Source organism: Maniola jurtina, chromosome 1 (genome assembly GCF_905333055.1).
Source record: "Maniola jurtina chromosome 1, ilManJurt1.1, whole genome shotgun sequence".
Lineage (NCBI taxonomy): Eukaryota > Metazoa > Arthropoda > Insecta > Lepidoptera > Nymphalidae > Maniola > Maniola jurtina.
In genome coordinates this window covers 16,972,937-17,045,025 of record NC_060029.1, presented here as the reverse complement: position 1 = coordinate 17,045,025, position 72,089 = coordinate 16,972,937, and the positions used below count along the sequence as shown (strand labels likewise).

At 36.8% G+C, this 72,089-nt stretch overlaps 2 protein-coding genes, 1 long non-coding RNA gene and 1 pseudogene across 3 annotated transcripts; 3 read left to right on the top strand and 1 right to left on the bottom strand.

Moving 5' to 3' along the window:
- Window positions 1–14,225: 14,225 nt before the first annotated feature.
- LOC123865142 lies at window positions 14,226–31,392 on the bottom strand. The gene is made up of 3 exons (XR_006795921.1): window positions 31,310–31,392; window positions 20,041–20,043; window positions 14,226–14,237 (listed from the first exon to the last, which is right to left on the bottom strand). It is a non-coding gene; the product is annotated as an uncharacterized LOC123865142 (long non-coding RNA).
- Window positions 31,393–42,854: 11,462 nt separating this feature from the next.
- Window positions 42,855–43,770, top strand: LOC123864861 (carbonyl reductase [NADPH] 1-like). Its single transcript, XM_045905574.1, has one exon. The coding sequence runs from the start codon at window positions 42,901–42,903 to the stop codon at window positions 43,762–43,764; it is 864 nt and encodes a 287-aa protein (XP_045761530.1). The 5' UTR covers window positions 42,855–42,900; the 3' UTR covers window positions 43,765–43,770.
- Window positions 43,771–44,219: 449 nt separating this feature from the next.
- Window positions 44,220–45,236, top strand: LOC123864868 (carbonyl reductase [NADPH] 1-like). Its single transcript, XM_045905587.1, has one exon. The coding sequence runs from the start codon at window positions 44,319–44,321 to the stop codon at window positions 45,180–45,182; it is 864 nt and encodes a 287-aa protein (XP_045761543.1). The 5' UTR covers window positions 44,220–44,318; the 3' UTR covers window positions 45,183–45,236.
- A 286-nt stretch (window positions 45,237–45,522) lies between these two features.
- On the top strand, window positions 45,523–46,641 carry LOC123864874 (annotated as a pseudogene).
- The last annotated feature ends 25,448 nt before the right edge of the window (window positions 46,642–72,089 follow it).

Sequence of the window (72,089 nt, the reverse complement as noted above, 5' to 3'; positions counted from 1 at the left end):
TTCTTACCTTCCCATTTCCCATTATTTTCCCAGCGTTCACAATACATCTGTAACTGGCAGGCGTCCTATCTTGTTGTCTCTCCCACGTTCAATTTAGGCCTTTCGCTGACCCGACATAATGGAGCGCCGTACGATATCTCACTCCGATATCTGCTGCTAGTAAAATATGTTTATTTGTATCGCTCCGTCTTTATTCCCTGTACGAGAATTTCTCTATTGAATCGTTCTCTAAGAAAGAGCATCGTTTGCGATGACGTCACAATGCTCTTTCTTGTTCAGGTTACATGACCTGTTTTTTTTTTATTCTTGCTCAAGTTAGCTCTTGACTGCAATTTCACCAGATGATAAGTGATGATGCAACCTAAGATGGAAGCGGGCTGACCTGAAAGGGAATGACAGTTTTTATTCAACCCATCCCCGTTCGGTTTCTACAAAATCAATTAAACCGTGCCTATCAAATGAAACGGAGGATCTATTCGGGGGTTATATTATTTTCTCGCCCCTCTTCACTCCTACAGTACTATAACCTACTACTATAATATGCGCCCCGCCACTTATTTTCGGTATATTTTCTCACAAACGCTGTCATTCACAGTCGAATGGGCTTCATGCATCTGTTTGGCGTGTCGTGTACTTACTGTCATCATTATCGAAATTTTTTGCTTGGTAGTATTCGCCCGGGGTCCCACAAACTCAGGCTCCGTCCCTGGGTATCGCATTTTTCAATAGGTTACAGAATATCGCAGCCTGCTAAGGCAGTCTCATTGAAGGCGGCAGATTGATGAGCATCCCCCGAGCAGCGTCTTTGCCAGCCCTCCCCCCCACTATTCATACCCGATCATAAATTAGCTCTCTCTGCTATGTCGATTACAATAAAATGCTCTAAGAGCTCGTGGTAGTTTTGGACGGTTCTAATAGTACCAGCGATAGCGTAGTGGTTAAGAATTCGGAAGATCAGGGGTTCGATCCCGGGTACGCACTTTTAACTTTTCTGTATTATGTGCGTTATAAGTATTTAAAAGTGTCACTTGCTTTAACGTCAAAGGAAAACATCGTGAGGAAACTAACCCTGAGAGTTCTCTATAGTGTACTCAGAAGTGTTCTGTGAAGTCTGTCAATCCGCACTTGGCCAGTGTGGTGGACTCTGGCCAAACCTTTTTTGCTCTAAGAGGGGTAGCTCTCAGTAGTGGGCTGGAACCGATGATGATAAATGAGCGGACTGAGGATTTCTTTGCCATAATGTGGAGAAAGTCATCACTACTGCACTGTCAAGACTGCGCTCAAGTACCACCAGCATCCTGAACATGTTTGCGAGCAAGTTGGACTCACCAATCATAGTTGCTTCAAATAAAAAGATTTTATATATTTATTATTTTATTTACTTAAATAAATTTTGATTTTATGAAGTAGGTTCCAGAAACTTCCCGTCATCTCTTCAGCTAGTCACAATAAAATGCTCCGTGGAATCGATGAATGGACTTATTCCGCTTCGTTTCCTACAGGCTGTTGACTGGCCGCCATTGTTTGAGCGTTTAAACTCAAATTCAGTTCCATGTTTCATTCATTAAGTTTACAATAATTGAGTTATTTCATTTGAAGATTCGAAGCCACTTAAACTATTATCAAAATATACGACCAGTATCTACTTAAAAACCGGCCAAGTGCGAATCCGTACTCAAGTATTCTTTCCGAAATTTTGCACGATAAATCAAAAACTGTTATGCATAAAAATAAATGAAACTCTGTTTTAGAATGTACAGGTGATGCCCATTCATATGACATCCCATTTGTTATACATATTTATCTTATTTTGAAAATTGAAAATACTTAGTTATCTGTTCGTGAACATAATATTTTAATTATTTTTTGTGTTGTAACCACATTCATGGTTTTCGGATTTTTCCCTTTACTTGTGCTATAAGATCTAACCTACCTGCCAAATTTCATGATTTTAGGTCAACGGGAAGTACCCTATATGTTTTCTTGACAGACGGACAGACGGACTGTCGGACTGACAGATAGACAACAAAGTGATCCTATAAGGTTTCCGTTTTTCCTTTTGAGGTACGGAACCCTAAAAAAGACACACAGTCGAATAGAGAACCTCCTCCCTTTTTTGAAGTCGGTTAAAAAGATCGAATCGCGATCGATATTGAAAGTGGATAAAAGCGAACAGTTGCAAGTCACGAAAGAGATTAGTTATTAGAGAGTGCGCTCATTAGCTCGCAACTGAGTGGAAACGGTGGAAAAAGTTAATGGCGTTTTTAGCTTAGCTCGAGCTCGCGCGCCCGGCGGCGGCGGCGGAGGTCAAATAGCTGGAGAGAGATAGCCGCTAATTCAACGCTCTTTTCAGTAATAACCAATTTATAAAAAGCTTTTATTGAATGCTGAATATTTTTTACCCCTACTACCTAACGGTAAACTAGAAATAAATGCTTATGGTATGTATGTATGTGTGTATGTTTATATTTATGTATGATCCACCGTATGGCCTAAACTACTGAGCCGATTTTGATGAATGTGGTATCAAAATATATCAATCGTTTCGGTATTACGGTCCGGATGACATAGGCTACAATATAGTATAGAATGGCGTTTGTTACTTACCTCGAGCTGCGCGCGGCGGAGGTCAAATAGCTGTCCAAAGATAGCCGCTATTTCAACGCTCTTTGCAGTAATAACCAATTTATAAAAAGCTCAGATTATAAGCTTTTATTGAACGTTGAATGTTCTCCTGAATGTTTTTGACAAAGAACCTTATTTGCCTTTAGATTCAAACAAAATCTAACTTACCAAGTTCTTTACATTAAAGAAAAACATCGTAAGAAATTCTTAGTAATGAGTACTTATATATCAAAACATTTTTTGTGATCAAAAATATCCATATAAATTATCTAAAATATCTGCTTGAAAATCAGTAATAAATAATGATCTTCTAAGGTGAAACGTGGTCTCCCTTAATTAATTTAATGTTTAAAGGAATCGATGTACCCATAACGAGGCCGAGCTGTAGATAAAAATTATTCAGGATTTATGTGATTTGATTTGCATAATATAATAATTAAATTAATTAAGGTAGGCCTATAGTAAATTGGCGTAGACCACAATTACAATAATTCACGTCGTTGTATATCATCGGGGTAATCGAAATGATAATCCTACATAATTCAATGTTACGTGTAATTAGAGTTCACGTATATCATACTCGTTGATAAGACTGGCCGGAAAATGGTTGCTCTGTAGGTACCTACTATTGGCGTCACTCAGAAAAGCAGGTATTATTTTTTAATTATTTTTATGGAATTATTGGAATGTCCTCCCAAAACCAACACAAAAGACACAAGTTCAATGTGTAGAGGTTATCCGAGAGTTTTAATCTAAAAAAACTAATGCCAAAATAAATTATTTAATTAGAGCGTGATTGCTATCACAACATCTAATTATCCAGTTCACAATCCAAATACCGAAAATATGCGATATCGCCCCGAATCTCAGAAGGAGACTAAACTAAAACCTTCGAAACACCCGTATTTATGCAAGTTCAATCTTGTTGGCCACCTAGCAACAGATTGTATGACATCGAATGAACCAAATATCGATTTTATCAAAGTACCTGCATTAGATAAATTAATAATTTTATATTATTTTTGACAATTCAAATCAATTTTTAAAAGTCACCTTACACTACAGTACAGTACGCGACAGATCGGATTGGCAATCTGGGTATGAGGCGGGGGGCGCCCCGCACACCGGTACGTCACCCGCGTTATCCCCACCTCGATTGCCATCTCGACCTGTCACGCACTATACTAGATTGTATAATTAACGTCATACTAAAATGCTATATACTAAAAAACTAGGTAATAGTGATAATTTTTTTTCTTGCTACTTCTACTATTTACTTAGTATTACTTTACATTACTTTGAAATATTTTGCGGTCAATGCTTGATCGTTCAATCCGGTGCTTGGTTAGCTATTTTCTAAACATATTAAATGGTTTTTCATTTGTTTGCTTGGGAATATGTGTGTCGTTGTTGATATAAAATAAGTTAACAGTGATAATTCACGCAAAGTATGTAGATTTATCACAAGTCATCTCTTCTAGACCAGTTCTGCTGTTCTTAACTCTCAAGAGAAGCAGGCATGAAAAAATACAAGCTTTATTAGCTTCATGTTATATTCCAGAGCTATGAAGCGGAGGGTCTAGACTCTAGGTGGTCTGATGATCAAGTTTGTGTTGTTTGCTGCTTTAGAAATAGTAGCTGAAGCGACTATCGTTCGAGCATAAGTTGCCAATTTGTGGTCAGCCTTACACAGTATTAATAGGAACCCGATAGCACCGACCTCCGTCAAAACCATTAGCCTGAAATATTGAAGGGTCTGATGTCTTCTGAATGATAAATGTGATCCTCGGTATTTGGACGCGTCGGGTCTTATCGCCTTGGCACTAACTTGCTAAGTGCCTAACATGCGTACCTACTTGATAATAATATCACTTACTTTGCTGACTTTACTCATCAAAGAGAACCTTGGTAACCGACTCTTAACAGAAGCTCTGTCACTTATCATCGCTTAGAATAGAATAGAATATAGTTTTATTCAAATAAACCTTAACAAGGGCTTTTGAATCTTCGAAATAATTTACCATTCACTGGTTCGGAATGCATTCCTGCCGAAAAGAACCTCTAACCTGCTAAAAAGTTAGTAACTTTACAGGTAAGAGATAAAACTTGCTGTTTCCAGAGGTTCGGGTTGTTTTAATTGAGACCTTGCACTTGCTTTTTATTCTTGTAAGAGTTTCTATTAGACGTTTTCTTCGATACGTATTAAATAACAGGTAAATGTATAGCAGATAACATCACCTTTTATTCATTTCTACGAACATTGGACGAGCGAAAGAGTGTTGAATTGCACCCGCATGAAATACCAGAACTTTCAGTGTCGGATGACTGCGACTGTCCTTTGACTGCTTGGTGTTAACAATTAAAGTCTCAGATAGTAAAATCAACCCGTATAATGCAATGTAAATCGGTCGGAGCGCAAACAGCAACTCAAGCTTGTCGTTCCACGCCACGTCCTCGCCCTAGCCCCATCTTTTTCGTCTCGATGGAGGGGGCTCTGACGTCACGACCACAGCATAACTACCAACACCAAGCAACACCGAACGTGAGAACGAGGTGTTGCCAACACGGCCATGCTGCATGGTGCCCGCCCCGGGCACCCCACGAGTCGGGATAAAATTACTGCAAAATAAACAACCGTTAACACCTGATTCACATTACCTACTTGTAAGGATCCTTCCTAACTTCCTAAGGAATATTGCCCATTCATTGTCACTTATCACTTCACAATCATACGACAGCTTGCAACTTAACAAGACACCTCCACTATGTACTCGTAAGATCCAGGAATATTGTCCATTCGTTATCACTCATCACAACAACAGCTTTCAATTTAAAGAACAAAACAACCGCATCTAAAGGGACTTTGCCACACTTAGGGGACCAGATTTGTCGTAGTTGAAAACCAACTGCACTTAAAGAGCGTTTCGCTCACTTAAATGCAGCAAGTTGGTCAAGACCACTTGCACTTAAAGAACATTTCGCTCACTTAAGCGTACCAAGTTGGTGAAGACCACTTGAAGATCACTTGCACTTAAAGAACATTTCGCTCACTTAAGTGTACCAAGTTCACCTTCAAGTTCCAAGCATCATAGAAGACCACTTGAAGACCACTTGCACTTAAAGAGCATTTCGCTCACTTAAGCGTACCAAGTTCGCCATCAAGTTCTAAGCATTATAGAAGACCACTTGAAGACTACTTGCACTTAAAGAGCATTTCACTCACTTAAGCGTACCAAGTTCGCCATCAAGGTCAAGCATCGTAGAAGATCACTTGAAGACCACTTGCACCTAAAGAGCATTTCACTCACTTAAGCGTACCAAGTTCGCCTTCAAGTTTTAAGCATCGTATTCCAATGTGATATTTTATATTCATGGTACAATATTCCCAATTATCTTTCGAATATTTTATCAAAGTTCAAGCTTCGTATCCCAGTGTGATATCTTATATCCATGGTGCAATATTCCAACTAATTAATCTTCCAAAATTTTATCACGGCTCGCTGTATCAATTATGTTGCTATACATACTTAATTTTAAATAGATTACTCAACATAATACACAAGGTAGCCTTGCCAACACGGTTTTTAATACTCCATGAATATTTTTTAAAGAAGCAATGCATTAGCACTCACGATTAAAATCAGATCATACCTCTTTACTAAATTTCAAAATCCTTTACTAAATTCTGAACACATACTCAATGCCATAGCATCGTGCACCCACACAGTGCTCCGACACTATTCATCCACGTATGCAATCACCACATTATCTTTATCTACCGCGCATCCACGCAAGGGATCACCGGTGCCTAGTTCACCATAATACAAGGTATTTGATCTCATAAGAATCATATTTGATCTCATCCATTTTATTTTAACTATCAATGCTTTATTATTATAAACGGATCATTTGATTGTAAAGCTGGTGCTATCAAAGTTAACTTTAAATAATTATTATCATACTAAAACTATCACTTTTTAAACTAATCAATATCTTAACTGCAGTTATATTAATGATTTCACTAGTTCACTGCATTATTAATTACGAGGGTTGGTCACCAAATATAATCTTATAACCCACAAACTATTTTAATTCATGAATTACTCTAGTATCAAACAATAATAATAATTGGTATTTCATATTCCATATATGCAAATATTAATTACGCTATCTCAAATAATTATAAGGCTAATTAAAAATGATAAACAGAGAGTCATGGATTATGAGCGACACCGATGCATGCCACTGCCAGAACCAAGACTTTCTTTTTAACTCATTCATCTGTCCATTCACGCAGGGAATTCATCTACTGCCACTGTATGGTATCTAATATTTCTATTCGCACAATATACTCTTACTGTCACTCTTTATTATTTTCGGCCTGTCCTGATTATAGCACAGAATTGCAGCTGAGAGCATAAAAATGTTGCATTTGTCTACCCTCTTATTGTAATCTTTTAAATGAGAATTTCTCAAGTTAATAATACCCACTTAGCTATCCGGACAAGAATATTTCTTTGTTCAACGCAAATGTGAAGCTTTTACCCACATTTGTAATATTAGGTATTAACTACCAACATAAATCATAGTTTTTTTTTTTTTTTTAATATTATTCTAATTTGCATTATTAATGATATACTATGACTTTACAAACTAAATAAAGCTTCATTATCATATTATACACACCACAATCCGTAATTATTATTTGTTTTTGAAGCAGGTACCCAACAAATGCAACAAAACTTTTGAATTGAACAGACTACAGGCAATAGTTCTAACTCTGAAGAGAAATATTACTTTCATCGTTACTAGTCTGTCTGTGTCTATTTTATTAAAATATAATGTACAATCCTTTTACCTTCGTTCTAGTTCAATCTAATCGACTTGTACATGTATACAAAACGGTTCTCTGTTTGGATGGACAAAAAAAAAAATAGCTAAAATGCTTTCAGAGGTCAATGTGTATACGAGTCTACTATTACATTATTACATTACTTTTCTCGGGGATAAACCAAATCGGATCACTCTGTTACATTCCATCCAAGCAAGTTATTACTCCCTAGTACCCAATAGGTACATACCTATAACGTAAAAATAAATTCGCTTAACGCAATTGAATCAAAAGGAATGTTAACACATTTTGTTTTTTTTTTATTACCTTTTTGTAATTCTGCTAAAAACCCTTGTATCAACAAAAAAAAATTCAGCTTTATCTTTAAATAGAAACCTTACGTAAAATTATTCATCTTGTATGCCAAAAGTACGCCCTAATATTATAACGATCTAGTCAAACATCATATTGTAATGCATGGTAAATTATTTTGATGATTCAAAAGCATTTGTAAAAGTTTACTTGAATTATTATATCATATTCTATTCTAGTCTAGTCTATTCTATTCTATTGTATATTGAATAGTATATCGAAAAGGGGATGCCTATGTCGATGAGCACGCAGAATATAAAAAAATAAAACTAAAACTTCACATGTAAATAATCTTTACTGTAATAATTTAAAGTTATTATCTATCTAATTAATTATTTACTTAGGTAGCACTAAGGTAAACCTGTACAGTACTTATTTAAAACTGCAACAAAGCCTCTTTTTTAAATATTTACTGATTTAAATAACCTGTATAGCAATAATAATAGATGAAACAAAAGAAACAATATTTAAACAAAACTAAAAAAAAATGGCTAATCCAAAAATGTTACTACAGTGTGCATGAACTATTGAATGAATATACCTCAATAATATGATAATACGATATAAGAAGATTGTGATAACTTTGTTAACCACTTTTTATTTGTAAGTACTTTTTTTATAAAGTCTGATTAGTTATAATAGGACATAATTTGAAAACTCCCATAATCTTTATTTATATGTGACCTTTTTATTTTATTTTTATTTAATGACCATATAATTAATTCATAATTTTTGCTATTCATATTTCATATTTCATAAGAATTGTAATATTACCTTTGATTATTTACATATGTTTTACTTTGCAACGCCCCAACGGGGCTTCATGTTGTAATATTATGATATTTTTTTTTTATTTATGATGTAAGACATGAATGCAAATAAAGAAAGAATAAAGAATTACCTCTATAAAGATACGAAAATTCTAAATATAAGTCACTCGTACGCGCTTCAAACTTGTATTCCTATCAGAAAAATAATAACAGGATATATACACTCCCAATTATGCTTTAAAAGAAGAACAATTACGAAAACTTCCCTAAAAACTAGTATTATAAACGTATGGATGTTATTACTTACCCACACAATTATTCAATGTAGATAATATGAAGTACTAAAATGGATACTTGATATCATGTACGTAAGTACCTACCATTGTAAATGTAAATAGCTGTAATTCCTGATATCTAAAAGACTGTTATGCTCTTTATTGATAAATAAATGTTTTTAAACTGAAATCCCTTTACTAACGATTTTGATATGCGCGGACAACTACTTCCAGTATCTATAAACGCCTCGTGACATGTATCAAAAATATACCCCATATATTATGTAACATTTACTTACAATTAATATAATAACTTATTATTATAATATTAATATTGACATTTAATTAAGAGACATGTTACCATATAAATTAATTCACTTTTTTGGTCTCATCAGGATTATTTGTACGGATTATTCCTGATGAGTATTAAATATTTGCATGCTTATGAAGTAGAATATGAAGGTCGCTACTTAGTTATAATTTTGAACTCAACAACTGATATTCAGCAAATAAATAAATTTTATTTCATTTCAGTATACGAGTTCGGGATTGGTTATCATGATTTATATCTCTGAGCTAACATTTCACTTGTGAAGTTTGACTAACCTAAGACATTCTTCGATTACTTTTACCACTACCACTATAACATTTTAACTTGTTCGACTACCCACATGTTTAATATTTTTATTATAAAAACTTCTATGTAAATAACTAGCTCAATCGTCACACGTTTTTAAATTATTATCTTCTAAGGACGTATATTACTGATGCTACTATAATAATTGACCCACTATAATTTAAATAATATTTTGTTCGAAAAAAAATTGGGACAAACGTGAATTTAACATTTAGTTCCAAAATAAAATTCGAACAAACTAAAAATTAACCATTTTAAAACATATTCCTTTGAATTTGGAACTAAAAGACAATTTCGTTTACCGATCACTATTCCCACGAGGGCCACTTATAGACTGTACGCAATATTAAATCGTGCCAGACTTTTAGCTGATACCTTCAACTTAATTTAGTAACGAATTATCTCACCTGACTATACAAAAGTTTGAGAATACGATTTAGTAATTTAAACCATATTCACTTAATCTTTAATAATTATTCAAAGTACTCACAGTTTCGGTATCTTTACGAGATACCTTATTACGTTTCCATCGCGGCCGACGGTGTCCTGGCACTTGAAGACCTCTAGGTGGAAAAGTATGTTTGCGTTTCGACCGATTTTTCCTCAAAGCGTAAGTTACTACACACTTCTGATGTTAACAATTAAAGTCTCAGATAGTAAAATCAACCCGTATAATGCAATGTAAATCGGTCGGAGCGCAAACAGCAACTCAAGCTTGTCGTTCCACGCCACGTCCTCGCCCTAGCCCCATCTTTTTCGTCTCGATGGAGGGGGCTCTGACGTCACGACCACAGCATAACTACCAACACCAAGCAACACCGAACGTGAGAACGAGGTGTTGCCAACATTGGGGATAAAAAATCTGAAATTGCATCCATTACTCAATCCAGTTCCGGAGAAAACGCACAAAAGGAATAACCAACCGGTGGAAATTGCATCCCGGGATCTGTTAGATTGCCGCGCTAAAAGACTCGTCCGAGATAAATCACCGACAGATTTTCACAGACGGATTTTCAAATTCCACAATTTCTGTGTAAAGGCCCTCAGTGTATCAATTTTCTACGGGCAGTGCGGATTGGCTGACTTTACACACCTTGAGAACTTTATGGAGAACACTCAGGCGTGCAGATATCCTTTACTTAAAACCGCTGCTTAAAACTAAATATTTGATTGCTGAAAACGCGCATAACTCTGAAAGAGGTGCGTTCCCAGGATCGAACTCCCAACTACGAAGCCGTCGTCTTAGCCACGAGATTATCACGCTTCTGTAATTTTATGTAAGCCAAATCAATTAAACAACGAAAAAATTGCAAAACAAAATATTGCGACTCGAAGTCACGCCGCAACTTTTTTCGCAAAACATTAGCATAATATCTGGGAATCCATTTGTGGTTCATATTTTATTCATATCGGGCAATGTTTAAGTTTTTGATGTGAGTTTCGTGGTGCAGATCGTTTTAGAATTGCTTGTAAATTCAATCTTTACCCCATTTCTATGCGATATTTACCTTAATACAAAAACCCTTTTCTTTGTTTGTTTCTCGAAGGGTATTTTTACAGACAACGTTCGTTTTCCAACAGCCCGAGCATAATCAATGTGACGCATCTCTCTTGTGGCTTCTGTAACACTTTGTAAATAAAAAATGCTGTGACAATTTCTAGACGATATGGTTGAGAGACCAGAGTCACCGTTTTTGAATACATCTGTCTCGAAACAAAAGCGAACGCCTTACAGCGAATGCCCTGGCTTTTTTTTTTCAAAATTCAAAATTTCTAGATTTATTTCTAGAACGCATGTAACCAACCACTTTACTATTTTACCACCGAACCGCAAGACGTCTCGGCCGTGTTTCCATCATAACTTTCCATAAGGCGCGATTTTGGTCAAGCGCTTCTACTATAATGAATAAAAAAAAATATAAACGTTAAGTTTTATGAGATTCAAACTACGTTTGCATGGAGAATAATAGGAAAACTCCCCTTAAGAAGATTTGTTATATGATAATTCATAAAAGCAATCTTTTAAAACAAACCATTCACCTCATTTATCTCTCGTATTTACCCTCCATCGAACCCGACGCGTTCATTCGTCTTATCCTATTTGTATCGAGTTACAATCACTCGCGAGTGAGGTAGTTTTTCTCGGCGGGACGGAGCGGGCTTGAGGGAATAGAGAGGGATTATTTCACAGGTAGCATGTGCAAAATCACGTGAAAAATCATGTAACACTTGCTACCATACTTAGAGTAGCCTGTGAAAAAGCAGGAAAGGTCTTACAAAGCTTGAAAATTCAAATTCATTGCATTTAATTCCGCTTTATTTTAGAACACTTTTAATTTATTTTATTTGTACAATAAAGAGAAAAAGAAAGAAAAATTGGACCGGGACTATATCGCTGAGAGTTGGAAGACATCTAGTTAAATCTTTTGCTACGTTTCACGGAAAGTGAATTTTCACACATAAATCATTTTTTAAGTGCGAAAACTTTCCATGAAATATCAGGGCAATTGACTGAGTGTATTTCTATCATCTGTATTTTTCCTGAAATCACTTTGAAGAAAAAGTATGATTTCATCAAAATATGAAAATGTTTTCAAAGTAGCAATATGCGGCATCTCTGTGAGGGATTATTTGCTGAATGGAATGCAATTTAACACGCTTCCATCAGGGCGGAGTTCTTTGCAAAAACAATACCTAGTACTAGTACTATTGATAGCGCGGGCCTTTCATCTTAAGAGGGCTCTCTCCGTCACTCGCTTCCACTCGTTTCATACAATCGTAGTTCCAATTTCATTTGAATACTAAGCAATCTAAGTCCATGAAATTTTGCAGACATATTCTAGAAACTAATATCTATGTCTGTGGTTTTCTAGATTTCTGTTAAAATATTCGGTTTCAAAGTTACGCGGTCTTAAAATTTTCATACAAATCTTGGAGCCCCTGTAATTTTAAAACTACATATTTTTAGAAAAATCTAAAACACCACAGACACAGATATTAGTTTTTAGAATGTGTCTGCAAAATTTCATGGACTTTGGTTGCTTAATATTCAAATGAAATTGGAACTACGATTGTATGAAACGAGTGGAAACGAGTGACGGAGAGAGCCCTGTTAAGTTCTTTATGGTTCTTTGCAAACCTCACTGGATTATCCGCTTTGCATCGCTATCTATGGTTATACTTACATCTGCAGGGTATACTTTGAATTTAAACTATTGTGCATGATATTCCTGTTTTTTATGAACCCTTTTTTTATCTGATTGGAAATCCTTACTTAAAAGCTCTACGTCATTGGAGAAACCTCCATGCAAAATCTCAATTTACTTAACGAAGTAGTTTTAGCTGTACCTACCTACGTTAATTATTCATCTCAGTAAGTTAGTTTCCCTCTTTATATCATTAAATTACTAGTGACCATCCACTTCTTTGCTCCCGTGGAAATTTAAAAAAAACCCGACCTCATTTTTTGCATTACAAAGTAAAACTTTGTGGACAGCTTTCTAGGTCTAGAAGTTTGGATTGGGTGTTGATGATTTTAATGCGTGTGCATGCTTTCATTCTAATTTTATGAGATCTCCACCTTTAAAATAAATGCAAAACTGTGTTTGTTCGTTGGTTTGTCCTTCAATCACTCACAATCTGAGAATGTCGCCAAGAAACTCATCAGTTAGGTCCTTAGTCCCATAAACATTTCAGATTGCCTCCCTTTATAAAAACAGTAATTAAGTATTACATAATTATTGTGGAATAATTTACATTTTTGCCACAATGACAAAATAAGTCCAAATTTTGGCATTAAAAAACGCTGTATCGCAGAGTCAACCTTCATAATTCACCTTTATTATGCAGGGTGGGTGTTTTCACTAATATTGCTGCGATCGGGGAGGCTTTATTACGGATACCTGAATACTTCCAACAGCAGGTAAACTTTTGATGTCCCCGACACTCGCAAACTTTGCAAATTAACTATTCAACCGAGCCCGCTTCACCGACGACATTATACTAATCTAAACTTCCATATTTTAAGCGAATATTTTTATTTGACATTTTAAGTTTAGAGCTTTTTTAGGGTTCCGTTATTCATCCAAATTATTCTATAATCATTTTATAATTATACGAAAGTCCGTCTGTATGATAACTTTTCATGGCCCATCCGCCGAATTTGGTTGGTGGAAAATGGTTACAAGATAGAGTTGAAACAACATGGAGATGTTTTTCTGAGGATGCTCCGGTGTCGGAGCGAAACGTGCGTCGAGTGTGTTCTGGTGGATTTGTGTGGTGTTGCGTGGTGGTACTTGGGGCTTGCTTGGTAGCTGGCTTGCTTAGCAGTGGGGTGGCGTGCGGTGCATGTCGCATGCTGCATGTTGTACCATACAGATTTGCCTTTTTCAGCGGATTATAGCAAATTAAGCCTTTGATTCTTTGCACATCATTACATTATGAGATATTGTGGATTCTCATTCTGAGAGGGGGCCGTGCCACAAAAATATACGGTCTATAAAACATTTTGTTTTGTTGTCGTACTCAGTACCGACTCACGGCCAGCGTGGATTGAGATGATGAAGATGATATTAAAAAAAAAATGCAAAATTCAAAATATTTTTATTATACCTTGAAACGTCTAGTGTATCTACCACTCTACACATCAATCCTGTTATGGCGATATGCGGCACTGAACGCAAGCTTGCGTCTAAATTAAGCGCCCAGTTCACTTCACGACGTCAAAGCTGGCCGATCTCGTGTTAATTGACGCACTGAGGTGAACGAGGACATTGTGCTAACATGACCAAGATTAATGCATTAAACGCATTCAACAAGATTTAATCAATTACTATTAATTGGTTGAAATCTGTACTATCCAGTGATAAAAAGCCTGGATCCTTTAAGTTAAACTAAATAGCATGACACGGAATCTTGTGTCGGTTCTACGACAGACGACCTGTCCATTGCCACTTCAGCTTGCTAATGCTTTGAGCTATGTCGGTCGGTATAATTTATGTAACACTTGACATAAAACAATAACCTTACAGCGTACATCAACCTCCTGTTCGTTTCCCGCGGGCTCTCGGTCCGTAGGCCATGTCTTATTCATCACAAGGCGCAGTAAACTCGGAATGTGAATTTCGCCGCGGATCACTTTGGGATTGTTTGGCAATTCAATTTGTAACTCATTTATGTTTGATTTGTACTTTGTTTACAGTTCGCGCTGTTTTTATTGTCCTAGCAAGTTTGCGCTCTAATTTGATTCCGCGAAAATAAAGGTAGGTACTTACCTACCTTTTTTCCTGAAAGTCTTTGTCAACAGTTGACAATTCCTATTTCCTTTAGAATACTTGTTGACATTTTGCGGGAAATAACTATTGGACTGATTTTCTAAAGTAGGCTCCCAACCTATACTTAAAATGTACTTGGAGCTAATTTGGAGTCGCATAAATTTCATTAAATATTACTTTAGTAGTTGAAGTTGTTAGCTGTGTGAAACAGGCAAGCGGGCAACTACGGACACGCACTTAAGCAGTTTTTTATGCAAGGATACAATTAGTGGTTATTGTTAAAAGTTAAGACGCTTGCCTCTTATTCGGGAAGTCCAGGATGGGCTTCAATCCCGAACACGCACCTCTAACTTTTCGGAATTATGTAATACTAGCCGATGCCCACGACTTTGCTCGCGTGGATTAAGGTTTTTCGAAATCCCGTGGTAACTCTTTAATTTTCCGGGATAAAAAGTAGCCCATGTGCTAATCCAGGATATTATCTATCTCCATTCCAAATTTCAGTCAAATTCGTCTAGTAGTTTTTGCGTGAAGGTATAACAAACATACACACACACACACACACATACACACATACCTACACACAAATTTTCGCCTTTATCACTTGCTTTAACATTGAAGTCATGTCTGAGAATTCACATAATATTCTCTAGGTATGTGAAGTCTGCCAATAAACTAATGGCCTAAGCTCATTCTGAAAGGATACCCTTGCCCAATAGTGGACCGGTGCGGCGACGGATGGGGATGGGATAAAATAACTAAAGACTATCAAGATTTCAATTCAAATAAATACCAGGAACTCGGTCGGAGAAAACACAATTTAGAAAATGGCTATTCGATTTGGAATTGTTAGCTTGAATTTGATTTAGGGTCAAGTCCCATCGACGCTCACAATAGAGAACGGAGACCGCGGGAGCCTGCGGAAGCTGCCTTTGAATGTGAGCCGGGATGCCGATCGAGATCTTTGTCGAACGAACTTTGCGTCGGAAAACGAGGTAATCTTTCTAGATTTTATCGAAATGAATACCATTCAGAGCGAATTTTCTTTTTCAATAACAAGTTGGCCTTTGAGTGCAATTTCCTCTGTGGCGTTAAGTAAAAATGCACAGTAAAATGAAAGCGGGTTAATTTAGGAAAAAATAATTTTCGGTTTTGACTGAAAACCGGAACGCTAAATCATTTGGCAGACCTTGCTCATAGAGTAGAGTGGTAACAACTTAGCGACCTTCCACTACAAAAAAGAAGTGAAATGTTTTAAGTATGTGAGTTTTTTCTTCCACCATAACTTCTAAATGCCTGAAAAGATTTCCACATTTATGTAAAATCCTTAGATACATCATCCCGAGTGACACTGGCTATGATTTTTTGAAAAAAAAAATCAATATGGTGGGACAGTCTTCTTTTTTAATTTTTTCTTAGGTATTACTTTTATTGTATTTATTGAGAGTATGACTACAAAACCCACGTTATACGCGTGTGTTCTGAATTTTGATACGCACTGACTTTGTTTTGAATTAGGTATAAAGAAATCAACTAAATTCTTCATTATAATATTTGGTTTGTTTACATTTTTCCTTAATACTTAAAGGAAAAAGGAAAATAGCCTTTTAAATTAATATCCGTTTTATTATGATTGAAAAAAAAACCTTTGTAAAGAGGCTTTCACAGAAATAAGTAGGTAATCGGATTTGTATTGAATGGCAGGCTCGGTTTCATGTTTCCTTGGCCATTATCCAACAGAAAAGAGTTTGTTCGAGTCAGACTGCTTGCTCAGTGCTTACCGCGCACAAATATAAATGTCTCACTAGAACATAAACAAGACTGAGTTCCAAAACCCGACCAAGTACGTACCTACTACCTACTCTACTTAAACTATTGTAACAGACTATAACCATATCATATCACACTATCAGTATCACACTAATATTATAAAGGCGAGAGTTTGTGTGTATGTTTTGTTACTCTTTCACGCAAAAACTATATTGGACGGATTTGGAGGTAGAATATGTCGAAGCGTCTACAGCTTCTTCTCGGCAAATGCACTTTGTTGCGAATAGTTTTAATGTTGACAATAACCATAAAAATTGTTTATCTTAATAGTATTTTTGTATTGTATATATTTTAAATATAAATTAACTAACTACATAACATATATTTCATGTATTAAAATCAAATATGTATTACTTATCTAAAATCATACATTTGTTATCTGTTTGAAATGTCAGTTCATACAACATATTTTCTTTATCAACCCTCAATTTTATATATTTCTCGATTGTCAATTTACGTTTTTATAATTTTCCTTTGTTCTCTCTCTTTGTTAAAAACCAAACGGTCTGCACACAAATAAAATCAGTTTACAAGAAATATCTTTAATTTATCATCCACGCATCAACAAATGGCGACCGTAATTACAATACGAACTTGTAACCTTCAAACAAAAGGAGACGACAAACAATAATCAAGAAATACGCAATTTCAATTTGGCGGTTACTCGACGATCCAGCAACGCATTACATTCGTCTGGTCAGAGCAGCTCAAGCCGGGAAGGTGATCGTATTTCTGGAATTTCTTTGTAGTGGACACAGCTACTAAGAACTTACGTGCATTGTCCAGTTTGGGTCAAGCTACTGAACATTGGGACTTAATGATTTCATATTTCATATGATATGCTCAAAATTAGATCCACGTACACTAAGTGGGAAGAGATGCGTAATTCTTTGGATGATATGCCCACACTTACACAATTTAATAAATTTTAACAGATCGCGCAGACATTTTAGGACACTAAATCACAATAATATACATGTATATTATTATGAAAAGATGTTTCACATGATTTTTCACATGCTACCTGTGAAATGGTCCATCTCCAATTCTCACCCAGTACATTCGTGGTAACAGCAATTTGTCCCAGCTCCGTGGACGATTTCCTCCCGCCGCGCGCCGTCTAGAGGCATGGTGTGCGAGGACTCAATAACTTACCAGCGAACTTCTTTATACAAGTTTTCTTTATTCCCACAACTTTAACTCGTTACGGTGGATTCTTTTAATTTATTATAAGTTTTTGTATCAGAGATGTTTTGTCGCTGCTGAAGTTTTTTAATTTATTATAGGAGAAGAAAAACAAAGACGACTTTTTACTAAGAAAAACTGTAGACTATTTTACCATTTTCAATTATTTTTGTACTAATAGATTAGGTGGGTGGGTACTACAATTTTATTGTTTTAAACATAATGTAATCTATTTAATCTAGTTTTGTCTACCCACGACTGGGGAAAGGCCTTCCTTCGACTTTTCCACCACATTATGTGCCTGTTCGAACCACCTAACTGTAACTTTATTATCTAATTCATCACGCCAGAAAGAAGCAGATTTTGTCCACAAGTCATCTGGCATATATTCCAGGTATTCCCTATTTAGGTATGTAAACTGTTTCAAATAAAAACAGGTGAAGAAATAGAGCTGTAAATAAGAAATATACGGAACGGCTAAATGATAAAATCTACTTTCCATATTGAGAGGTATACGTGATCTCTGTGTTGTGTGAACACAAAACATCTCGAAATAAAACATTTCTCTCGCAGCCTTGATAGAACAATGAGTTACGGCCATGGAGCGGCAGACCCCAGACCTACATAAGACCTACAGAATTTCTGATTGGTTTAAACTCCCTCAATGTTGGCTAAAATGCACAACCTTAGCAAAAACATCATAAATTCAGCCTATCAATATAATTACGATTATAGTAATATGATAATCAGTGTTAAAGGGTCAGGTTTAAAAAGAAAAAAAGCGACAAAGCTCTTTTTTTTACTTACCCTTGACTTGAAAGAAAGGAAATCGAAACTGGGACCATCCATTTATAAGACCACAGTGCTCAGCACTACACCTGGTAGATCGTCAGCAAGAAAGAAAATTCCTGGAGATCTTTTACACTAGTCAAATTGAGTCTATTTGTGTAGTAGTGAGGGTTGCGAAGACGAACGGTTTTGTGTTCTGCAAAGATAGAATCGATTTACGTCCTGGGTCAAAGTACTCTTCGTTGCACGAACCAGTCTTCGAATTTTGTGATGCAATTTTCTACTTTACAACTAAGAAAATACAGCCGAGAACGCAATGATACAATTGTCACAGTCGTCGTTCGTTCTTGCAAAATTTTTGAAAGGCGTTGCTGCTCTAGTGATATGACAACTCCTTATGGAAAGGATCTAGATTGTAAATAAAGCACGACTTACAAAGTTATATAGGATCCGTAAGCCGTCTAAGTTAAGCCCATCTGAAAGGAGTTTTCCTTTCTTTTGGCGAAATATTAAATTATAGACTTTGTTATTCAACAGGAATAATAACTGCGTACATACTCGAATGCCCGCCTGCCATTGCGCATCGCCTTCTATTTAGGAGGTCTGGGTTTCGATTCCTTTGACTGACTTGTTCAATGATTGACTGCTGAAACTCTCCTGATACAATATTTATAAACATTCCGGTACATTTGAGCACTATATCATTATCGTGATCAACCGATCACTGGTTCACTACTGAGCACGGGTCTCCTCTCAGAATGAGAAGGGTTTAGGCCATAGTCTGTCATGCTGGTCGAGTGCGGATTAGCAAACTTTACCCACCTTCGAGAATGGAGAACTCTCAGACATGCAGGTTTACTCACGATGTTTTCTTTCACCGCTAAATCAAGTGACATTTAATTGCATAAAAAGCATATAACTCCGAAAAGTTAGAGAGGCGTGCCCGGGATCGAACCCCCGGCCTTCCTAATAAGAGGCGGACGTCTTAACCACTTATAGGTGGCTTAACTATTACGGTTCTAAGTTTGAATTCAATAGTTTCCATAGCCATCCATTGTTCATAGTGCATAATTCATAGGGAATTGAAATCATCACCGGCCGATACGTCAGACCGGATGATACGTTCAGGTCTTCGTTCGATGCCGAGAGCACCCGAGAGCTTGCGTCTCGTCAAGAACATCTCTTCAACAATACCTATATACACTAAGCCTTATGTCGAACCAGTTTAATCCCCACTAACTTGTACCCATTGTGCATAATTCACAGCGAAATAAAATCATTACCGACCGATAAGTGCCTGCGTTCAGACTTCGTTGTAGCAGCTAGAGCTCACGTCTCGCCAGGAACATCTCAGCACAATACATACACTAAGAGCCTTATGCTGGACACAATAGGGTTTAATTCGGAACAGACGGATGTTAATGGTTTGTTTGTTGAAATTCCATGCGCGTACGAGCTACTCGTATTAGGCTAAGAGCTGGTGGGAAATAATGAGGATGTATTTCACATAATTATTAAAAAGAGAACCAAAAATGGACTAAAAGTAAATAATTTTATTTATCAACTTTTGAAAATGGCGCATTACACCATATTGAAATTTTTCAAATAATTTATAGCCAGTATCACTTGGGATAACAACTCTAACGATAACGATATGCCATACATTCTTTGCTGAGGCATTCAAAAGGTATGATAGAATAAAGAAACTTAATACAGAAATTTGGGCAGTCGTGTAAAAATTAAAATATTGCGACAAGAATTTTCATTAAATTGCTACCCTAATTTTTTTTAATAAAATACCGCCCATAAAATTGATTTACCGGCCTTAGGTTGAATGTCATTTGTGCATTATTAAACCAAGATCGAGGTATCTACAACCTTTACAAGACCTACATACCTTTTATAAAAGTCCGAGCCTTAGCGAAATATTGATTAAGTAACTATTTTTTTTTATTTATCAAAGGATCAACAGCGAAATATAACAATGAGTATCCTAGACGCCAATTACAGAAATATAGCCAATTACCGGTTTTGGCGAAAAATTAACAATTCGTCAGTAAAAAAGTTGTAAAAAATTGTAAAGCAATTTTTGGACAACTAGTTTCTCAGTTTTAACCACCAGCTCTCCGACTACACTTACTCCAGAGCGAGCGACTAAACTTATTAACTCGCACGTTCCAGTGAGAGTGCTCCGCGGAATCGACGGCGGATGGGAAATGGAAATTCCGCGCTTTCCACCAAACTCCGCGTAAATCGTTTCGCGCACTTCTGTTGAAGAGCTCTTAATACACACGCGGGTGAATTTTTCACAAATATCTCCAAATATCTAGCTTGGAATATAAAATAAATCTGGACTTGTTTTGGAAATACAATCGAGTTTAAGTTTATACCGATGGTCTAGACTCTAGATAAGACTCAAATATTAAAGGCGTCGGGAAGACCCAACCCCGTAGGTATAACTGGTAGTGGTAATGTGTGGCACAGCTTTCAAAAATAAACGTTTTTTCTTTCTTTTCTTAAAATTTTTGGTCATCAAAAGATTTAAAATCAGACATTTGAAATCAAAAAATATGACTAAGTAGCTGAACAGTCTTCACAGCTTCGGGTAGAGTTTTGTTTAGTTAGATAATAATAATTAATAAGTTAGTTTGCCTATAAAATCACCGTAAAGAAAACTAATAATTTCATCAAATAAAAATTATATTTAAAAGTAACAATAATCTCTAGTAATTAGGTACGTGGTATAATCTCTATTTCCCTTTTTAGGGCGTTTGCACACTTTTTTCTTATAAACACAATTCATATTTTTACGTCAAAAATCCATCAAATACGAATCGTAAAAATACGAATGAGTTCACACACGTACTTACGTTTTGTATGGCGGCCACTTTGATCAGTGTTTTTATGAAAACGAATACGAATTTAATGGGAATGAGTGCACAAACGCCCTTAAGGCCACAGACTTCTTAATAATTCGATTCGGAATAATATTTCCGAGCAAATCTATTCAAAGTGTTTCTTTTAACACGCTCTGTCGACGTCTTAAGCCTTTTCGCCCTTTTTGTATTCCAAGTGAAACAACTAGCGGTACCTGCTTCAGACGCTATATTTTTCTATTTTATTTTTGCCGGCTACTAGGCGTGACTTTCTCGGGAAAAGGTCTTAAAATATCTTCTTTATAACTAAATCGAAGTGTAATATTCCCAGTAAACTAACATTATTTTGAAGTTTTATAGCTGTTTTACACCAGAGAAAAACAGTGCGGGATTAAACCATGCCATTACTACATAAGTGTTATGAAAGCCAAAAAAACAAGGAGAAAGATCACAGGAGGAGAACAGGAGGAAGATCAGTGCCACGAACCAAGGCTGCCACCTGAAAATCAGAGTCGAAGTATATACCTACTCCAGCAGTTAACGTTTTCGGTTTTATGAATTTTATATCGGTTTGGTTTACATAATAGTTTAACTAGTTAGTTAAGGTCCGGGAGATGGACTGGCCCTTTCTCGAATGGCAACGCCGAAAATCCAAGAGCAGTAATTGGGCTGGATCAAGTAAAAGAAAACAAAACAAAGAAATGACGTCATATTCCCCGGTCTTCCGATTACCCGAAGGGCTCCTCCGAGCAACAATCAGCCAGATTTATAGCGCAGTGCGGTGTAATCAAACATTTTGCAGTAAACCTCCCCGACCAGAGGAACCGAGCTGCATGCTCGCTAAACCTCTTAAACAGAAATAACATAAAACGCTTTTGTAAAGATTTTCTCTAGAGATAAGGAAAGGAAAAGAAATGAAATTATGGATAGTAAAAGATCAAAGTAAATAAAATACGTTCGGACTTCGGAGGCATACGGAAAAAACAATAGAAAAAAATAGTTTAACTCGATAGTCATATCAATAAAAATTGCGGGTTGCAATTTTTTTTTTTTCCAGAATCATACTAACACCTACCCCTTATCGATTTCTGCGCAGTGTCTTACCGGATTGTGAAATAGCATGGCTGCACGGCTTTATCGGTAGGGTGTTAACTAGCCACGGCCGAAGCCTCTCACCAGACCAGATACAATTTAGATATTATAAATTTCCCAATTACTCTTGCCAGGAATCGAATCAGGGACCTCCCGACGCCCAGGGAGATTGTCAAAATGGTAAATTGCGATTTGATGATATTATGATGTTGGTAACTAATTAATTAGGTATTAATATTATTATGCAAACTGATTCACTATAGAACAGACCTCAAAATAGTGTTGTACCGGAAAGCTAACTCACATGTTCAAACTTCAGTAAAAATCCAGTGAACCATACATTGTTGCCGCAATTCAGTGTTTGTCAATTCAATAGAGGAATCCCAGCTATTTGCGTCGGCACTGGATTGTCGACGGGTGTCGCGATTGACGTGTGCTGTTGTAAAACTTGTTACGATCATGATACATGAGCGGCTTTGTCGCCGCAAAACATATCTTTAAATAGAGGATGCCCGCGACTTCGTCCGCGTGGATTTAGGTTTTTAAGGATCCCGTAGGAACTGTTTAATTTTTCCGGGATAAAAAGTTGCCTGTCAATTACAGGGACGCAAGCTACCTCGGTACCTTTCATACAAATCAGATAAGCGAAAAAGTTGAAACCTTTTTTTACCTTTTCACCATGTCTGTCTGTGAACCGATGGCCGTTGAGACAAACATGTTCTAGATTGAAAATAGACTGAGTATAGGAGAGGAGCGATAGAGTGGCTCGCCTTCGAGAAAGCCTAAGTACAGCAGTGAATGCAAACAGGCTTACGATTTTTTGAAAGATCTTACAACCGGATTTCCGTGGCGGAATAATCGTCCGTGTAGCCGCACCCTTATGTCGACAAGTTATATCCGGCTGTCGGTCAGTCGGCGCGGTTACCGAACTTTATAGTTAACGACTGGGAATGAAGTTGATGCATGTCGGTATAAAGTACCTACGAGTTGGTTGGTATGTCACGCCATGTCGGCAAAACTTGTCGGTGTAAATTCGGTATTCTACACATACGGATTCGAGGGATTGAAATAAAATGGAATTTTATGTTTATGTCCACCATAAACGCGTTATTACTTTGTGTCAGACCTGTCCTCTCGATTTACGTGTGGAGATTTTTTATTTTATCGACTAGCTTTTTCCCTCGGGTTCGTCCGTAAGAAATTCGAGTAAAATCTCGATTGTCTAGTTTAAGTCGACAAGTTTCATTAAAAGTTTGAACAAGGTAACAAGAGTAACGTTTCGTCTCTGTTTTGTGGTTTTTATGTATATCTACCTAATATGCGCTTAAATAAACATGTAAACACCTCTATTCATTTATAACATTGATTTATTATGTTTATATGTAACAAAATAATTACTAATAACAATGGGTATCTGATGGGAGATATTTTGTCGTAGAATTTATTACAATTGTTACACTAAACCTGAATATAGCTCATAATATTCAATTTATATTTTGGAGCACAAAGTCCCGTATGATAATCGTTTGTATGCTTTATACTTACTCATAACTTTTTTTATTTTTACAAAGCCGAGAAAGCAGGCATTACTCTGAAAAGGAACGTTAAATGATTAGGTGCCTAGGTAAGGTGGTGAAATGTAAGAAATGCAATTTGCCTCCACTCGCCTGTGAGAGCACTACTGACTGCCGGCAATGCGAATAAAAGGTTCCAATTAAATTATTCATTCACTCTGGTTCACTGAACGGATTGCTTCACTTGAAAAGGGCCTTTTCTAGATGTTTTTGAGTTGTTTTGTAGCCGACTGCGGAAAGGTTCTATGGGCATAGCTACGGTATAGCTTGATCGTAAAAAACTTTTGTGAACTCAGGTAGCAGAAACTACAAAGGACTCTATGGCACTAACTATTTGGTTACTACATATCTCATATTATTTAGTCAGATTAAAAAATATTATTTATCAAACACGCTGTAGGTATAAGTACATAATATTTTTTTTTGAACGACTGATTTTGACCTATCATTGCGCAGCATAAACCGCATGGGGTAAGAAACTATAGAAACTTGAAATTTTGATGACAGTAGATTCTTTTTATGACGTAGGCATTAACTAGGTAAGAAGGATTTTTTTAAAGAGGGTTCAATAAGGGATAAAAGTTTGTATGAAGGATGTATGTTTCAGGATTTTCGGAATCAGGTTGGAATTTAATCCCACCCTATCACCGATTTTCAAAAATTCCACTTGAACCAGGGTAGGTCATAGTTATTTAATTTATATAAGTAAGGAAAATATAATAATCCTTCATCCATGGCAGTATTTATAAAACAGAAATAGATAGGTACCTCTACCTAGTCACTGCTTTATTTGTAAATCTTTACAAAAACCTTCTTCAGTTTCTTACTTGTAACAAATTAAATATACAATAAAATAAATGAAAGGCTTTCACATTTTTTTGTAGACTTTTACATTTGAATAAAAATCAGTAGTCCGAGCATAATCACTGAGACACATCTATCTCACGGCTTTTGGAGCGCTTTGTTGATATAAAAGCTACGAGAGATCTCACACTAACTATGCTAGGGCTACCAGATAGAAACACGAACAAGACAAGAAACAAAAAGTTCAAAGCAGAACGAAGCGTTGTAAATTGCATTTATTTCAAAGCTGCAATCTCTAAACCCCATCCCGTGGCATTGTGTAAGAAAAATTGCTTAACCTTTGAGCAAAGTGAAAGAAGCTTAGATACAGATATAATGTAGTGAAGACCTGCGCTTTTAACGAATGAAAGATAAAATGGAACTATATCAATGTAAATAAATCTTTGTTCGAGACTTACCTTCTCAGCGTAAAAGAAATAGACACAAATATTTTTGCGCGCGATGTTTTATATTCAAGATCAAATTTTATGAAAGTAAAATTATTTTGCTTGCGAAACTGCAAATGTTATTCATAGGCTTAGGTACTCCATATAATTAGGTTAGACGCTTCCTTAGCCAACGCAAAATGGATTTAGTCTTCAGGGTCATATTATTCACAGTAAGCCTAGTAAGAATGAAATTGTTATTTTTGCTTTTGAAATGCATGTGACATTTTTTACCCCGCGTGTCAGTAAATAAATTTGACACGGACATATCCTATCCATGGAGAGACGTTAATACAGGGTTCTTTCTTAATTTGTGATTGGTTGGTAGCTTCAAATGGGTAGCGCCCACTTATGTTTTTGTCTTTGTCATTGGTATGGAATCACGTAACAGAAAGAGCCCTATATTACCTTCTCTCCGTGGATATTTACGTATATATGACTGACTTCATATTCAATTTATTATACCATGCTTCATCCGCGCACAGAACAATATGAATCGTACTAACAACGACTCTACTTCCAAGTATACTAATTTTTAACTTTATTTAAAGTTAATTCTTTAATTAAGTGCTCTATTTTGCCGCATTATTGAACCAAAAGAGTGATAATAGCTCTTTGACGAAAAATATACGTTTCTTTCTTTTCAGAGAGCCGTGAGCGAATCCCATAGCGTTATGCACGTCTCTAACCTTTCACAATTCTTTCCACGAAGACAGAACTATAGTCCTTAAACGCGGAAGCCATTTTTATAAAATTAAAAGCAAAGGGAAAATTTTCTACAGCAATTTTCGTCTGGCCATTCAATTATACCTACTTTTATGAAATCTTGAAAGGGTCGAGCATTATTTGTAAGAAAACTTTTTACAATGATGGATGGTAAGTAATAAAAAACCTCAAACTCATTTACTTCATACAGTTAAACTTTTTACGAGTTAATTTATAATAGGTAGGTAATATAAGGCCTTCCCGTGAATATAATAAGTCTACTGTTGGCTTTTTGCGAGATATTTTTAATTGCAAAGTTTTGTTTGTGGATAATATTTTGAGTCTACTAGGAGCTAGTAGTATGATATGCAGTTCTTACAGGCAAAACCGACCGTTTTTACAAATGAGCTATTTATTGTACCAATTTTGATATTTAGCACAATGGTCGACTACAAATAGGTATTAGTGGCAGTAGAAAATAAGCTAGTGTTATGTAAAATGTTCAAATAAAATAAATTAGTCCGACAAACACAGGCCCATTCGAGGTAAAAACTTGTGAACATTTTTTACAAATGTTTGCGAATATATATTTGGAAAAATGTGCTTTGTACGCAGGTACTGTCCTCTACACGCGCGTCCCTGATGTATGCTTTTATAAAATTTGCTTTTTTCGGGTTCACACGCAGTTTGCATTCGTTATTGAACGGGCCCAGTTACCTAAAGTTATCACGGGGCTTAGGCAAAAACCATTTTCTGTGTACGTACGGAATAATTTCACATTGTACCCACCTACTTGCCATGGAATAGAATAGTACAGAAACGTGTTTCAATGATAAAAAAATTTCAAAAGAAAAATAAAACCGACTTCAAAAACCAAAAACACTAAAAAGTAGAAAATAATTTTTGTTTAGCTACACATGTAATGTACCTAGGTATGAAGTCGAGCGAGCATATTAAAACAAAATTAGAAATCCAAGAGTGAAGCTCGCCCGACTTCATACCTAGGTACATTACAGTGTAGCTAAACAAAAATTATTTTCTACTTTTTAGTGTTTTTGGTTTTTGAAATCGGTTTTATTTTTCTTTTGAAAATTTTTTATTTCACAATTTTTAGTGGCCCCACTGTACTATAATATGCTATGCCCAGTTAAAACCCTACTGTTTACTAAGCTATTACAGTGATCGCGAGCAATTTGCTCTTATCCATTGAGGAGTTCTGTTCTCCATCTCCGAAGATATTCATCAGATCTTCACCAAATTTATATGGGACCACCTGTACAGTATACCCTTTCAAACAAAAAAAAAATTTCCAAATCGGTCCAGGGGTCTTTGAGTAATCGGGGAACATACATAAAAAATAAAAAAAATAAAAAAGATCCCGACGAATTGAGAACCTCCTCCTTTTTTGGAAGTCGGTTAAAAACAGCCACTATTGTATTTGTGGCTGTTTTCATAAAAGCCTTAAAATACTCTTGCGACCACATTTTCTGATCAAAAAGGACTTAGCCGCACTTAATATGTCCTGATAGAAACGATTCAGTTCCGTGGATTAAAGACCTAAGGGACTATTTTAATGATTGCAATTGAAAAAAGCCCTATATACCCCCTTTATAATAACCCTAAACCCTTTACCAACATTGTAAACTTTAAGCTACATGTTCATTAGTATTAAAATAAAACACACAAATGCTCCTCCCGAATTTAAAGTAGGTAGGGCTTTTGTGACAGTGTAGATATTCGTAAAAAATATGCAGCTATTGAACATAAAACGGAATATTATTGGAATAACCAGCAATTGGCTGCTGAAGCCAGTTATTTGCTCACAAGATTAAAGCGTAATCCTCCTTTGAGAGTTAAACGGCGTTAATTACCCCCTCCCCGCCTGGCTCCAGCCCCCCTCCAGCCCAGCAGCAACAGCACAATGCAGCTCCGTTCAGTTTAAGCTGCTATCAATTTGAGGCTCGTTCTGGCGCGCCGCCAGCTATTGACACGGAAATATGCCGCTTTAAAAGTGTTCCGACCAATTTTTGGTCGTTATTTAATGTAATTTTCCAGTTTAGCCCGTTTCCATCTTAGAGTACATCATCACTCACCACCAGGTGAGATTATAGTCAAGGGTGAACTTGTAACAAATACTTTTGTTTTGAATATATTTTATCCGCAGTTCATACATAAAATCTATACTAATAAATAAAATTGGAGTGTCTGTCTGTAATTTCGAAATAACTACCGCATATTATGGTCATATGGTTATTTGAACGATACTAAAACTGAATCACACGTTTTTGAAATTTTTGTCTGTCTGTCTGTCTGTCTGTTTGAAAAGGCTAATCTTGGGAACGGCTGAACCGATTTTGACGGGATTTTCACAGACAAGTAGAGAATTGACCAGGGAGTAACATAGGCTACTTTTTTAACCTACTTTCAAAAAGGGAGTTTTGTTTTTCTACCTATGTACACTGAAATCTCCGAGATTTCTGAACCATGCGTCATTTCTTTTTTAATCGATAGAGGAACTTTGCGACATTGTTTCATAAAAAATTTGGAGTCCAACTCCTCAATCCTGATGCTGCAGGGGATCTGACCAATCCACGCGGGCGAAGCAGCGGGCATTAGCTAGTACAACATAAATTTTAAAAACTATACTTACATATCCTTACTTATATATATTTTACGAGCCTCAATAGCTCAACCGGTAAAGGAGTGGACTGAAAACCGAAAGGTCGACGGTCCAAAGCCCACCCGTTGCACTATTGTCGTACCTACTCCTAGCACAAGCCTGGCGCTTAGTTGGAGAGGAAAGGGGAATATTAGTCATTTAACATGGCTAATATTCACCTCGATAGCTGTCATAGGTAAGATTATGACGTCATGACAAATCCAATATGGAGGAAACAGAAACACGCAACCGATCATTAGGCTCTGAATCGTATGACAGAAAATAACTACGCCCATTTTACGAACAAAAGATTCCACTATCTTGACTCAATCCTTGAATTGGATGATTGGAAGATAGTAAAAGATTTATCCGGATCCAAGGCAGACAAAAGAATGCACTAAACGAGCCGCGTCCCGCCTCGCCGGCTGGAAAATAACTCCGCTGTAAATAAACCAACTATTTGCAGAGGCATAGCCTGAGAAACGGAATAGAAATAGCAATAGAAAAAACGTAATTTTACAATCACCAGTTAGGTACATCATTATCTTGCAACTTTCACAACTGGCAGTCAAAAAGCGTACTACGGTACCAATGGCACCGAATTTTTTGAATAAATGATTTGAGTTTGAGGGTAATAGGTCCAGGAACAGGAGAGCAGACCCGTTCTCAGTAGTGAGTCGGCTATTGGTAGACCTTGATGACCGGTACTATATCTAGATTTCAGCCGAGCTTAGTTTACAAAAAAAGTCTAGGATTAAAAGTAAATGTGCCAGGTTTGTGTGAAGGAGGGAATTCAGAGATCGTAAAAGATTTACGATAAGTAATCTGCGCGCCAGACAAAAGAATGCACTAAACGTGAACATTGTGCCGTGAAAAGAGCTGCTCGGTAAATACAGCCACTGCGTCCCGTGCGACGGACCGGGCCTAGCGAGCTACACGCCTCAGAGGAGACAGAAGCGCCGGTATTAAACTTATTTTTTACTAGATGATGCCCGCGACTTCGTCCGCGTGGATTTAGTTTTTTATAGATCCCGTAGGAACTGTTTGATTTTCCAGGATAAAAAGTTGCCTATTTTGATTACAGGGATGCAAGTTACTTCGGTACCAAATTTAATACAAATCGGTTAAGTGGATGGGTCTTTAGGAATCCCCCGGGAACTCTTTGATTTTCCGGGATAAAAGTAGCCTATGTCCGTCCCGGGGATATAAGCGAACCCAGTACCTTTCGTCAGAATCGGTTACACTGTTGGGCCGTGAAAAGGTAGCAGACAGACAGACAGACAGACACATTTTTGCATTTATAATATTATGAGTATGGATTATAATCATCCTATCAAGGGTCACTGAAATAACTGCATACTACTAATAAGCACTACCCATATGTGCAGTGATGAGAAATTGTATACATTGTGGTATATGGCCCGTGTTTGGTAGCGCTCTCTTGGGAAGGCCTATGCCCAGCTGTGAATGCATACAGGCTGATGAAACGGAATAACCCATATTATAAATGCGAAAGTATGTTTATTAGTTTGTTGGTGTGCCCTTCAATTCCCCGTAGTGGTGTGATTGAAGAACAAACTATTAAACCAACAAACAAACACACTTTTGTATTTAAAACATTAATAGTAAGGTATTGGTATTCACCTGGGATTACATTTGGTAAAGCGCACGTTTTATCAAATGTTATACGATCCTATGTCAGAATGTCTGTCAAAAAATAACTATTGGCAAATTTTGATGATACCTGGACCGCTGATCTAGTACTTTTACATTTATTTACTGGTATATATAGCATAGTGTCTCCCCCACGACGTAGGCTGCGTCACTCTTTGCCTCAGACCCGAATTCGCAGAATGAGGCTAAACACAGTTAAAGAAAACTACAGCTCAGTTCCCGTGAAAGGGGTTTATGGTAAGGGGTTGTGTGGGGGTTGGACAACGACGAGAATTCTGTACAATTTCGTACAAGACTTGTTTTACTTTTAATCCTATTCGTGAAAATGAAAAGGTCTTGCGAAGCAAATTTTAGCGCAGAATTTAAAATCTTATACTTAGTTCTATATAATATTCCTGTTCACTGAGTCAGTAATTATTTTTAATTAAATGCATGAATTATTGTCGTTCAGATACAGAATCTGAATAAAAAAGGAAATAGGTATGTACCTTGTTATGTTATGAGATGCGCTTGTGCCTAGGTAAAAACTGTATTCTTCATATTTTATTCTTCAATGCCTGTAGTCTAAGAACATAGTGCATTGCCGGCAAACAAAAAATGTTTCTGCAAATAAAAAATCTTGTATCTTGTATCTTGTATCTAACAACATACGGATCCGAAATCATTGGTCGCTAATTACTAGCTATGGGCCTCGAAACAAGCTCTGAGTTTTACGAAGCTGAAGTGGCAATGGGAATGGCATATTAAAAAAAATATAGTTCCAAGAACCGTTAGACGTAGGAGTTCCAGCTTTCGAAGTGCTGGAATGGTGATTTCGTATCAGAAAGGTTCGTCACTAGTTGAACAGACAGACTGGAAGAGAGCCGCTGGATACTGGCGGCGCAAGACCGTGGTGTGTGGAAGTTCCTATAAGAGACCTGTATCCAGCAAATAGATGTCTATTAGTATACGACTTTTATATTGCGTGGGAGTCGACAGGATGATTGACGAATCAATTGCTCGGCAGAATGTCTTACTCAGCTTTGATAGTTCTAATAATTATAAGTGTTTTTGTAAAGTGGTGATAATAATTTAAAAAAAATACCTACCTGAGTTTGTTGTGGGTTCTTCTCAGACTCGGGCGCGTTTGGAACCCTCGTAGCTTTAGTTTTAATTTAACGTAATTTATTATCCGTACTACATCATTGTTTGACAGTTAGAAAGTGTACAATAGTACCCAATTTGAATAAATGACTTTGATTTTGACTTTAGTTCTATAAAAAAGATCCAGCACTACACAAGTCAAAGTTTTTTTCCCTGACGCCATTTGTAAACTCTCTAAATCCAAAGCATAACAATTTTTGAAAATGTAAACCGATATTCCAACATTCAAAGCGCCACAAAAGGAAGTGAGGTTCAAACTTCGCACCAGGGACACGAAAATATAAGTCCGAATGAAAATATGAGCATTTCAAACTCTGTTATATACCTACTGTCATCCTTTTTGTAACGGATAGATCTAGACGAATAGGGCTACCCTTCAGATAACATCTGATTTTCGCGCATGTAAATTAAGGTTCAAGATATATTGCGACAGAAAAGATGTAGGTACAGTTGTTGTTAAAATGCGTCTTTTCTAAATAAGAAAACATTTACACTCCTCTTTATGAGCAGTCGTGTAACGATACCACAATCACGTCTTTGAGACTAACAGGGAGTGCTTATTATGGCAGGAAGATAGACCTTAGCTCTGCGACAGATTTTTGCCAAGGTGGCGTTTGTTGGTGTATGGCATGGTATAACGTCTATTCAAATTGTTATATTTGTCACCATTCCAGAATATAACTTACCCTTAGAGTGAAAATAAAGTATAGAGTGCCTTTAGGAGTATGAACCGTAGGCACAGTTTTGTGAATAGAATCGTAGTGCTACGAAATCTTAAAGACGTTCCGACTATACGTTTATGATCTAGGTATACTTAGCTCGTCTAGGATCGGATCCATAGATATGACATGTCGTTGGAATCATAGTGATGCACTTTTTTACAGGTACATTAATTATTATTTATCAGTGTCTGTAGAATACCTGCTTACGATTCTACTACTACTACATTACTAATGCCTCATAAGCTGTATAAGTAATAGATACATACAGTAACCGGCAAGAAATATTGTACCTCGACGTTTTGTCGGTGTCAACGACAGAGATAACGCTCTACCATAGATAATACATAATACGCTCTATGAAACCGCTACGTCTTTCTAAAGGTCGATGTATAATATTTCCGGCTACTGTACTTTAGAACATACCTGACAAGTGAACAAAATTCCTGTAGTGTGGCAGCCCTCGTAGCAAGGCACTGAATCGTGACCTTCGCACTGAATAATGCAACAAAATGACTTTCATATCGACACTGCGAGTTTACAGCTCCGCTGCTATCATTTCACTACGTTTTATTTTATTGAAAACTTACAGCTTCTGCATTCGCGTTTACGTTCTGAAACATTTTATTTTTGTTACCTTGTTTTTTAAATAACTTTTAAGTAATAAATGGTTTCTAATATTATTTATTTAGCTAGCATAGAGAGCTATGCTTAGGGATCCTTTACGTGATCAAATCAGGGCATAGCTCAACGGGTTGCGAAGCTGAAGTGGTAATGGGGAGGGATCATAGTTCGGAATACCGATAGACGTTGGGGTCCTAAGGCGCTAGAATGGCGACCTCGCATAGCAAAGCGCAGCGTCGGAAGACCCCACACTTGGTGGACACTGACGACATCAAACGAGTCGCAGGATTCAAGCGGCAAAGACCGTGGCGGGGTTTGTTCCTCAAGAGACCTTAATTATGTCCAGCTGTGTGTGGGTGCGAGGTTGATAATGATGATCCTAAGGTTTGATTAGCTACCTAGACATTTTATGTAACTCTCGAATAATACATTTTACCCGTAACACTTGTAGGTACGCCTCATCAAAGATTAGGAGAATGTAATTAAGTGCCATCCCGTATAATCTCGAGGAATTCTTATTACACAGGATTTTATATTTTAATGAACCTCTTTAGAGACGAAAATTAATTTAAATGAGATGAAAATACGAACTTGAGTGGAATTTATTCCTTGGAAATAATTACATTAATATCAAATGCACACTCGGATACTTCACATAGAGTAAGAGTATTGAGAGTAGAGGTAGAGGTGGATATAGGCATTCTCATTATAAGAGCAACCTATAGCTTAATAGTTATATGTAGTCAGGTTTTAATAGCTTAATAGTTATAGCTTCAAATATGTACAAATCGCAGAAAGCTTCTCAGAGATGCAATTTGCCCGGCGCGGCGCCTTAGACCTTCTAGAGTTAGGTTTTGCACTCGTATCATGATTTAATGGTTGGAGTTCGGTAGCAAGGTCATATGGGCCACGTATAGTGCGCCTCTTATGCATTTTAGCGAGAAGTTTATCTAAGCATCTAAAGAAAACCAAAACACTTTACATAATTAACTAAGTTAACTATATATTTAACACCTTATAGTTATAAGTATGTTTATTTTACGATAGCTAAGGTTTTCATAAAAAGAAACTACTTAGCGTGAAAAGTGTTTCTCAACATAACAGCAAAAACTAAAAACTGCTTTAGTTAATTTGCTCGCGTTTTGTCGCTTGCTCACAACAAAGTCTCGCTTAAATATAAAAGGAGGAAAACTTGCTAATTACCGTCATTTGTTGGACGTTGCTGGTTTTTTGGACTCACGTGAAATTTCAGGGACTAGGTAAATTGAAAATTTTAATTTAAAATGTAAACCTACTTGTGTCTAGAATCTAGATAGAAGAAGGTAAAAATGTTTAAAACTTCAGTCTTCTAGTCTGGGGGTCAGGGGTTCAATTTACTTTTTTCTAATTTTTCAAAGTTAGGTACCTACCTATACCTATGTACATTTTAATAAACAAGTAAATATAATTTTCTTTAACAGTGAAGGAAAATATCGTGAGAAAACTTGCATGCCTGAGAGTTCTTCACAATATTTTTAAAGGTGTCTTATAAGTTTGCCGATCGGCATTAATGGTCAACATGGTCAGTGCTGCTGAGAGGAGACCTGCGCTCAGTAGTAAGGCAGTACTTAATTCCAGGAGGTCTAAGAGCTGGGCAAATTACATACGTGTTTCTTCGAGAAGTTTTCTGAGATTTATTTATCTTTTAAATAAGTTAAGGCAAAAAAGATTGTACCTACTACAACTAGTAATTACAACTACTAACTACAGACTGAAAGACATCTAGTACAAAGTATTTTGTACTACAACCCAAACGACTTCTTCATAAGTACGTTAGTTTAAAATAAAAATAAAACACAAAAACAGATTTCTTACGGAAAAATGTCAAAATCGCTTTATTTCTGAGATAAAAGTTATTTGACGATTGAAAAATCAGCACTTAATTTCATAGTCCCCCTAAATTAATATACTTAGTATTATTGAATGGAATTTCACACTGAACTGGAAACGTTAAACTATAAAAGCCCCCAGTATCGGCACGGCATGTATCACACGTGGTAATTTGAAAAGTAAACGAACCGAGAGCGGGCGAATTAATTCCGTAATTCCGGAAAATGAAGCCAATTCCATTTGATCCATCTATCGTCTCTATTTATACGTGCTTTGTATACGCACGTTTAATGACGTCAAGCTGAGTGTGAGCTGAGTATAATGCATGAGACATAGCTGGCTGATGCCCGCGACTCTGTCCGTGTAGATTTAGCTTTTTGAAAATCTCGTGTGATTTTCCAGGATATAAAGTACTATGTCTCTCTAGCGAGAAAAATTACCACTTTCCACGCAGATTTCAAAGGGCAAAGGAAACATTTCCGAGCGAGTGACATGAAAAAGTTATTGGTAAGTACCTACCGAACTACATAATATGTATTTATAGTTTCAAATAAAAAGCTTCCATAAGCCAAAAAATTTGTATAGAAATGCCCAAAATAAGTACTGATACGGCAGCCAGTAAGTACCAAATAAGTATTATTACATTTTTATAACCTTGAGTGCTTAAGCCCCAGAAAATTAGTTGTTACTTGAATTACGCGGGATTACTCGATTATTCAGCGTTATGCGGGATTAGACTTTATTCCGAACTCTCCCAAACGTTGTAGACAACTTTATCCCCGTTCGAAATTAAATACTTTCGCTAAATATACCTTTACTTACCTATTGTATAAGTATTTTCTGCTCCTTGTTAGTATATTTCGCCTTGTACTGCTATTAAGTTTGACCCAGTTAAAACACTTGTTTGCCATCCAAACTAGACTTGCAATCCAAGCACAACCAATGCGACATAATAAATATGTCCCGCATCTTTTGCAACGCTTTATCGACGAAACCAGAGTGAACGAGAATTGATAACTTTTGACTTGACCTTAAACCGACGTGAACTATGCACTATTATCTAGTGTTATTAGTATTACCATCTAATACAGATAAGGATTGCAATTATTATTATTATATTTATCTAATTTAAAAACTCGTCATTTAATTAAATAATTTTAGTATAGTTACGTTTCTTTCTCACACTGAATGTCGGAATAAGTACAGTAAGTAACGTATGAAGTCTTTTCAATGCGTTAGAAAGTGGCGCACGAATCTTATTCATAAAATGTAACTCGTAGAAAATAAGATATATTATATTATCCTTATCTCACTGCTCATGTTGGTTGTTTTAGACTTCAACCAGAGTCCTTGCAGACTAAGTATACTGTAATATCTACTTATCGCGCATGTTGTTTGTTTTGACTTCAGTCTTTAACATAATTCCTTTTAAACTAAGTATATTAGTGTGCGACAACGCTTTCGGGTGGATGTTTCATGAATAAAGCCACCAGAGAGATATGTCGTGTTAATTGTGCTTGGACTGGTGGTCTGATTTGAGCAAGTTTAACCAGCCACTTATAATATGCACGAGGAACCTGCAAGTCATGAAGAGAAAGCCCCGAAGAGCGATCCAGTGGAAACTCACTAATACACTTTACACTAATACCAGACTGGTGCAAACTCTACTAATTCGGTTATATTGGTTCACTTTATCTAATGTTTCCCAATAAGGATAAGAACCACTCTATAGCTTCATACGCCGGTTATACAGAGTGTAACCCGAACGCTAGCAAAAACTTAGCGTTATTTCTATACTACAATAACACAATACAATGCCAAAAACCATTTGCCTTATCTTGTAGTTTTAGCGATTTAGTATTTTTCAAACCCGCTTAGTATAGACACGAGCCACGGCAGAAGGCAGAAGCCGCCAACCCGACCAGACCAGAGACTATAGAAATCATAAATTGATCAAACCTTCTGGGCCCAATATACAGTTTGGCCTATAGCAGTCAAATGGTCTTTAGTCAATTACAACCGGGTACATCTAATTTTAGCCATGAATAAGTCGAATAATCCTAAGTTTAACAGGGCTCTCTCCGTCACTTACTCCATACAATCGTAGTTCCAATTTCATTTGAATATTAAGCAACCAAAGTCCATGAAATTTTGCAGACATAGTCTAGAAACTAATATCTGTGTCTGTGGTGTTTTAGATTTTTCTAAAAATATGTAGTTTCAAAATTACACGAGCTCAAAGATTTGTAAGTGAATTTTTAAGACCGCGTAACTTTGAAACCGAATATTTTAACAGAAATCTGGAAAACCACAGGCATAAATATTAGTTTCTAGAATATGTCTGCAAAATTTCATGGACTTTGGTTGCTTAATATTCAAATGAAATTGGAACTACGTTTGTATGGAGCGAGTGACGGAGAGACCCCTCTTAAGCAACTGCTATCAGCTAGCCAACTAAAACTAGTTATTTGGCTACCCTTTGGCTTTTAGCTGTAACATTAATAGGCACACATGACCTGCCTAGCATTTATACAAATAGCCTAAAACTAAATAAACATAGATCATGTTGATTTATTGTGGCATGACTCTGTATTCCTAGGAATATAATAAGTAATCCTAGACCGGGTGAAATAGGATCAGAGCAGATTTGTTTGGGTTGATAATGGATTTCCTTCCGACGGTTAGTAGGTACGGGTAGCGATAAACAAGGACCTTGATTTAGTGTCGCTTTTTGATATTCAACCTGTTCTTTAGGAGTAAAATAGTTTGGAATTCTGTCTCTCTATCTCTCTGCTTCATATTTCTCATTGCAACGGGTCGTTATCTCTTTCACACTGTGCATCTTTGCATGAGTTCTCATACTGATGTGACGTCTGGCAATCCGTACTTGGCCTACATTGTATGACTATACCCGAATCCTTTCTCATTCTGAGAGAAGATCCATGCTTTGCAGTGCGCAACAGATGTCTACTCTGGTTTCTAACTCTTCTTGCTCTACTCTTCTTACTCTTCACTATAGTTCTTTCTTCTTTCTGGGCTGCTTTCCGCACTTAAACGTTTCCGTTTGTTGTGCGTACAGTTCTTTATAATGTCAGTCGATCAGTCTGGAGGGTGCCAGCTTAGCGATAAATTATATTTTAACAAAATGGCCATGGCTTTAACGATGCTAATATTTTTTTTAAATAGGTACCTATTTCACTTTCAGATTTAAGATTGTAATGAATTCCTGAACGTTTTTGAAGCAACTATACTAAGGTCTGTAATGGCATTGTGGAAATAATTGAATTAATTGGGTTCAAAGGGAAGAGGCATTCGGCCCGCAATTGGATATTAAAATTTTTCCTTTACTGTTTCGCTCGGAAAAATAACTGGAATGTCGAAATTTCCTATCGATGAATCTGGAATAGGTAATTCTTTGTTTGATGAGCACTTGGAATAATGACGCTTGGAGTAAAAAGTATAATGATATAATTTTCTCTTTTCCTCTCCAGTAAACCGCCAAACTTTGGCTAAGAGTGTGTACCTACCTCATAGGTAGGTATAGTTACCGGCAATTAAATAGTCATCTCTGACCTACGATGCGCAGATATTGTTCCACGTGTTCGTATTCTGTGTATGGATATAGCAAGTACACTAATGCAGATGGCGAACGCGGGCTGGTGTGTTTCGCTCCCTCGCGTCACGCGCCCCACGCGCGAAAAAATACTGTTGCGACGCGTCTTGCGGTTAACTTCAAGAACGTCTATTTAATTGGCGTGGACCGCACGTACCACACTCTTTTCTGATAAAATATGAAAATTGCCTTAGATAAATATAGTTGTCACGTTTTTAGCACGAGCAAACTTCTACGATTATTGTGATCAATGGAACGAGGTCATGACCCTCAGCAATGAGGAATACGAGAGAGAGATAGAGAGGGTACCTATACTTAATTAAAAAGTTTACGCATTCTTTTGACACGAAACCGCCTCGCTTAAATTGACGGCCTCAGCTCAATTCATTAAATTCTTTCTCAAAAATGGAATTGTTCTCATAGCAGAGACAGCAGCGCGCAAACACAATAGCTGAAATTCTCCGTGATATAATGGAATTGCTCCGGATTACGTCGAATGCCAGTTAATTATGTGGTTTACTCGACCTACTTTTAAAAGTGCTTTCTGAATTAAGATCGCCCGCCTGAGCATTTCTTTGGCCTTTTTAATTTGTGTCAATTCCCCGGCGTTCTACTAAAGACTGTTTATATCTGTATATTTTTAAAGAGTTTTAATTAGAGATCTCGAAAGCAAGGCAAAAATCACAGGTATAACCTTTTGCATAAATAAAACCGCAGTTGAATCTCGTTAAATGTGAAATTGCGGTAAAAAGTTATTGAAATAATATGAACACTGACGATATAAAGAAGTTCGACGGGATATTAAAGTAAGTAAGATTTTAATAAAATATTGACAAGTAAAATAAATACTTAATAGTAAAACTTAAAAGATACTTGTACTATGAAGTTATTTGGTGTCAGTGAAACCTAGTTAGCAGGCAGACATAAATCATGGGCAGGTCTTCCCACGAGCTTTACATTTGACTGGTTTCGTTTGGCGGCGCTCCAGCTGGCTGCAGTGTCAACTGATACTTGAATTAACACACCTACATCTTTGTAAGACCTCCACCAACTGACATTAGTCAAGTTTTACCTTTATTAATAGAGGTTAAAGTTGATTTCAAACTACGGTATAGAAATATCGCTCACCCTACTTTTAAATGTCACTGTTCGCACTTAGATGTAATATTATATTACATCTATGTGTGAACAGTGACATTTAAAAGTAGGGTGAGCGATATTTATGTATTATATTATATTCCGTAGTTTAAAATCAACTTTATAGACGTCAGGTCCGTGTAAAGAGTATAAGTATAAACTTATACCCTCGAAGAATGCCAATGCTAAATGCTATTGATTCATCTAGCGTGCCGTGGTTCAAGTTATAAGCAAGAAACAAAGATGGACGGAAGGCGTTCCAGACCTTCAATAGGGTCTACAAATTGTGATCTGAACGGTTCTTGACCCATTAATCTCGCAGGTGTCAGTACGTGGATCAAGTTGAATTTGATGCTCAGTTTACACGTTCAACAAGCTGTTCAACAATCTACGTTCCCACCGGGCGAGCTGAGTTACTCATAAGCCACTCAGTTCGCAGCTATGGAATATGGATCCTCAGTTCGCAACAAAAGCTCTGAGCAGAAATATTTCAATGATATTGACGTTACTTTGCAGAAATCCATGAGCAATTCACAAGGAATTAAAAGCTTATTTTGCTATAATCCGCTAAAACAGACTTCATCATATCGAATGGTGTAATATGCAGCATTCGATATGCACTATCAACTTCCTTAGTTCCTGTTAGGGATTTTCAGGTATTGAAGTAAAGTATAAAGTTTAGTAATAAAAATACGAAACAGTTACCAACATTTAGGAAAAGCCAGCCGATTGCAAAAGTAGTACAATTGCAAAATTTTGCTAAAGTAGCACAATCGCAAAGACAAACAATTGCAATTCTTTGCTGCACCAACCACAAACACTAAAAATTAACAAGTGTAAATTAAAAAATAACACCCCCGACAAGTGAAGGTTACAGTAACTGGAAAAGAGCTGATAACTTTCAAACGGCTGAACCGATTTTCTAGGATTATAGCTAAGAACACTCTCGATCAAGCCACCTTTCAAACAAAAAAAAAAATTAAAATCGGTTCATTAGTTTAGGAGCTACGATGCCACAGACAAATAAACAGATACACACGTCAAACATAAAACACCCCTCTTTTTGGGTCGGGGGTTAAAAATGTAGAAAAACAGCTGCTGATAGGCAATGGAGAGAAACTTTAGCAGATCGTTGTCACTTGGTGCGACGAGCCCAGCAGCCACGCTGGCGTGCCGCCAGGCCCCACGACAGACACACTTTAATTAAATCGCCTTTCGGTACTGTAAAATACAACCTATTATAACAGCCGTTTTTAACCGACTTCACAAAAGGAGGTGGTTCTCAATTCGACTGTATGTTTTTTTTTGACGTGCCAATGTGGAGTCATGAACAATGTGAAGTAACCGTTCTTACAGCTAATTGGCACCGACTCCAAAAAATATTATAGAACTACATATTTTTAACCCCCGACTCAAAAAGAGGGGTGTTATAATTTTGACGTGTGCATCTGTGTATCTGTCTGTGGCATCGTAGCTCCTAAACTAATGAACCGATTTTAATTTAGTTTTTTTTGTTCGAAAGGTGGCTTGATCGAGAGTGCTCTTAGCTATAATCCAAGAAAATCGGTTCAGCCGTTTCTAGTTATTGTAACCTTCACTTGTCGGGGGTGTTATAAATTTTTAATTTACACTTGTTACCTTTAAGTGTTTGTGGTTGTTAAAGTCAGTTTTTTTTTTTGAATTTTTTTTTTGGTAAGTTAATTTCTAGGGATCCGTATTCCGTAACTTAACCCAATGGGGCTCTATTATTATAAACCTCTGCTGTTCATCCATATGCCTGTCTGTCAGCGGGCTGTATTTCATGAATCGTTATAGATAGAGAGTTGAAATTTTCATCGAGTATGTAAAAACCAAGTTTTATTACGAAGATACAAGACTTTTAATCCTGAACTCGAAGAACCAACTCCATAAAGTCTTAAACAATTTTTTAAATAAAAACCGAACAAATAGCTAACACGAATATTTGTAACATTCTTAACTGAATAATTTAAACTTATCATTCATTCACCCTCGGCCTCCGCGGGGAAGTTTTAAATCAAACGTAAGCAAAAGTTGTACCGCTTCAATTCAATACCTGTGAATTATTCATTCCACACGAATCCATTAGGACCCACACCCCCTTTACACTCCCCAACAACCCCCCTCCCCATTTCCGTATGTACACTGCGATACTGAAAAGTAAATTTACTAATTAAATTCCACATTTCAATTAGCAGATGTACACTTATTTCGGTTTTACATAAAACTCCCTTATATGATGTTAATTAAAACCAAATAAATAAGATGAATCAAAATGTTTGCATGAAGTTTATATTTATTTACCTGCTGTTCGATTGCGGAAAAACTGTTTCAATCACTATTGTAATTGCTATGGTTGTAATTGGCTGAATTTATGGTATTCTTGTTGCAACAATGTCCGCCACGCTGGCAAACTTTGGACTAGCAGACTTTACCCACCTTTGAGAACATTATGGGGAACTCTCAGGTTTAAAGATTTTACAATAATTATTTGCAGGATCATTATATTATACGGACGAATGTTAAAAGAGCTTATGAAGTAAAGTCTACTCGGAATAAATATTAGGTAGGTATAGGTGTATATATATTTTTATTTTGGAGTTTCACACACACATATAATATCTACCTATGTATAATGATCAAATTAAAAAAGTAAATAAGATAAGAATGTGTGGGTACTATTTATTCAAGCATTCAACCGAGACAGGAAACTATTGAGCTTTATAGCACAGTTTATGATTGTGAGTAACTAAACATTTAGGAATCTTTGACCTTAACAAAGTCAATACAGACATTACAAACATAATCAATGTAATACGTAATGTAAATGCACTCGTAATAGCCATGCGGTGTTTTTATTTTTAGGGTTCCGTTCCTCAAAAGAAAAAGGAACCCTTATAGGATCACTTTGTTGTCTCCGTGTCTGTCTGTCCATCTGTCGTGTGTCAAGAAAACCTATAGGGTACTTCCCGTAGACTTAAAATCATGAAAGGCAGGTAGGTCGGTGTTATAGCACAAGTAAGGGAAAAAATCCGAACCTTTTTGTTTTCGCCACAAAAACAAATTAAAATGTGTTCACGACAAAATTAATTTACTAAATCACATATAGATGGTGCTGTATGTTGTCATTAACTTGCAGTATTTCACATAAAATGTTTAAATATTTTGTACGGAACCCTTCGTGTGCGAGTCCGTTTTGCAGTTGACCGTTTTTTTTTTCGACTGATAACGAAACCTGCTTCTTGATAGATATTAATTGAACTTCGATGCAAGTGTCAATGATAATCTGTAGTCTGCAACGGATATATTGCAAGAGTAGTCATGTCGAAAGTTGCTGTGGTGACGGGTTCCAATAAAGGCATCGGTTACTCCATAGTCAAGGGCTTGTGTCAGAGATTCGATGGAGTCGTGTTTTTGATGTCGCGAGATGAAACCCGAGGGATGGAAGCAGTCGCCAAATTAAAAGAAATAGGACTAAACCCTGAGTATCATCAGCTTGATATAAGTGACAGAAGCAGCGTTGAAAAATTTAGAGATCACATCAAAGAAAAGTATGGAGGAATCGACATTCTCATTAATAATGCAGCGGTCGCTGGAGAACTATTTTCTATAACATACGAAGATGCCCAAAATGTTATCGATATTAACTATAAAAGTATTTTTACTCTAAAAGAATTGATTTATCCATTGATTAGAAATAATGGTCGTATCGTCAATATTTCGAGTGACTGTGGCCATCTATCGAATATAAGGAACGAGTATTGGATTCAAAGGTTATCCAAAAAAGATTTGTCCGAAGCTGATATTAATGAATTCGTCGATTGGTATCTTGAATCGGTGAAGAATGGTACGTTTAATCGTGAAGATATCGCTGATGGCGCATCTGTTGCATCATATAGAGTCGCAAAGGTAGCTCTGAGTGCTATAACTATGGTTCACCAAAGTGAATTGGAGTCCAAGAACATTTCTATCAATTCAATGCATCCCGGACTCGTACGTACTGATATGACTAAGGGGGTGGGCTTTTACAGTATGGACGAAGCGGCTGAAACTCCAATCTATCTCGCTCTGGATGCTCCACAAACCTTGAAAGGCGCCTATGTGTGGTTTGACAAAAAAGTGTTAGATTGGTATGATTACAAAGCCGATTATTACTTTAAGGTTAAGACCTTGAATAAAAATTAGATTTTATTAAATGTTTTTTACTATCAAAGTGCAGTTGAGCAAACGGACGAATTTTTACCGGATAAATAATTTATCACATGGTATGTTGTAATGATTTCACTATCTACATTTATATAATATCTTATCAGTACTTCATTCATTTGGAACAGACTATCGCTATGACAGAATATCGTAAATATTCTCTTAGATCCTACATCTAATATCCATGTCGAACTTAACTTGTACCAAAATTTGTCATTTCACAAAGTGAGTGTATTTCAACAATGTTTATACCTACTGTAAAGATTAAAATATAATTGTAACTTTATTATAATTAGTGCAACATAAGTAGTTGAACAATCTTTTGATTAAATATTTAATATCCCGTACCCACAAATATTAATCTTCGTTAAAACAATCGCGAGCGTAGTTGTTGATAAATAGATAAAAATGTCTTAAGATAATCCATTTACTTCACAGTATCAGCGACTTTACTTTCTCTGATAAATGACATGCTTTTGAATTTTTAAAACATCGTATCAGCAGTTTGTAAAAAACATCTTACCTAAGTAGTCATGTTGAAAATCGCTGTTGTGACAGGCTCAAACAAGGGCATCGGTTTCGCCATAGTCAAGGGCTTGTGTCAGAGATTCGATGGAGTCGTGTTTTTGACGTCACGAGATGAAACCCGAGGGATGGAAGCAGTCGGTAAATTAAAAGAAATAGGACTAAACCCTGAGTACCATCAGCTTGATATAACTGACAGAAGCAGTGTAAAGAAGTTCAGAGATCACGTTAAAGAAAAATACGGAGGTATTGATATTCTTTTTAATAACGCTGCAGTTCTTGATGCTGACGTCAATTCTAGAACATATGAAGACGCTAAAAAAGTTATCGACATTAACTACAGAAGCATTCACACTTTGAAAGAAATAATTTACCCATTAATTAGAAACAATGGACGTATTATCAATATTTCAAGTGATTGTGGTCACCTATCAAACATAAGAAATGAATATTGGATCCAAAAGTTATCCAAAAAAGACTTGCCAGAAGTCGATGTTAATGAATTCGTGGATTGGTATCTCGAATCGATAAAGAATGGTACTTTTAGTGGTGAGGATATCGCTGATGGGGCATCCGCTGCGTCGTACAGAGTCGCAAAGGTAGCTCTTAGCGCTATAACCACGGTCCACCAACGGGAGCTAGAGTCCAAGAACATCTCTGTCAATTCGATTCATCCTGGACTGGTACGTACTGACATGACACATGGAGTTGGCTTCTTTAGTACAGATGAAGCAGCTGAGACTCCTATTTATCTCGCTCTTGATGCCCCTGAATCTCTAAAAGGAGCCTTTGTGTGGTTTGACAGAAAAGTGGTAGATTGGTACGATTCTAAAGCTGATTATTACTTCAAAACTGAGAGCGCGAGTTCATAATTTATGGTGTTTTATCGTATTACATATTTTAATACAAATCTTTGTTTTATTTGTTTTAATTTTTAACTGTTTCATAATAAAAAATTATTATAATTTTTTTTTTCATATTGCACACTCCACTGATCGAGTACTGAACACGGTCTCCTCTCAGAATAAATAGGGCTTACTACGCTGGCCATGATGATTGGCAGACTTCACACACCTTCGAGAATAATAATACCTTATACGTAATATATGTATTACAAATAATTTATTATAGCTAGTGTCCTCATAAATTAAACTAAACATTAAAATAGGAACACTATCAAATGTGTAGTAAGTAGTGAACGATAAGAGATAACGGTCATAGCACACATATCAACTCGGAAATTGATCGTCTCCGTATCAACTCGAGTCATTCAATCTTTGTATGAAATTCCTTACTGCAATGCACACTAATCGGAAATGTATCGTAATCGCTTCGCTTCTCCACTTTTACATTAGGTTGACGCCTGGTTGATGGCGAGGCGAAAGGCGATACGGTGACGTGACAATTCATTTCCGAGTTGATATGTGTGCTATGGCCATTTCTTGTAATAAAATTGTGCCACCTAGTATTAGAAAAAAACTCGCGTGAACAGTCATGTCGAGACTAGCTGTCGTCACAGGCTCGAACAAAGGCATTGGCTTCACCATAGTCAAGGGTTTGTGTCAGAGATTCGATGGGGTAGTGTACTTAACATTGGGAGATGAAGCCCGAGGGAACGAAGCAGTAGCAAAATTGAACGAAGTAGGACTAAATCCAGTTTCTGTCACCAACTCGACGTAGGTGACAGAAACAGCGTAGAAACATTCAGAGATTACATCAAAAAAAACTATGGAGGACTCGATATTCTCATCAATAATGCTGGCATCGTAGAAGCCGACCTAATTCCTAATTACGAAGAAGCCAATAGAGTTATTAACATTAACTACAAAAGCATACTCACTTTGAAAGAATTGATTTTGCCATTAGTAAGAAACAAAAGTCGTATCTTAAACATCTCAAGTTATTGTGGTCATCTTTCGAATATAAGAAACGAGTATTGGATTCGAAGCTGACGTTACTGAATTCGTGGAGTGGTATCTTGATTCGGTAAAGACAGGTACTTTTGATCGTGAAGATTTGGCTGATGATGCTATGTTTTCGTCGTATAGAGTTTCAAAAGTGGCACTTAGTGCAATAACCATGGTCCATCAGCGAGAGTTGGAGTCTAGGAACATATCTGTAAACTCAATGCACCCTGGCGTGGTGAGGACAGATTTGACTAAGGGTAATGGATTCTACGACACAGAAGAAGCTGCCGAGACTCCTGTGTACCTCGCTCTCGATGCTCCACAGATTTTGAAAGGCTCATACGTGTGGTATGATAAAACAGTGGTAGACTGGTTCGATTATAAAGCTGATTATTACTATAAAGTAAATAATATATTTGAGTAAATAAAACTTGTGTACATATTCTCATTTTGTCGTTCTTAACTTTTTATTGGGAAATATCGGTACTAAACTTAATTAATTATTAAATATTTTTGCTATGCTAGGCCATGTGCGGCAACAGACTTTACATACCTTTGAGAACAATATGGAGAACTCTCAGACATACAGGTTTCCTCACGATATTTTCTTTGACCATTAATAGGATCGTGTATAGTTGTAAATTTTCACACAAACGCACACGTTTTAATCATTTTTTTTGTGATGTAACCACAAATTTGCGGTTTTCGGATTTTTTCTTTACTTGTGCTAAGACCTACATACCTGCAAAATTTCGTGATTCTAGGTCAACGGGAAGTACCCTATAAGTTTTCTTAACAGACACGACAGACAACAAAGTGATCCTATAAGATTTCTGTTTTCCTTTTAGGCACGGAACCCTAAAACCAGTCTTCTGTGTAAGATATTAACTAGAGTTTGTCGTGATACTTAGCTGTTACCTTTTTCAGCCGAGTGACACTTAGTTTAGTTCCCCTAATGGGTCCCCGAGGAGACATCTCTCCGGACCCACATCAATTCCGCGGCAATTTTCGTCGATTGCCGAACACATAAATATATTCGTTTGACTGATGAATATACGATTTGTACTTACTATATGCTAGTGAAGTTGAGAGTGAAGTATGAACTAAGTTAAGACGTCCAAGTTTTTGTACCTACATTTTAAGTTTTCTTTTTGTAGCCTGTCATTTGTGTTTTGTGGTGCAATAAAGTACATACAGAGGTACATACATACGTCCGCCGCCTATTCAGAAGGTCGAGGGTTTGATCCCGGGCATGCGCCTATTACTTTTCGGATTATATGGGTTTAAAGCAGTTACGTATCACTAGCTTTAACGGTGAAGAAAAAATCAACAACGGAGTCAACAGTTTGACAGTTTTTTTTTTTTAAATTATAAACTCGTTTTTGGTTGCTATCACCTAGCAGCTAGCAAGTGATGCAGGAATGATGGAAAAATATTATTAGGATAAAATAACTTAACAATCGAATATAACAAATTAGTAATCATTGAAACGCTATCAACAAGATAATAATCGTCTTCCAACAAATAATTGTTATAACATCACGTCAGAGCAAAGACGGATTGTTCCCAGCGTTGGATGTTAAAACAAAGTTCTTTGATGTTAATCATCAAGATCGATCATCAACGAAGACGATCCGTCAACTAATTGGCTACATAATTTATATTAAGAGGGGTCTCTCCGTCACTCGCTTCATACAAACGTAGTTCCAATTTCATTTGAATATTAAGCAACCAAAGTCCATGAAATTTTGCAGACATATTCTAGAAACTAATATCTATGTTTGTGGTTTTCCAGATTTCTGTTAAAATATTCAATTTCAAAGTTACAAAAGTTATATTATACATACAAATCTTTGAGCCCCTGTAATTTTAAAACTACATATTTTTAGAAAAATCTAAAACACCACAGACATATTAGTTTCTAGAATATGTTTGTAAAACTTCATGGACTTTGGTTGCTTAATATTCAAATGAAATTGGAACTACGATTGTATGAAGCGAGTGACGGAGAGAGCCCTGTTAAATTAACGCACCGCCTCAGCTTCGCACGGGTAGCTTATAACAATTTTCGTAGAGATCTCTACTTTTTTTTAAAATAAAATAGCCTTTATGTTATTCAGGGATAATGTAGCTTTCTACTGGTGAAAGAATTTCCAAAATGGGTTCAGTAGTTCCAGAGACCCCCGTAGTTTGTACCCCCTACAAATAAACTTACAAACTTTACCTCTTTATATAATAGTATTTAACTTAGTAATCGTGAATATTAATTAACTTCAGGTAGTTTATTATACGTAATGTTTTCTCTCTCTTGCTATCGCTCATTGTTTTTAAAAATTTGAACCAGAGACACCTTTGCGAATTGCGATGCTGATAGTAATTCTTGTATTATTTTTAACCTATTCTAACATATTATGAATGTTGTTGCAAAATTTATCGTTCGGATATCGAACAAATAAAATCAAATTAAAAGGTTTTTTTTCAGATACCTACAAGTTAACCCTTGACTGAAATCTCAGCTGGTGGTAAGTGATGATGCAGTCTAAGATGAAAGCGGGTTAACCTGGAATCGGTTAGCCAGTTTTTGTTGACTCTCACCCAGTGGTAAGTGATGATGCAGTCTAAGTTGGAAGCGAGCTACCTTGGAAGGGGTATGGCAGTTTTTATCAAACCCATACCCCTTTGGTTTGTACACGGCAACGTACCGGAACGCTAAATCGCTAATCTACTTTTCACTAGCGAAACAGGAAGGACAAGCCAATAATTACGTAACAGAATTGATCGTCCCCGTCCCCTGATTGATGTCCTCATAAGCGTCTCCTCGTTTCCTCGTTTTGTTCCCAACACCGTTCCGCGCAACAAAGCATCCATCACACTTGACGGAAATTGGCTCTCGAGTGTCGAGTAAACATCTCCTTTGATTTCTTTGTATTGATGACTTAATTAACAATACTTATTACATTGGTGAGGAGAACCAGATTAACGAAATAGCTCAACGGGTTGCGAAGCTGAAGTGGCAATGGACAAGGCACATAGTTCGAAATAAAAACCGGCCAAGTGCGAGTCAGACTCGCGCACCGTGGGTTCCGTACTTGCGTATTTTTTCCGTCATTTTGCACGATAAATCAAAAACTATTATGCTTAAAAATAAATAAACATCTGTTTTAGAATCATCGATGTATAGAATGTACAAGTAAAGCCCATTCATATGATACCCCTTTTGGTATAGTTTGTTTTAGTACTTTGAAAATTGAAATACATTTTAATTTTTTTTCTGCGATGTAACCACAAATTCACAGTTTTCGGATTTATTGCTGTACTTGTGCTATAAGACCTACCTAACTACCAAATTTCATGAATCTAGGTCAACGGGAAGTACACTATAGGTTTTCTTGACAGACACAACGGACGGACGGACAGACAGACAGAGAGACACACAACAAAGTGAACCTATAAGGGTTCCGTTTTTCCTTTTGAGGTACGGAACCCTAAAACCGATAGACGAAAGTACGAGATTGGCATCCTCGAACTAAAAAGCTCAGTTTTGGAAGACCCCCTACTAGCTGGGTAGTGATAGTCAGTTGAACCTACGTACCTTATGTATAGTTCAATTTTATTATTATTATCATTAGTCGTATAAAGATTAGCATAAGCTAATTGTTAATTAGTTAATAGCTTAGCATATTGGTTTAACAGCTTCACCAGCATTTACATATAGAGTGCGCTAAGAAGGAATTAATTTGCATTCTCAGCGTTATTATCAAGCTAAACGGAATAGTTTAACGAACTAAATGTCGCAGCAAGTATACTGTTGAAGTCTTGATAATTTTCTTAACTTAAGTAGGCACTTATAATTATAATAATTATAAAAAAATGCCGCCAAATTATGAATAACTAGAGGATGCCCGCGACTTCGTCCGCGTGGATGTAGGATTTTAAGGATCCCGTAGGAACTGTTGAATATTCCGAAATCGGATAAACGGATGGATCTTTATGAATCCCGTGAGAACTCTTTGATTTTCCGAGATAAAAAGTAGCCTATGTCCATCCCCGGGATATAAGCTAACATTACCAAATTTCGTCAGAATCGGTTAAACTGTTGGGCCATGAAAAGGTAGCAGACACAGACAGACACACTTTCACATTGATTTTGCGCCGCCGCCATCCAGCGGCTCCCCGTGACTCGTTGTGTGTAACCTAGTGGGTATCTTCCAATGCTGAGTTTTCCGGTGCGAGGTCACTATTCCAGCACCTTAGGACCTCAACGTCTATCGGGTACCCAGCTTTGCCCGGCTGGATTTACAGACAATCCTTTCTTACTGAGGCTCTACATAATAGAGAGAACTGTGTAGGTTCAACTAACTAACACTACTCATATCTATCTATCTATCTATTATCTATGCGAAATCACATCGCAACGAAGAATGACATGATTTTTGAATGGGTATAATTAAATTCCTACATAGGCTACTTTTTCACCCGGAAACCATGGAGTTTGCACGGGATTTTAAAAATCTAAATCCATCCAGCGCGTGTTATTGAGCTGTTGTGATATGTAAGTTAGTCAGTTTATCCTTTTGTATGAATACAGATTTGAATTTGATAGAGAACAGGGGCTGGGACAGGTCTTTATGCAGTGATCAATACCCGACAGTGAGGCTCGGAATACCAAATTAATTCCCGGCCGAGCGCCTGAGCCCGAATCGCACTCATACCGACAATCATCTGGCGACAGATTAAAATATCCCAAATTATTATCAGATAGATGACAGCCATGTTCCAAATTGACATTTCGCACCCAACCTCTCAATTCAATTCTCTTTCTGTGAGATTGCACTGATGAAATATTTACATAGAAACATGTTGAACTCAGTTCCCTGTTAATGTATTGAATTGCCAATTAGTCATCTATAGGTACTCGTACCAATGCTAATAGGAAGAACAATCAGCGATTACGAAGTTTGTATCATGATGGCTTTGGGAGATAACAGATAAAACAGGTGTAAAAAAATCTTACTTCAAAGTACCTATAAAGTGTAATTTGTTATACTTTATTTGGAATAGTATTAGAAATCACGTCATGCATTGCTAGACACAGTATTGTGGCAACCCCCTGCCAGACATCCTTAAAGATTAAAAGCAATCATAGGTTTGTACCGCACCGCCATTGGTATTTAAGTACCTACCACTTAAAATACCAATGCCGGTACAAACCGCTATTATACGCGTTACTACCTTTAACGACCCAAATCAAAACTAATAGTAACACACATAAAGTCAAATGAAACACATCACTAACCCGAAGCCGCAAGCAAACCTAACCAAAGATTGACATAATGTTACACTCATGTTTCAGCAGTTTGATTAGTTTGGACTCGGGACCAGCCCCGCGTCGATGTGACGCCCCATTGCTTCGATTTAATATCGAGATATGGACATCTAAACCCTTGAAGTAATATTTACTGCCACAGTGTGCCTTGGCCTTTATCCTTTCGAAACCCGTGGCGATATTTTAACGGCAAAAATGAATAGTCTTAAAATGAATTGAAATTTAAAGGAAAGCAATTGAAAAGGCATTCATTTATCATCATCAGCCTGTGGACGTCGACTGTTGGACTTAGCCTTCCCTAATGATCGCCACCACACCTGGTCCTCAGCCTTCTTCATCCAGCCACTTCCCGCCATCCTCTTTATATCGTCGGTCCATCGTGCTGGAAGACGCCCTACACAACACTTGTTTATACGCGGTCTCTTTAGTCTAAGACTTTTCGGCTCCAATGGCCATCGCCTCTACAACAGGCTTGATCTGCCAGCTGCCACTTGAGTTTGATAATGGTTTGGGCGATCTAAGACGACCTGCGGATCTTACGACTTCGGATACTATCTTTCAAGGAAACTCCTAGCATAGCCCTCTCTATAGCTCGCAGAGTGAATTTGGATTTGTAGACGAGACCGTTTGTTATACTGTCCATATATTGTTATAATGTGTACAAGTGTAAATTAAAAATTTATAACACTCTCGACAAGTGAAGGTTACAGTAACTAGAAAAGAGCTGATATCTTTCAAACGGCTGAACCGATTTTCTTGGATTATAGCTAAGAACAGTCTCGATCAAGCCACCTTTCAAAAGAAAAAAACTAAATTAAAATCGCTTCATTAGTTTAGGAGCTGCGATGCCACAGACAGATACACAGATACACACGTCAAACTTATAACACCCCTCTTTTTGGGTCGGGGGTTAAAAATGAGCTAACTATGTCACAAGATAAGGCAATTAACTGCGATAAAAAGTATTTTTTCAAAAGCATTTTTAGCACAAGACCCTATTTGAGTTTTATCTGTTTCTGACGATAACAGTTTCACGTGCTATTGCACTCCCCAGCGAAGCATATTCCACGTAGGTATTCTATTGTATTACAATAAGCACGATGGTTTCAGAGAGATGCAGTCAAATGCATTCTAATGTAGTCATGGAGAAAAGGTGGAATCCAATACGAATATTGCCCATTGACGTACACTTACCTTCCTACCCACTATTTAAATATTTCATTGTATCTTCACCCCTATGGGTATAGCAATAGGAGCTAGTTGTAGGTAATGGGGTAGTTCTCGACTTCTCATCCCTTATTCATGGCGCCGCTGTACAAATACGTGCAATACGGAGATTCACTTACCTGATTTATTTTGCTGCCTTGTTTTGTTATGTGTTGCTGTCAAATATAGTAAAGAAACTGTTAAACAAAATATTTATAAACAACACCTTTTCCTACCCTTATGAAATACTAAGTAGTTGAGGATGTCCGCGACTTCATTCGCATGGATTTAGGTAGATATTTTAAAAATCCCATGGGAACTCTTTGCTTTTCCGGGACAAAAAGTAGCCTTTGTCCGTCCACAGCATGCAAGCTATCTCGATACCTTTCATCAGAATCGATTAAGTGGATGAGCCGTGAAAAGATACCGAATAGACAGACAGACCCATAATAAAACAAACTGTTATTTCACACCTACCTATTTATAAAGACACCTACTAAGATAGTTTACGCAATTCCGGTGCACAAATTTTTGTTTGGATTTGATTTTAAAATATTGTACGATAATTTATAAGCCATTGTAATCACCTCTTATCGATAATGATTTACATGATATACATGCACAATTTCTAGTTTAGAGATTAGTTTATTTAGTTGAGAGATTGTGTAGGTACAACAGAATTGGTCACAATGCCTTTTCACCTATATGAAGTGCACGTCAATAAATACCGCCGTTTTCAGCCCCTAACTCTACCAGATTTAGCACCGGAAAAACTGTTGAAACTAAATTCAGGATAAACATACCGCGCCATGTCCGAAACTAATCCTTTCCCACCGAGTGAGCTATATTATTGTAGTGTTGTATGCAAATGTCGGTTTAAGCCTTTCAAACAATGTATAGAACTGTGGAGTTGGGCTATTCAATAACTTTAATCCTGCTATTTTAATACACGTTGCCCATTTTGTTGGTTGACTGCCAAAACTCAAATTATCAAGCTCAGCTTATCAACTCGTGGAACTTAGGGTTGTAACGGTTCTTTTCCAAGTCTCCCTATCTTTGGCTGCTGACTTGACATGGTTCCACGAGAGTCCCACTCTTTTTAGGTCTGCATGGAATTCCTCCAGGTGTTGGTTGGTCGACCAGGTCTTCTTCGACCGTCAGGTTGCCATGGAAACGCCACGAAAGTGTACCTACTTTCGTGGCGTTTCCATGGCAACCTGGCCTGCTGCTGCAAGTTAGGGTATGTTAGGATATATATTCTCTCATAAGTGCACCTGTAATTGACAACCGTACTGTAGTGAATTTTTACATTTTATAGTCATACTTGTATGGAAGTTGTTGGTGTAAAATTGAAAATAAATGAATAAATAAAGAGATCGTGGGTTCGATTCCCCGGCAACAGCCTCACAACTTTTATATTCATTAACATTGTACAAAAAGCCTCATATTAGCAATTCAGTTTACACTTTGCATTATAGAGCGGCCTGCCCGGTTTATGCAAATACAACATTATGCACCTCTCCTGTTTACGCCGTGTTATATTTAAGAGGCTCTCACCTGCCGCATGCTAATAAGCCCCACCACGCCCAATGCATTAATTTGTAACCATTTTGTAACGAACTAATTTTCATTTTTAGTTTTATTAAAATGTCAATATTGTCAAAAAATAGGTAAAAACAAAGTTTAAAACTAAATACCTATAAAATACTATACCCATAATATACAAAGAAATAGTTTAGCGTGTTATATGCCAATACCATGGTCAATGCCCCACCTACGATGCGGCATTGACTTTGAGTGGCCTATTTACGGAACATTCGTTGACCTTAACGTTAGACAGATGTTTTATTTTCAATACGTTGTGAACTTTTAAAAATACAGTTTTTTATATACAGTTTATAATACAGTTACTTTTTTTCGTAGTTTTTTCTATGGTGTCTTATCAGCAACCATCAGTACTATCACCTGTCTTCGTTTTTGCAAGCGTTCTGATTACACCCCGTATAGGTAGAATTACTTTAGCATTTATAGTATAAGTGTGGAAGGTAGGAAGGTAGTATAAGTGTGGAAGAGGTAAGTTATCCGAGGAACTCAAGAAATAGGGATCGACTAGTAACAACATATAGAGCCAATAATGCAGCACACCGAAAGTGTAGTCATGCCATGTGCATAAAAATATATAATAAACTACCCCCAGGCTTACGTCAGTTAACTTCTTTAGCACGTTTCAAAAAAGATCTTTTTTCGTGGTTGATAAATAAATGTTTTTATTCAATAAATGACATGTTGGCACTGTAAAATAATATAGGTATAATAATAATTTTATTGTGACATAATATTAATTTTTAACATTAATTTTTGACATTGTACTATTTGACTAATTAATTATTATATTAATTACTATATTTGCATGCCAGAAATGGTGAATACATTGGACTCATTGTATGCTCTTTGTACAACTTTTTTTTACCTGTATTCAGCAAATAAAGAATATGATTATGATTATGATTATGATTATGAAGGATAAATGACCGTTTAACAAGCTGCGATGGGGAGGAATAAGTGGGTATAGAACTTCTTTAAACAAGCTTGACCTGATTAAATGTGACGTCAATCATAAAATGTAGGCCCGCATTGCGTATTTCTATTCAGTCTTAGTTTTATATAAGGAAATAAATACTGCAACATTTTCACTATGATTTTCATATCTACAATTTCTAGTACGATTGCATTAACTGTATGAAAAATTTATAAACGGACTTCATTAATGATTGAGAGAAATGAATGGTTTTTATTTACGGAAAATTGACTTCGAAAAGGTTGTACTATGATTAGAATTATCTTTCAACAAGTGTAAATTAAAAATTTATAACACCCCCGACAAGTGAAGGTTACAGTAACTAGAAAAGAGCTGATAACTTTCATTGGATTATAGCTAAGAACACTCTCAATCAAGCCACCTTTCAAACAAGAAAAAAAACTAAATTGAAATCGGGTCATTAGTTTAGGAGCTACAGACAGATACACAGATACACACGTCCATTTATATACAAACTTATAACACCCCTCTTTTTGGGTCGGGGGCTAAAAACATATTAATTCTGGTCTATTTGTTCTTAATGAATGAAATTGTTCAACTAATTGTAAGTACAACTAATAAAAATAAGATATTTTGTAGATTCAATTTCTGGTTTGATCACTATAATTTAAACAATTTGATTCGTCAGACGCCCAGGGCTACAGTGACTTGGCTATAACAGATGAAGACAAATGAAACAGATGATTACCCGACCGCAGACTATCAATAGTTTGATTGCTTCAAAGCGCTGGCCTGTGTAATCCGCAAATCTCCATTTCCATTTAAAGCCGGAATTGCTTGATAACTGTTGAGTGAAACTGTTAAATGCCTTCAAGATATCGCCTGATTTTTCGACCGCTGAATAAACTTAAACTCATGAACAAAACGTGTTGACAGATTTCCTATACAATAACTGTCAAAGCCTCTTTATACATGAGATAAAAGTTATTTGACGATTAAAAATGTACCTACTACTATTATACGACTAGAGACAGATATGTTTTGTCATTTATTGAATTTACCTACACTATGCTCTTATCAATAAAAAATGAAGTTTTTCATTATTATAGTGCGCAACTCAAATATTATAGCAGTGAAAGAGTACAATCAGGACCAAACATCTGAAAGTCACAAGTAAACTGAAGTCACCCAAACCGTTTCTATGGTACCCTCTCCTGAATCCGTAGAATTATACTCGTCGTGAATTCCTGAAGAGAGGCAAATAAAGCTGTGTGCCCACGGAGCGCTCTGCACAAAAACGTGCAGGTTGGCCCGCAGCCAGCCACGCTCCGCTGCACACCACTCTATTACACTCACTGAGAGTGTGCACGTGCCTTTATTTTTAATACACACTCGCGATACGTCGTACGATAAAAAGTTTCTACAGTATCTATAGGTACCTACTGTGGATTGAGATCATGGTAATATTTTTTCATTTGATGATAAGTTGGCTCTTGATTGCTCTCACTTGGTGGTAAAAGACGATGCACTCTAAGATAAGAGCAATCTAATCAGGAATGAGATAGTCGTATGACAGAATGCTAAATCGCTTGGCTGCTCGTGTTTGCCGATATGGTAACTAGTCACGGCCGAAGCTTCCCATTAAACCAGACCCGAAATGATTGGGAAATTATAAATCACTAAATTAAACTTGCCGGCATTCGAACCCTGGACTTCCAACTTATAAGTCTACAGTGTTCACCTCTGCGCCAGGAAGGTCATCAAATGTCTTAGCAGAACCTCCAGACACTTTTGTTTTTCATTTGGGCGCATCTACAGCAAAGTATAGAAGTATAGATACAAAATTGACAGTGTCTTTTTCATCAAATCTTTGGAGAAACTATGAAGGTAAAAATAATAGACAAAGACATTATGTATCCTGATTTACTTATTTGATGAGACATTAGTACAATCTATTTATTTCTTGAAAAGTGTAAAAAAAAATACCTATGTACTTTAATAACCAAGTCTCAACTTTTTCCAATTTTATAATTATCCAGACTCTTTGTCATTTTAAAAGTATCAATACGAATGTAACAAGACAAAAAGTTTCCGAACAAAGAGTCGCTTATGTGACTACTAAATATAGTGGCGACAAAAACTGCACAGGATTTTAATTCTTAATGTTATCGTCTTAACGAACATAATAGCATGTGTGGAGTAAAGAAGGGAAGTAAGTAAATAGCTTACAGTAATTTTAATCACAGTGCCAGTGTTTGCACGTTTGTTTTATTTCCTACATTGAGTCATTTAAGTTTAAGTTACATTTAAAGTTCTGCTTGCCTACTTTAAAAATCTATGTAAGTAATAAAGGTAAGGAGTACGAGTAGTACCTAAGTAGTTACAACTCGGTTCATGAGTTGGGCTCGCGACAGACAGATGAACAGCGGGGGCTTGGTAAGTTGCTATTGGCGGCACTACAAAAACAATACATAATTTTCAAAAATTATCCTCATTAAACTTAGATCTCATCTCGCTTCAATCTCTTAATTGAACGCATTTACATCGGACCTCTTTATCTCTCCGAAGGGCTCAAAATATTAAATTCCTTTAATATCGCTGTAATTTAATATGGCTTAGTGATTAAGATTAATTAATATGACGAAGTTCTCCACGAGGAAGTTTCAAATATTACTGAATACAAAATAATTGGAGAGTTGAGGACCAATATTATAATTTAACTAGCGACGGACCTTTATTAGGTCAATGAAAGAGAACAGCTGCATGCAAAATTAGTGTCACAATGCAAACATGCAATATTTTAACTAACTTATCTGAATTAAAAAAAAATAGATTAGAAGTAAGAGTTACGACCCTAAACAACGAGGAAAACGAGACAGAGGGATTACAGGGCATTCTCAAGTGATGAAATGACGAGCTGGCAAGAGGTACAACTGTTGGGTCGAGCTAATCACTACGGGATTAGAGCGAGGAAGCCGTAAACAACGGGCTAATCGGCTAAATGGATTGAAATGCAACTACACAATAGACCCCATGCAACTGCGACCACATAATAGGGTTATGAGATGAGACGGGGGACGCTTGATACTGTGATTAGCATTGTACAAGGATTCTAATGGGCTCGTGACATTTATACGTATTGTCATATCCAACTTAGGGCCCATCATTGCTTTTCAGAAGGGGTGATTGTCGTGAAGCGTAAGCCTATGCTATAGTCTATAGATACTAAAAAATCGGTCAAGTGCGAGTCAGATTCGCATACAAAGGATGCCGTACCATCGGGCATCGCACAAGAAATAGCCCTTTTTAATTTTTAGGGTTCCGTACCTCAAAAAGAAAAAAGGAACCTTTATAGGATCACTATTTGCCTGTCTCTGTGTCTGTATGTCGTGTTTGTCAAGAAAACCTATAGGGTACTTTCCGTTTACCTAGGATGATGGAAGGCAAGTTCGTAGGTATTTTAGGACATAAAGGAAAAAATCCGAAAACCGTGAATGGTTACATCACAAAAACCCCGGTGACTCGTACGCGCCAACCTGCCGAATTTTATGATTATAGGTCAACGGGAAGTACCCCATAGGTTTTTGTCCTTTGACGGGTCTTGAAAGACAAACAACAAGTTATCCTGTAAGGGTTTCTTTTTTCTCATACGGATGTCTAAAATGGTGTAAAATTTTTTCAGTACACAAAACCTATAACAATATATCACACACAAGCAGCTTTATAAAAGTAAAGTACAAAATATATCAAAGTTGTGATGCCTCATAGAGATAACTCTCGGAAGTATTTCAAAGTTGCGGCTGTAAACGCCAAGTATGGCGGCGCTGTCAGCGACACACTGCGCAAGTATTATATTATTATCATCATCAATGCTATAATTAATGTTCCACTAGATGGGGCGCTTTATATAGTAAAAAGTTATACCTAACAACATGTTCCAACGAACGTCGGTGCCCGCACTCCTGTCAATCATAATCTTCTTTCAACCCTAACAACAAGTGTAAATTAAAAATTTATAACACCTCCGACAAGTGAAGGTTACAGTTACTAGAAAAGAGCTGATAACTTTCAAACAGCTGAACCGATTTTCTTGGATTATGCTAAGAACAACTCTCACTTTCTCAACACTCAGTACTCTCGATCAAGCCACCTTTCAAACAAAAAACTAAATTAAAATCGGTTCATTAGTTTAGGAGCTACAATGCCACATACAGATACAGATATACACACGTCAAACTTATAACACCGCTCTTTTTGGATCGGGGGTTACAAATAAAACCTTTCGGCTTCCTTTTGGCTTTGCCGTAGTCGAGTAAAAACGGACTGCGTCTAAAATGGATTACGATTAGGAGTGCGGACGCCAATGTACGTTGGAGCTTGTTGTTACTATGAAGAGTCCCATCTAGTGAAACATTTTATATCGCTGATTATAATCTTGGGCGGATTTCTTGGCAATGTACGGAACTCAAACAACTTGAATTCTTTGATCGTGTTGTTCACGTGTCGTGGATTGGAATATCACCGTGATAAATTAATATGAGGGCATATTCTATACTACAGATAAGAATAGATAGATAGAAAAAAATCCATAGATTCTATAGACTTCTTTAACTAATTCTTCACTCGTACCGTGATGACTCACGAACGCCAAAAGTTACGCATGTACCTATACTGTAGAAAAACATTATTATTTTCAACAACGGAGTTTTGACCAACTTTCGACTGATCAATCAGCAGACTTGATCGTTTCATAGAAAACACTAACAAATTCAATTTAATAGTAATTGCTGGATATAAAGTTTTAATAACTTTATTGGAGCTTTAATTAAGTTTTTACTCAACTGCCCAAAAAAAGAATGTAACTTTTCAGGGCTTTTTTTATGCAGGGCAGTTGTATTTTTAATTTATTATGACTGACACACTCACAAACGGATAAATAGATAGACGGACTGAACGAAACTAGTCCTTGCTTCAAGGACAAAGGTCCTTGTTTTACAACGTAACCCTAACAAGGGTTGAAAAGGGATGGAAAGAAATTAGTCTTGCAGAGGAGGGATTCGATTTGATAGCGTTGGAGCGCCGCCAAAAGACACTTTAGTTCGTGAGCCAGCGCTCACTGCGCGGGAACTGCTCTAATGGCACTCCTACGGCACCCCGACAGTTGAAAAGCCCGTTTAGTTACCTACGCTCTTTGCTGACGTCTGTGCCTACGAACAAATTGTACGGCTTTACTCGCATATTTTACTTTGTACTTTAACTTTGTAAAAATACTTTGGTTGTTGTCTTTGATTAGTCTCTTAAATACTATGTGAAAGCCTTGTGTAATATTTTGTCAAAGGTTTTAAAAGATACTTATTACTGTTACTTAATAATTAAATTATGATTTAAATTATTACTTAACTACCTACTTTGTAAAAAATTGTATGTCAAGGTTTTCTGACTGGATGTGTTAGCTCAATTCTGTATTGTAAACACCTTGTCATCACATATTCAAACAAATTACCTATTTCATTTCTAGGTCAACGGGAAGTACCCTATAGGTTTAGTTACCCTATATATCCAACAGACGGACAGACAGATAGACAGACAACATCCTATAAGGATGCCTTTTTCCTTTCGAGGTACAGAACCCTAAAAAAATTAAAATGTGTTTCAATTTTCAAAGTAAGATAACTATGCCAAGTGGGGCCAATAACTATGCCAATATGAAAGAGCTTTACCTATATATTCTAAAAAAAAAATATTTCTTTTTATGCATAATAGTTTTTGATTTAACGTGCAAAATGTCGAAAAAAATACCCGAGTACCCGAGTGTTGGTTGGTGAGTGCCACTTGGCCGGTTTTTTTATCAAACCTTACTGGATTATTATGCTGAGCCTTACACACTGGGGCAAAAAATAGGTACCCAAACAAAACAAAAACCCAACGCTGCGCCCAACCAAACCCAATGAACTCCTATCTCAGGATAGAACCTTAAATTGTCACCAAGGGTGTTAACTTTGTATGCCCAAGTCCTACCCCCAGTTTTTACATTATAAAATTAAAGCCACGGCCACAATTTAACAATTTTAATAAAGTTCCTCCCTCGCCGCGTGGCCTGCATCGCAAAGCTCCGCGCGGCGCTGCATTATGCAAGCCTTGCCTTTGCCGTCACATGTTGTGAGCAATTCACTTATTTTCACTTTTCATTCTATTTTTCATTTATTTCACATGTAGCTGGCTGGGCAGAAAGACGGGTACAAAAAGAAAACCATAAAAGTGCTGCAAAATTTTGAATAGTTGTCTAATTGGTTGGACAAAATTAGTAAGTAATTAGTAAGTATTATTATTTTGGCGCTGATAACCTTGTGGTTAACACGTTAGCCTGATATTTGGGGGTTTGGGGTTCGATCATATGTGTGTTTAAGCAATTAAATATCACTTGCTTTAAATAACGGTGAAAGAGAACAACGTGAGGAAACCTGTATGCCTGAGAGTTATCCATGATGTTCTCAAAGGTGGGTGAAATCTGTCAATTCTCACTTGGCCCGCGTGGTTGATATGGGCATATCTGTCTTACAGTAAAAAAATATGAATCCTTCCATATTCTATTAATTAGATGCAAAATAATAATAATTAAACAGCTTCTATAAAAGCACTCTTCATAACATTTTTACTATAATTTTTACGGTCCGCAAGTCGTATTCGATTAACCCACATGAAGTAACGCGATTATAAAATTTCCATTAGCCGTTACCGCGTTACCGGTCACCGTTACCGTTACCGGGTTAATGAGCACTTGCGGGAGGGCACTTTGAACTTACTCAAATGTCGTTAATTAATATCGCAGTAAAATACCTAGACGTAGATGTTTCTGTGTGTTCTACTGAATTACTAAGTTAATTTTGTAAAGACTTCAAACTTACTTATTAAAGTTACCTAAGTACTTGGTCTTACCACATAAACTTTCGGTACACATAATAATATGTAAACCTATTAAGTATGTACCTGGTTCAAATTAATTTAATTATAATAAGTAAGTGGTTGTATGTTGTTACAATATAATATTACTATGGAAAGACACTGCCTCCTGAAACACAGTTTTCACTTCTTCAGGAGGCAAGGCCTCATACTTAAGCTTCTAAACACTACGTTTTGTTAAGTTAATAAAGATTTATTTATTTATTTGAAGCCCGAGAAGAAATTTAAAAAACTTGCTCTGGAAGCGCCACTTTTGCATTTTTCATTGTAATTGGTACCTACTACCTACCTACTAAGTATAGGTCTTGTATAAATAAATTAGTTCCAATAGTTTTCCGCAGTATGACTGAGTTTTTTATTTTTCTAGTCAGGCTTTACATAGATAGGTAAATATTAATATACATTTTATATGACCAGCTAAAACTAACTTATCTGTCGGAGATTGCTTGACTATTTTCGGACCCGACTGGGGTCCGAAAATAATCATGTCATTAAACTAACTCTTGTCCGCGACTTCATCCCCGTGGACTACACAAATTTCAAACCCCTATTTAATCCCTAGGGGTTGAATTTTCAAAAATCCTTACTTAGCGGATGTCTACGTCACTATAGCTATCTGCAATCCGCATGCCCAGCTCGACCCCTCCAGTAATTTGGGCTGTGCGTTGATAGATCAGTCAGTTAGTCAGTCAGCTTTTCCTTTTATGTTCCCCGTGTATCGATAATTTCTGTAAAAAAAACGCCAGCTTTTATCCAACATTGATGCTTCTGTGAGGATAGTAACTACCCTTAGCAGTGGGTCTAAAAGGCTGACCATACCTTTAATTAAAACCTTTTACAGTATATTATTAAAAAAATTATAAAATTACAAAGTTCCTTTTATAGAGCGTGCTTTCACATTGTGAGCAAAGCATGCATTATTCATGTCTCCGTCTCGCCGTCATATGTTGTGAAGAATTCGCATATTCCGCGATAGCAATTATGCAGATTCGAGCTTAGCTTGCTTGCCGCGGGCGAGTCGTAGCGAACGTTGTTAAAATAACAACTTTTATGCGAATTTTCTTACAGCGTGACAAATTCTACATTTATCTTTCATACTTCGTATAAATTATCATGAAACTATTCCTTATTTCTTGCTCTCAAAGTGTAATCTTGTTTGAACTAAGTTTACGTTAATAGCTTTATACCTAGTTGGTTTACTGGCGAAAAGAGTACAACGAATAGTTTAACTGGAAAACGTAGAACGTTTTAGAATAAGTAAAACTTTTGTAAAATTATTTTTCAATTCGTTAATAAGGTAAAATTAAGAGACTACGTTTTCCAGCTTGAAACTTACTCGTATCACTTACCACTAGTACGTAGTCCTTTAGCTGGCTGGTCTTGGCGGGGGCACTGCCGTGTCCCTGGTTTAAAGTGGCAACGGAAGTCTAATCTCGACTCCATAATATGTTATCACTGGCAACACGCACTGTTCGAAGACTTTGGTCTTCAAGCACTGAAAAGTTTTAGACGAGAAGACATCTCGAAGCTTTCCGAACGCAGCCAAGCCGAGTTGGATTCGGCAGCTAACCTCTTTTTCGAAATTGGACCTACTTAGCTGGATTGTGTACTAGGTATAATAATATGTACCTACGCGTTTTCAATTTCGAGGGCTATATTTGGAATATTTTTAAAAAATTTGTTGAAGTTTAATAATCAAGATTTTGACTATCATCTCCGAATAACACGTGCTTGCCACTTCCACAATGTAGCGAAACGTTGCATAATGCATATCGGAGCTGCTCTTTGCCGTCATATGTTGTGAAAAATCCTCATATTCCGCATATTCCGCGTCCGCAATTATGCAGATTCGCGCGTATCTGCACGCTGCAGGGTATTGGCCGGGGAGCGAAGAATGTTGATACAATACAGCGCTCAATAAGGATTGTGTATGGTGCCTCTTTGTGTAGAGTCAGTGAATATGCTCTTAAAGTTCTAACTTCTTCTGTCCAGTTAGCATAGGTATAAGGGTTAGCGGTATCTACTATTGTGATGGGGTAGAGGGTGTGAGGGGGTGCACTGACATCTCAGCACCCTAATAGTCAACCTCACCTACACGTGGTGCCCCCTGCGAATCAGCGAACGAGGATATGACGTGGGCGCGCTCTTGGAAAGGGCTATGTCCAGCAATAGATACAGGCTGATGGAATGAAAAAAAAAAACCTATTGTGGTGATTGCGAGTCATTTACTATCATCATCATAATCGACCCAACACCGGCCCTCTACTAAATACGCGTCACCTCTCGGAGTGAAAAGGGCTTAGGCCAGAGTCCACTCTATTCCGGATATAGTTTCGGGTCTCTATCCGGAATGAGAAGGGTCCACCACGCTGGCCAAGTCTGGATTGGCAGACATCTTTAAGAACATTATGGACAGCTCTCAGGCATGCAGGTTTACTCAAGATGTTTTCTTTCACCGTTAAAGCAAGTGATATTTAATTGCTCAAAACGAACGGCTTAATATAATAAGATCCCGTCGGCATTCTTCGGACACGGAACCTTAATGATACTGATATAAGCAATTTATGTAGCGTTTACCTTAGATTATATGGAAATAGATTATAAACATTTTGAAAGAAATCCCAGCTTTGTGACAAAATCAAAAACATCCAAACTAAACCGAAAAAAAGCACATGAAAAAGGAAATTCAGAAAAAGCACTCCATAAAATCATGTTTTTCGTAAACAATTGTTACTCCCGTGAGCGGTGAGAGGAGTAAGTGAGTGAAACACTTCCGAAGCTAAAGTGGTTTTGCGAAAATATTCTCTTCTTTACCGAGAGTAGACTTACTATGAGAGTTGATGGGAAACTTTAGCCAGCCACTCGGACACTAGGCCCGCACCCGGGCCCTATTACCATCGCTTAAAGTAATAGTCACACTAATATTATCACACTAATATTATAAAGGCGAAAGTTTGTGTGTATGTGTGTGTGTGTGTATGTTTGTTACTCCTTCACGTAAAAACTATTGGACGGATTTGGCAGGGAATGGAGATAGATAATATCCAGGATTAGCAGATAGGCTACTTTTATCCCGGAAAATCAAAGAGTTCCCACGGGATTTCAAAAAACATAAATCCACGCGAACGAAGTCGCGGGCATCATCTAGTGATCTAATATTGTTTTGACACTTTCATACAAAACTTGTATAAAAACGTCAAACAATATTAAAACATTACAACTTTAAGCAATGGTACTAAGGCCCCAGTTTAGAAAGTCGCGATTCTAAAGTCGTATTTTTAACCTCCGACCCAAAAAGAGGGGTGTTATAAGTTTGACACGTGTATCTGTGTATCTGTCTGTACCATCGTAGCTCCTAGACTAATGAACCAATTATAATTTAGTTTTTTTTTTGTTTGAAAGGTGGCTTGATCGAGAGTGTTCTTAGCTATAAATTCAAGAAAATCGGTTCAGCCGTTTGAAAGTTATCACCTTTTTTCTAGTTACTGTAACCTTCACTTGTCAGGGGTGTTATAAATTTTTAATTTAGTCTTGTAAAATAAAATTATATAAAGGGCTTTCTTTCTGTTACATAATATAGGTACTTGCACTTATCTCAGTCTTATAAGAGCTTTTACTCGTCGAAAGGACGCACCACCATAGTAAGTCCGGTCTGATTCTAACAAGATCCCTATGTCCAAATCAAATCAGTCAGTCAGTCAGCTTTTCCTGTTATATGTTATACAGATGATAGTGTGCGAGTCCAACTCACACTCGATGGGTTTTTTGTCTAGGTTTTCATACTCAAGTTAGTTATTTTGAACGGTTTTGAAGTTAGTATAAATAACTTCGTTATATCCCACCAGCTCTTCCACCACGAGGCGTCGTGTAATGTATTCGTTTTATGCTAATATTAAACCCATTTGCGCGGCATCACTGACGTGACGTTACTTTAAATTCAAACAAGATATAAAGCATTTTCAAAACGATTTTTTGTTTTTTTTTTACAGCTCAGTATAAACTTGAAATTTTTGATCATATAATTGGTTTTTCTAAACTCATCTCTAAACTAAAACGCACACGTAGCTCGCAAGTCTTTGATACTTTGATTACGTGCAGCATTCGATATGCACGGCCCTCCCACTACTAAAGGTGGAAAAAGCAAACTATATACACCACACTTGAACACCACACAAATCTTCTACAACACACTGAACGTACGTTTTACTCACAATCTGTCTCTCTGAGAACTCTCAGGCATGCCTACAGGTATCCTCACGATGTTTTTTTCACCGTTAAAGCAAGTGCTGAGAAAGAAATAACTCAGCCATGTTGAGATCTTATAAGAATGTTTTACAATATAATGTAATGTAAGTCATGAGCATTATAAAACACAGACCCAGCGTTTACTCTGATAGGTAAAATATTTTCAAAACAGCCCGTAAACCCATCTCCGTAGAACACACGAAATAATTTCGCAGTTTTATATTTTTAAAATAACTCTTTGTTAGTGCGGGCATTATGAACTGCAGCCGCCGGCGGAATCTGCATAATTGCAACACCAAAATATGTGGGATTCCCGCAACATATGATTTCAAAGGAGAGAGAAAAATGCACAATGCTACGTTTGCAACCCCGGATGATAAACATTTGCGTTTTATTAATTTCAGCTCTATGTCACCATATTATTATGTGTAAGTGTGTCTGTCTGTCTGCTAGCTTTTCACGGCCCAACAGCTTAATTGATTTTGATAGAGTTAGCTTGCATCCCGGGGATATACATAGGCTACTTCCGCAGGCACTAAATCAGTCAGCCATTTTCTTTTTTCTCCTCGCTTGTTATTTCCACGTGTGTGTGTATGGGCCTGTTTGTGCCCGTATCATGTCAACTGCTTGGCAGATTGCCAGAAGTTCGGCAACGAGGGACGGGATTGCAACCACTTTTGTTGGTCCCTACTTGCTAAAAATACCTATCAATGTCAATATACCTGTGCAGTAAACCAACTTATAAGACATTACCACCACGTACCCACGACACAGGATTACCTAGTGTGGGTACCACCAGACACAGGGAAATTATTGTATAAGACTATATTTTGTTAATAAAATCTTTTTCATTTTCATTATTTTTTTTTTTTTTCATTAAGACGCTCGCCTCTTATTAGCGTTTTAATCCCAGGCACGAACTTTTAACTTTTCGGAGTTGTGTGCGTTTTAAGCAATCAAATATTACAATTAAGTACTAAATAGAATAGAATAGAATAGATTTTTATTCAAATAATCTTTTACAAGTGCTAAATTTGCTAAAAGTGCTGAAATTACAATACTCGTAGTCCTTGTGCTTGTGCGTAGCTATGACCTACGTGTTCAGCTAAGAACTACATGAGCAGCTAGGAACTACTACGTACGAAGCTACGAACAATGTGACAAGGGCGGATAACACTGGAATCGAGACTCTTCGAGGTTATGAGCGCGAGAGTGTGGATTAGGGATGAAGTGGAAAGGTTCAAGGTTCAAAAATTACTCGTTACTTGCTTAAACTTATCAAAGATGAAAAATATAATAAATCAAAACGCACTAAAGGCTGCTTATACCAATTAAATAATCCAACATTTCAGCAAATGTACAAGCCTTGGCCCTCGGGTTTAAATTAACGTAAGTAGCGGCTTTACCACACACCCCCTCTCACCCCCCGCCCGGGTGTCCTCACCCCCGCATCGTGTTGATTACTCGTCGGAGTGCAGCGCCGCCGGTTTGCGAAAATTTGCCTTTTTAATAATATTATCTGTTTAAAACTGGACATGATACTTTAATATGCAAATGAGATGGAATGGAATTATCTATATTCATGGGAATAACTACGTAATTATTTGCTTTAAAATTTCGATGTTTTTCTACAAGTGAATTACTTATTATTGTTCAACAGTAAGGTTTTAATCATCAACCCCATCCATGCACGGACCACTATAATAACTGACCATGAGTCTCCTCTCAGAATGAGAAGGGTTTGGCTATAGTCTATCTACCACGCTGGCCTAGTGCGGATTGCAGGGCAAACTTCACACAAATGTCACACCTTTCATTAAGCAATGCTTTAACTAAAACTAACTTGGTAAATTATTTCGACGATACAAAACAACTTGAAAAAGTTTACTTGAATAAAAATTAATTCTATTCAATTGTAACGACGAAGGAAAACATGAGGAAACCTGAGAGTTCCCCATGATATCATGATCATGACGTCACGTTGATTATATATTCTGTATGTATTTTTTTTTATCGTAACAATCACATTCATACATAATATTATGTTCACGGAATTTAACCAGTGTCTGTTATTGTAACCCATATTTGGATAGGTTACCAGTTTTTACGTGCGTAGTTCCACTGAATGGGCTCCCACTTAATTATTGCTGACTGACCTAAACAAATAAAAGGTTGAAGGAACACACGAAAAGGGGTGATAAAGTAAGATCGAAGGGTTTTAAAGTGTTATTTTATCCACTCTTTAAAAGCCTTTGTAAGGATAAGGTTTTCTATTCAGTGCGTACTTTGTGCGTAAGAATATTTTTTTTTCTTTTTAGAATCCATTTTTAGGGTTCCGTATCTGAAAGCTACTAAGAGGGGCCCGATAAGGCGTAGCGGTCACGTCACGTCACGATCCATTGCGGCCTCATGGCGTATCGTTGCGAGTCGCGACGACACGCTGGCGGAATTATCGTTGTACGAGTACCTACCGTGGAGATTATCCGACGATAGTAGGACGGACTTGTGGCGATACTTTCGCCTGGAGATGACACCTTTTGTCTAGTAGGAGGCTTCGGCCGTGCCTAGTTACCACCCTACCGGCAAAGTCGTGCCGCCAAGAGATTGAGCGTTCCGGTACGATGCCGGGTAGAAACCAAAGGGGTGTGGGTTTAATAAATAGTGCCATACCCCTTCCAGGTTAGCCCGATTCCATCTGAGACTGCATCATCACTTACCACCAGGTAAGATTGAAGTCAAGGGCTAACTTGTATCTGAGTTTTAAAACACCCATCAATGGCAATTCCATAAATAATATGTGGTGATGCTATAAATAAAGTTTACAATCGTTGGTGATGGCCTTACAAAAGTTTCCCCGTAGCCGGCTGCGCGGAATCGCATCCAGAGCTGAACCGAATGTTTTAAACTCTATCTGCGATATAAAAACAAACGATTAAATGGTTTTAAAACTATAAAAACCGCTCCACTGCAGCTGTGCGTGAACAATTTTATAAAAATTTGCTCCTGGCCTCGTTTTTTTTATAGTTTTTGTTTTGTTTTCAAAAAATGTTTAAGTTTAGATTAAAAAATTTCATTTTTTAAAGATTTCAGCTACTTACGAAACACTGAGGCAATTCTACTTGCCTGCAAATATTTTACGAAATAAAATAATGGTTACAGCTTTATTTAAACTTAATAATTAAAAAAAATTGAAAACACTACTATCCTGCCATACTGAATTTTTTCAAAAAATTTATAGCCACTGTCACTAGAGATGATGTAAGGATTTTAACTGTACCTCATACATCCCATTTAGAAGTAATGGTCGAATAACGAAACTCACATACATACTGAACCCTGAAAACCTTACACTCCCTTTTTTCGGCAGTCGTATAAGAAGAACATTTTTAAATTCAAAAAATTTCATAATTTTTTGCAAAAAATGTTGAGAGCACTTTAAATTTTTAAAGTACAGGTTACATATTTTCGGAATCCGAGTACAGTATAAGACCTTTCTCTGAATACCAAACTCGATAAGTAATATACTTAGCTTTGTGGTCCCCCTCAAAAGCGAAAATTGTAAGCGCCAATAAACTCACAAGTTTGAAAAGTGTATGGTCAAGATCGGGCCAAGTTTCGAAAGCTTGGTCAGAAAGTCTTGAGAACTTTTGCATTGTTTGTTGGTTTATATAGGATATATTGGTTTATTTTGACTGTGGTTTGACCTAAATATAACCGTGTTTTTTTGAGCTTACGCATCTCCAAAGAAAGAAGAAACCCGTATCAGATCACTTCGTTGTCTGTCTGTCTGTCTGTTAAGATCTATGTCAGGATACTTCCCGTTGATCTAAAATCAAGAAATTCTTCAAGTAACAATTCTCATAACACACAAGTAATAAGAAAAATCCGAAAACCGTGAATTAATAGTAACATCACGAAAAAAAGTGTTTTTTTTGTACGAAGGTACGGAACCCTTCGGTTCGAGTTCAACTCGCACTTGTTTTTATAACGTGACCTGATTCTATAACCAGATGAGGAGCTTATTTCTGAAGGTTCATAAATTATTCATATTTCTTATTTCTGGAAATGGAATGCAGCTGCGAATCGATCGCAATTAAGATCTAGGTCTCGATATTCTGTAGAGCGTACTTTGACTTTGCTTAGACTAAAGTTTCGGTAATGTTCGGGCCACATTAAGGTTAACGTCAATTCTTAGGGGTTGTATTTTCAAAGCTCCTTCAAATCTTATTAAGTGGACGTCTACGTCATAATAGTTATCTACACGCCATAGCCTGATCCGTGCAGTAGTTTAAGCAGTACGCTGATAGATCAGTTAGTCAAAATTCTACCCTAAGGGGGTAAAATAGGGGTTCGAAATTTTTGTGTAGTCCACGCGGACGAATTCGCGGGCATAAGCTAGTCTCAACATATTAACTGAATCACAGAGATGAATTCCGCCCTGCAAATTCAATAGTTGTAAATATATTATTCATTTGACTAACAATTAATACCCAAAAATCGCTAAGCTGACAAAAACGAATCAGTTTTAAACCCTCATGTCATGAATTGAAATATATCCCTCGATACGAATCAAAAACTTTAATTTGCGGCCAAAATGGATATAGTATTTATTTTAATGCCTTTCATTTAACTATAGAGATCTAACTTAAAGGTAGAGATGCAATTGAGAACATTATTATGCTACAATTTTGAATTCATAATTTGTTAAGTTTCATTCAATGTTTTGTACTTACTCATTGATTAATCCACAATATCTATTAGCCACCTTCGGGCCATCGTCAACCGATAAAATTTTAATTTAATTTTTTGATTTTAATTTCCACAGACCACGTTTTTTCGCCATACAACAAAAGAGTGGAAGTGTTTTCTTCACGAGCTTATGGTTTCATGTGCTCGTGATGGTCTTGAATTTCGAAAGAAGCACCTATTTAATTCCGCGTTACAAGATCTCATGGAAAATATTTGAAAATATACTTTTATATAATAATAATATGTACTTTTAATTGAAACAAACAGCCAATTGTCCTCTTTTTCTTAATTTAAAAGCTCCTATATTATCTATCACTATAAAGTTTAAATATCTATGTTTTCAGTTCATAAGCCGGTTATATTTATGATCCTGTTAACTTAAATTGCAGCCTTTCTGTATGCAAATATACGCATTGGCTGTTCTCGTATTGTGCTACTAGTTACTAGTGTGCTGATACTCGTATTTAAGGTTTCCTGAGTTGATTATACGGAAGAAGCCAAAACAAACTAAATCAGTCAATGATTGGACAAAGAGCCTGGGTGGGCCAGACCTTCGTTATTTTATAAAAAAGCTGAAAGTTTGTATGCGAATTGTCCCCAACACAGGGAGGAACGATCAGCGACTATGAAGTTTAGATTATGGTAGCTTTGGCAGATAATAGGTACTTAACAAAGACGTATGAAATCTTTCGACATAGTGTAAAGTCTAATTTTTTAACCGACTTCAAAAAAAGAAGGAGATTCTCAATTCGTCGGAATCTTTTTTTTATGTATGTTCCCCGATTACTAAAGACGCCAGGAGCGATTTGGATTTTTTTTTTTGTTTGAAAGGATATACTTTGCAGGT

Excerpts from the sequence above, each read along its gene's own strand:
- LOC123864861 (XM_045905574.1), top strand. The coding sequence starts at position 42,901 with ATGTCGAAAGTTGCTGTGGTGACGGGTTCCAATAAAGGCATCGGTTAC.
- LOC123864868 (XM_045905587.1), top strand. The coding sequence starts at position 44,319 with ATGTTGAAAATCGCTGTTGTGACAGGCTCAAACAAGGGCATCGGTTTC.